This window comes from Buteo buteo, chromosome 18 (assembly GCF_964188355.1).
Source record: "Buteo buteo chromosome 18, bButBut1.hap1.1, whole genome shotgun sequence".
Taxonomy (NCBI): domain Eukaryota; kingdom Metazoa; phylum Chordata; class Aves; order Accipitriformes; family Accipitridae; genus Buteo; species Buteo buteo.
Window position 1 is genome coordinate 18,847,532 of NC_134188.1, and position 60,948 is coordinate 18,908,479.

Consider the following 60,948-nt stretch of genomic DNA (forward strand, 5'->3'; position numbering starts at 1 on the left):
GCTGTTACAGGAAGGGGCAGCTGGTTCTCTGTGTTGACGCAAGACTAATTCATGTTATTTTCATGAAGTCTTTAGCTGTGTTATCTTGTTTGCCTTGGAGGATAAAATGTATGGCCCTGGGCTTTGTTTCTGGCTTAACAGAGTACAAGTTCAGTGCTATTGGACAAATACACACACCATGATGAACTGCTGTAGTTTTTACGGGGAAAGTGTTATTGATGAGCTGAGCGAGCGTGCTGTGATTCCGTTTCCTTGAAAGAAGCTGCATAGATACTGGTGCCAGTTGGATAAAAGATCTACCAAGTGGAGCTGCAAATGGTTTTAATAACTGGAATATGTGCAGATCTTGCTCAAAAGAATTGTTTTTTTCCTTCTCTTGCAGTTTCTTGCACAGCCAACCACTTGAAAGAGAAGGAATTCTTCAACCCCTTGTTTCAAAAGGCCTTGGACTGTTTTGTGCTGTTCAACTCTCTTCACTCCCCTATTTCAGCAAACAAAAGATCCTAAGAGGAGGATGAGGCAGCTAAGAGGAAAACCCAAAAAAGAGACCTCCAAAGATAAAAAGGAGAGAAAACAGGCGATGCAAGAGGCCCGGCAACAAATCACCACCGTTGTGCTTCCCACACTGGCTGTTGTAGTACTGCTGATTGTTGTCTTTGTTTATGTAGCAACTCGTCCAAATACAACTGAATGATGCAGCTTTTCAGACTTTCTAGCTTTGGGGTATTATTAATTTTTTCAAGAGCCAAAAGGAACTCTCTGTCACTCTTTTAGTACTTTACAAAGGAACTTGCTGGTATTTTCAGTCTTTCTCTTGGTTAGGGTCCCGCAGAATCTCTTTAGGAATGTAACATAAAACGTATTAGTGAATGTGCCAGTACGTTTTATGGTCCAGTTCATGTGCCTTTCAGACTTTTAAAATGGTGTTTTTCTTAAATCTGTTTGAAGCTCTATATTGTAAAGGGAAATCATGTTCTGCTATAAATTTGTAAAAAATCAGCTTTCAGCTTTTATCACTGTTACGGATAATGTTGCTCCCATGAGCTCTTGTATGTCTATTTCAGAACTTCCAAAGAAGTACATTTCTTCTTTGTACTTAATGTCATATGAAGTGCTTTGATTCAGAAAGGATATATTTATTTTTTGAATAAAAGAGAGAAGTCTTACTTGGAATCTTCAAATTATTTTGCAAAGAATGTGACTTATTGTGAAGGCCTACATTGTGTAATAATTTTTTCATTAAACACTACATAGTTCACTCAAAAAGAATTTCTTTTTGCTGTGAGGTGCCAACATACAAAGTGAATACTTCAAGATCCGCTGGAAGGAATCTTACAGAAGTTGGAAAGGGAGATTCTACCAGTTTATGGTGAAGTAACTAATAACAAACTACATAAACACAGATAGTTGTTTATCTGAATGTTAAATATTTAAATCTGTTTAAGTGGCAATAAAAAGGTGATTTTGGATGCAGCCCTTGATTTTTATTTATTTATTTTAAAGGAAGGAAAAGTAGCATTAGTATAACTTGGGTCTTTCATCTGTTCGCTGAAGTGAGCTGCTGTCCTGTGACATCCTCCTCTCCCCCTCACTTAAAAGAAAGCTGTAAGCACAGCTTGGGCAGTTTTATTCTAGGAAATCAAGCTATAAATTCTGATCAAAATGCTTCAATAATCTTGTAGTCTTTTACAGCCCTTTCTCATTCAAATATTTTAAGTTAACCTTCAGAAGACTTTGGGGAGGGAATTTGAGAACTCTTGACTGCTGCTTAAATACAGGCCAACCAAGGAAGAATGTGATGCTACAGCGCACCGAAGCGTAGCGGGAAATATTTCTCTGCCAAAAGTCAAAGACCCCTCGAATCTTTACTTTGCCTGTTGTCTTCCAGCACAGGGATATAGTCCCAGTGAAGTCAGTGGGACTGTTCGTACACGGGCCAATGAAAGCCTGTGCCTTGCTTCCTGCATTAATCCTGTGTATTGCTCCTGTGCAGAATGCCACTGCCAACCAAAGTTTTTATGCAAAAAAATAGTTTAGGCAAGCAAAAGCAATTCCCTGCAGTAGACTTTGCCCTAAGGCACGTGTACCATAAGCAGGGTGAGTCTATGGCCAGCTATACACTAACCCAGTTCAGAATGAGACAGATACCCAATGATGCTGGGATGGCCACAGCTAATGAGGCTTGCTGTGCCACCGCTGTTGGTAGTGCCTAGAATTAAACTGGCCCTGCGGACTAAGAAGTTTTTAAAGTACAAAATTTGCTAAAAACTAAAAGGAAGAGTTTAGATCAACTGTTAGGTTGTTTATTTCCCCCCAACTTGCAGCATAGTTGGGATATATGCACAACAAACCACACAGACAAGATGGTCATTGTGGTATGCCCAGATGAGTGTTTACCCACCAAGTGACCAGCGGGAAGTCTGCTGTGGAACCCCTGTGCTCACTGAGCCGTGCACTGAGACTGAAAATTATCTGTGCTGTGGTACCGAGAACTGCTTCCTTCAACTGGAGAGATCTGAAATGATGCATCTGTAAAAGTAATTGCTTCGTCTGTGTCATCGCCCAGCTGTTTCTGTTCTTCCAGGCACCAAATCCTTTTTGTCCTATTTTTATTTTATCCTCAGTCAGGGATGGCTGCGATGGAGCTCTGATAGTTTGCCCCTTTTTGAAAGGAGGTGTTCAGCTTGAATAAAATCTGTGCCTGAGGAAGTGAACAAAAGTGTGTGTAGTTTATATATGTGTGTTCTGCAGGGTACTTGGTGTCTTGGGCATCTAGAATAGAAGCAAAGTTTCTGCCAACCTCTTCCACAGATTCCTCCTCCTCCTCTTCCTCTTCCATAGATTCTCAACCAAGGTTTTCCTGTCCCTACTCATTCTGTGGTACTTTCTAATGGCTCTGACAAAGCCCCTGTGACTTTCCCATCTCCGAGTAGCAGGTTTATTTCAGTCCATTCCACCTGCAGGGCTTTTTTATCAGCCCAAGCAATAATTTTATAATTTGGAAAGCTTTCCCTGAAACTGTTCAGAGTCCTTATGTGATTTTTTTTTCCCCTTCATTTTCTGCAAGAAAATGTTGAGTCTGTGACACATAAGAGCAATTAACTGGCTGATAACAACTACATAGGTAAAAGGTCAGTTGGGTTAGATAATATTTAAGATTACTTCTCTAATGAGATGTTTCATTTCTGCTGCTTTTTCTTATGCCCTCCCTTTGTCTCTTGTCATCTGCAAATTCTTCAGGTCACAATAATAATCTTTTGGGAGCCAAATGTTTATTAATATGAACCTATAGCTTAATGCTAATAAGAGACATTAGTGTATTGTGTATGTCAATTCCCTGAAATGTGCAATTTTACTGACTGCTAATTGGGAGGGAAGTAGTGTTACACATTCTGAATTGTTCCTTATGCAGAAGGTAGAACTGATTTCACAGTTGGACTCTTAAAAAAAAAGGAATATATTTTTCTATAATAAACAATGAAGTTGGATTCTGACATTTTCTACCAAATTCCCTTTTACTAGTATTGGATGTGAGAATGTGCATTTGGAAAAATGGTATGAAGCCTCTGTAGACAGAAACTGTCAAAAATCACTGGGAAATAATCGGGAAGTAAATTAACAGCAGTTGCCCAAATGTCAACTCCTGTGAACTTCTCAGCCGAAGGTGTAACTGTGTCTCTGTTTTTTTAACTGTATGTATTACTCCAACTGTCAGTTGCCTTCAAAAATGTTTTAGAAATAGGGTTTCAAACCTTTTCCCAGCATACAGTAGCTTGTGGGCAAAACTGAATGATTTATTACAAGCATTTTACCAGAAAACTCATGCTGAGATACTTCTTCAGCAGTGTCTTATGATATGGTGTCCAAGAGTGCTCATTATCAGGTGAAGTCATTAAAAACCTGCCATTGCCTTCTGATAAATCAAGTTATAGAAGCAATTTTTTAAAACCAATTTTTCAGAGCATAAATCAAATCTGAGTCAAATACTTAAAGATCAAGGTTTGAATAGAGTTCTATAAATGTCTTCAAAGTGCTAAGAAAATGAAGGAATTGTGTCAAGTATTCTTGCAGTGGGTAAGTGCCCATCTGTGTTACACATGGCGCCAGCTCCCTAAAACCAGGTGAGAGAAGCCAGCAACACTGCCCGTGGTCTGAAGGAAGAGCTACGCATATTTTCAGACCTCAGAGAAATTGGCTGTCTGTTTCAATCCATCTACAAGAAAATGTTTACTTATTCACATCCTGACGTTCAGAAAACAGCACTTTTAAATGCACACAGCAGGGAAAATGCACCGTTCTTTTTTCAGACTATTTATGTTCAGTGCCTGGATGGTACATGTACAGGTTTGAATGCTCCTGTAGCTCCAGAAGATGTGAACTAGAGCCTGCAGTATGATTCACTGATTTGAACGTGTGTCACAGAGATGTTTCTTACCAAGAGAAGTTTTTTACCAGGGCAGGTAGTTGCAGTTCATGCACCAGCAAAGCAAAGTCCTGCCATCCACGTCCCAGCCGAGTGTCTTCATTCGTCATCACTATAGATAGAGCTGTTAGCTGATGTCATCTTCCCTGCACCACCTTTATTTGGTTGAAAAGTTTCAATGAAAAAAATTCCTGTTATGGTGCTTATGTGGGATACCAAGGGCCAGGACTTCTCTAAGATTTCTTGCTCCATCTGGGATTGTACGAGAGTTCATGTCAAGTAAAGTAAATCCTACATCTGTCGCAGGAAATTCAGTGACGGGATGGTTTAGGACTGTTCTTTGCACGCAAACTGGTGGGAAAACACATTTTTGATAAATGTATTTCAAATCCCCTAGCAGTTTGGTTAAAAGTAGATTAGAGGAACAAACCAACCAGTTTGTTGGTTTAGGAAGGGAGACTGGAGCACAGTGTATCATTGTCTGGGGGCGTCGCTCAATCTACTTGTGGAGATTTAGGTGCAGTACATTAAATTACAGCCTATTTATGGATTTGAGGGTGTCCGTGTGATTAAATAGTAACTCAGACACAGTGAACTTTGAGATCTGGACCCTACAGTGAGGGAAAAACAACACACAGTTCCCACATTGGTTTGGCCAATTCAAACGAGCTCTGCTATGAACGATCTTTAACCTAGCATTTTCTCAGCACGCTGCTGTGTCTGAGAGGAAAAAAACCCTTTCCTAGCACAAGGCAGTTGGTGTAAAATCTAGTGGATAGCTATTTTGCATAGAATTAAATGGAAAAAAAGGTGATTGTGAATGATACAATTGGCTGTTCCAGGCTGTAAAACCAGATGGGAGCGTAATCCCATCATGCGTATGACACAGGCTAAGGACCTTCCTTCCCTCAGTGCCCTCTGCTCCTTCCAGCTGTTTGATCTCTGGGAGACCCACGGGCAGAAAGCAGCAGGACTGATCGGAGTTCAGCACATACCTGAGCTGGCTGTGCAAATAAAACTTTGATGACTGGCATGACATACCATAGATGCAGAATCACCTGGGGCTCATCTCATTAGACAGTCTCTGTTGATGACTTCTTTCTCATTCCCACTGGTGGTGTTTCATCTAGTTTTGAATTATTAAGTGGCGGTGGGTTTGATTCTGTGTGTTGTTGTACGACTGTTGAATCAGGAATTATGACCAGTTACGGTACGATAAAGCCAGAACAGCGAGACTGGGGGGTTAGGCGCTTTCCGTAGTATCTCTGATCACAGGAGAGATTTATTAGCCTTTGACTAGGTAAGCTAAAGCCATTGTTTAAGTCCACCCATCGGAAAAGCAAGAAAACTGTGCCTGTGATTTTTCATGTTTGTCCACTTTTGTGTTCATCTGGCACTGTGTTTTGCTGCTGTTGTTTGCATTCCTCTCTGAATGGTTCAGAGTACCCACTGTCCGACACTGTCATTCTTATACTCCTAAATTTCCCATACAAAAAAGAAGAGAGTAAGAAACGGTAGGAAGAAAGTGCGCTAAATACCCAACTTTCATGTGAGCTACTTTTAAATGTTTCTGCTCAGTTACTGTCATTTCACTGACAGCCCCATCAGAGTAAGTTTTGGGAAGTGAATTGGACAGCGATGGTCTGGCAGCTCTTACACCACCAACTATTTCAAAATTATATCTCGATGAAACATGTTGGCAACTGTGTGTACATGACCTCTGTTTGTCCTTTAGTGAAAAAAGCTGGTGGCAGCCTGAACCATTGTTCTTCTTATTTAAACAAGTCTTTCAACTGGGAGCCAAAAAATGCTTTTCGGTAAAGCTTTGAAAAACCATAAAAGAAGTCCAGCAGCTTACAGGAATTTTCCATTGCCTGGCTATTCACATACTAGAATAGACATTTTCTGTGTGTTTTGGGTAATCCATAGCTCCCGAACATTGCACTTTGTCCTGTCAAATGAACTTATGATTAATATTTTTTTTTTCCATTTTTACTAGTGCTTTCAGACATTTATAGCCTCGGACCCTTCTGATTATTCCTTTTTTGACAATATACATACATCTCCAATCCCTGTTCATACGGTATATAATTTCTCAGTCTTTATTATTTCTGCTGTCCATCATTCTTTAAAAAGTTTTCCAAATAACTTGAAATTGGTACATGTTGTACAAACTATTTTTGGCATGATAACATCAGGAATATGTCTCTTCCTTCAGAAACCAATCACCAGTCAATCAAGTTTCTACCTTTTAATACAACTAAAGTATTCAGAACCAGCAGTGTGGCTCCAACTATACTCTGGCAGCAATGGGCTTGTTTAAATTGGGGATTGTCAGATGAGCAACTTGGGCTGATTTTGGCTAGCAAAGAGAAGGGTGACCTTTCAGGTATGCATGTGTTAAAAGAACAGGACTTAGATCCATACTGTCTCAGCACGTTTGTGGCATAATGTGCTCTGAGCAGGAAATAACATTAAACAAGCAGGCCGTTCAGATACAAGTACTTTGCAATTTGTGGTGCTTTTTACGGGGAGTTTATTATAGGACGTTACACAAAAGCCAGGCTGAAACTTGTTATTTCATTAGCCAAAGTTAGTAGCTTGGCCAGATGTTAAAAAGCTTTAGAAAAAAATCTTACTCATTTTTTGATAATTGTAGTCATTCATTCTGTCTCATCACACAGACCTCTATCATGAGAGGGATCCTCTGGCCTGGACTGGACTCGGACACACATGTTTCTTTGAAGATCTGGAGCGTACCGTCTTGTTGTATGTTTAAATCTTGCAGTGGCAAAAGAATCTGACTAACTGGTTAAAATCCCATATTTTTTTTCCTCTTGCCTTTCTGAAAGACAATATTTTGCTGTCTTTTTGCTTCTACAGGTATTTCCCAGCTTAAAATTTAGCTTCATTTCTACAGGTTCCTATATTTCTTCATTAGTTCTTTTAAAACTCCCAGGTGCGTCTCCCCTTAAGTTGAGGACACATATATATTTAGTTTGTTCAGACGTCCTTCCATCATCATCTTATTCAGTCCTCGTTCCTCCAGCTGAGTCTAGTCATTTTCATGAATTTTCCTGTAAAAGGTTCTTTGATGTCCTCATTTTCATTACTCATTTTATTGCAAACCAAGCCACACTGGTATTTAAAATCGTGGTATTTTGTGGAAGTGAGATGTATTTTGTCTTAATGGAAATACAGCTTCCAAAAACAATTTACATTTTTGCTGTGGTCTTGAATATTAATGAGACTTCTTTTACTCACAAACTGGAGCTGTTTGACAGTCTGGTATTATTTTTATCCAGATTTTTCCAGGAAGTTGGCAACAGTATGTGCTGGAAAGCAGTTCTTCAGTATCTCTTTCACTGAAATTGGTGGTTCATCAACACTGTCTGTAATTTCTGTTTCGCTTGCACAGCAATAGAATTCAGTATGAATTGCAAATAAAAGGAATCTCAACATTCTGCAGTTTTTCAGCACATGGAGATGAATTAACTCTGCTCAGTTTTATAATGTTTTCCGATGGTGTAGAAAAATACAAAGAATTTAGGCCCTTACCTAAGACTGATCACAAGCTGTCTGAACTTAAAGGTTTTTCCCTGTTCCAATGTAGTTAAACAACAAGGCAACATAGTATCAAAACATCAATATCAAAACAGGTGCTTTCGAAGACAGGATTTAAAAATTGTAAAGTATTAATGTAAAGCATGTAAAGCACCTGAGATCAGGCTCTACCCCAGGTGAGGTCTGTAGGTCTGGTAAAAGGGGCAATATGGGTGGCTTCAAAATATGTGCTTTGTCTATTCATGTTCCTCTCATGGACCTGCATTGCTTAGAGCATAAGAAAGAAAGAGCTCAAACTTCCCATTTCAAGAGTCCCAAGGGCTATTTCTATAGCCAAAAATAACCAGAGCATAGATAAGCTCTTTATGCTAGGAGCTATGACATGGCTAACGGCCCCTATTATTCTTGTTCTGTGCAATCTAGAGAATTTCTCTTGGCTGATAATATTTTCAAGGGAATAATTCCATTTATTAGCCCTCTGTACATCACAGAATTGAAAGTATCTTACTTAATTTACAGTGCTGCAACAAGGTCTCTGCTGCACACAATTTAACTATGCAAAACCAACCTGTATATTTTAGAATATGTTTAGAGTATGATATTTTGTAATAGAGTCAAATTGTAATATACCTAAATCTGCAGGATAATGATTACCTTATTGAAACCTTGGTGTTAGAAATACATGCTATTGGCAATGTGCCTAAATACATTAAGCAGCTAGTTGCAGATTTTAGTTCTAAGAAACTCACGAGTGATTACTTGGTTTTATTTTCTTAATTGTGTGACTGGCTTAAGTATGCCCACTTTGCTGTATCCTGGCATACTTTTTTAGAGTCTTTTCAGAATGTCTTTGCAGTTCTTCAAGGTGTGAATTTAAACGTTCTTCAAGCTCTCTTGTATGTTTCTCTTCCTCTTGAAGGAACTTTTCTGTTGTTGCAAGGAAGGACATCTCAGGGGGACACTGAGCAACGAATAGAAAATCATGGTTAGTAAAAACTAGCAAGTACTACAATATGTTTGCATTATCATATTTTAGATTTGAAAAACATCTTAACCTATAGCAGCTAATAACGCTATAAGTCACCAAGAAAACATGAATTTGGGCATACATGTTTAAAGGCATTCAGGAGACTAAATGACAAAATGTGAACATGATGTTTGAATACCTGTGATATTCAGAGCATTAGGATGTAGATTTGCCATTAAAAAATTTAATATCCCATTAGACAGAATTAAGCAGCTTCAGAACCTCCAAAATCTTTGGATCAGCTAAAGGTTATGTTCGTCACTTGTATAATCTAGACCAGGATGGAGGACAATAATCTAGTTTTTGGAATTACAGAATATAACTCGTGTTGGGTACTGCTGATTGCCTCCTGTAGTTTCAGCTCTCTGCTTCTGTGATGTGGTGATTTCTGAGGATGAGAAAAACCCTATGCTTATTTCAGTACTATCAACTTCAAGCCCTGATATTTTGGAGAATGTACTAAATTTTATTGGCTGCGAGTAGTTCACTGAAAAATTTTCTTTCTATTTAATAAGCATTTAGTAGACTGAGACAGCAACTGTACCAAAATTGGTCTTAAAATGATTGTCATGGGATGCAGAGTTGTATAAAGCAAAGGACATGAGTAAGTCTTTGCTGGAACAAATTCTAAATTTTTAAGCAGGAATTTTTGTTCATTCCTTTTGCTAATACTTAAGATGCATTAATCGGAATGTCTTTATCAAAAGAAATATGAAATAATTTTTCTTTGCCTAAAGATATTATGCTTTTAAAAATAAATTCAGTATTTATTTGTACAGATGCAATTTTATGACATGAATTTTTAACAGTTGACTGAGAAAAAACTTAGTATAGGAGCTCTAATACTGATTAAGAGAAAGTTAATTTTCTCTCTTTATATGATCATATATTGAGAAAGATGATTGACATTTATTATCTTCATTAAACCGTATGTTAAATAGTTTTAATAACTGATTGAGTTATTAGAATGTAAAAAGGAAAGTTTATCTGTGAGCACATCACATAGGAGTGGCTTCAAATGATTTAAATATTCCAATGTTTTGTGGAAAAGGCCAATTCTATTACACCTGTAAATTTTTATTGTAGGCTCCATTATATCAGAATGGGGTATGCCCTATTTCCATGGCAACTAGAGGCAGATTTGGTCTTCGCTTTCAGCCTGGTTTAAAACTGCCCTTGAGCAGCTTTTCAGGCCAAAAGATACTAACCAGAGAAATGCTTTAAAGCACTGTTCTATTCCAACTCTTTGCAGCAGACCTTGAGATGAAATTTAGAGATTTCCTATAGGAAACCCCTTTACTTTTCAAAGTACAGCAAGTAAGAAGTAGCTGCCAATAAATTCTGAAGGTAATACCGTCCTTCTAGAGTGAGACAGGCTTTCTGATGTATAGGGCTTCTAAAATGAAATTCACAGATAAAGCAGAACCTTCCTTTTCTCAGTCCCTCCAGATTAATGTTTTAACAGGGCAGGGAAAAAAAAGTGACTTAATTTGCCACATAGGAATAAGGAACCCAAAGGTATTGGATCACTTTGTGCCACAACACTCTTTTATCAATCCCTGCACTAGCAGGGATAAGAAAAAATGTTAATCTTCCAATGGCTGAGAAACTCTGGATGGAGATCACCTGCCTTCTGGTTTTCCTCATGAACACATGCATGATTTCTCATCCGTAAATAATTATTGTTTTCATATGAATAGTTGTTCCTAAGATTTTGAATGCCATGGCTACATGCACATGTATGCCTTCATGGGCTAGATCACAAATATATCTCCTTGTGATATTTGGATTCAGAGATAGAGTTGGCAGTACTATTTTGAACAAGGTGGCTTTTGTATTATGAAGAAGACATTGGATTTGGAGGCTTTACTTGAAGAATCACCATGTGTTTTGTTTACTGAATACCAGCTCTGAAATCACTGATTCAATACTGAGCAAATAAAATACTTTCAGTGAGAAATGTAAGAAACTGGGAAAATGTGAATCTGAAATACAAATTTAATAGGTGTCATCACCTACAGAAAAAAAAGTCAGGTCGGCCTTTTCCATATGGACAGTGGATTTACACAAGTGCTAGTCTTCAGAAGTGTTATATCAAGTTATAAGAAATTCTCAGAGATTCATTATAACAATGTTTACAATTGCTGACTTGTCATTAGAAACGTACTGGCCTCATGATCAAGTTATCTTCCTAAAATGCTAGTGTCCTTTGCTTCAACTGGTACTTACTTTGATGTGTTTTTTTCTTGAAATAGACTGTAAACTCCAAATGAGACACTTCTGAATTTCCTCAGAGTTGAGTGAAGAATGTATATCACTTAGAATAAGCAAATCATGGTTCCCTACAGCTCCTTACCTGAGAGTCAGACATCGCTATCTTTTTAGATAGGTCCCTAATGCACTGGTTTTTATGTGCTTTGAGAGAAGGTTATATCTAAACAGGTCTAAAAGGCAACATTTCTTGCTAGCAACTAAGCTTTGCTTTCCAAGCCTCTGGTCTGTTCTTTCACTATGTTCTTTATTGTCTTTACTTTCAGTGCCTGAGGAAGAAAAACCATAAAGAAACTGCTTCAATCCATGTCTCAGATGAGATTCGTGGTCCCTAGTTTTGAATTTCTTTTCCTCAGATAACACTTCTTTTATGTCTTTTGGTTTTCTAACTGGAGCTGGATAGAAATGGGTTCATTTCTAACCTAACTTGTTTGGGTGGTTAGGCAACAAAGACTCTACTTTTTCATTTCTACACTGTCAGCTGATCCCATATTTCTTTTTGTTGTATTCCAGTAATGAGAATCACCTTTCTGCCTCATTATTTGCTGGAAATGAAGGAGTGCACCTGATAGAGATGCTTATCTAGCACATATGAAATATGTGCTAAAGATGTCTTCTCCTTAAGCAAGATGTCTTCTCCTTAAGCAAGAACTACCCAAAGTGCTTATGAATTAACTCTGGATTGCTAGGGAGAAGCACTTCAGGAAGCTAAGTCTATTCTCTCTCACAGACTGCCTAATTAATTTGCGTAGTGTTAATCTTTTTCTTGCCCCATGAGTTGTCCCAGCATCCTTGGATGCACCTTCAGCAAGGCAGCAAGAAAACCTTAACACTTGGGATATTTTAACATATAGTGGTCAAACAATAAGTGGTCAAATTCCAGAGTGTTAAAGTCTTCTCATGTTTAGCCCCTTCTTCTTTCCAGGAAAGTTCTTGTAACACCAAGACTAGAAATTGGTCTGGCTAATTTGAGTCTCTCTGTGACTAAATTTGGGGGCTTTTGGGAGTACTTTCCTCTAACTCTACACTGCAATACATCTTAGGCAGCAGGTACAGATGCCCTTCTTCAACATGCTTCTGCTCATATAAGAAAATCAAAACTGAGATGCATAGGAAATTGCCAAGCAATATAGGAAGGCTTTCAGAGGGCCTAAGTACCTAATCAGCTAGGTAATAGTAATACGGCAGAGTGAGAGGCATGGATTACAGACGCCTCAAGGTAGCATCAAGACTGTCAAAATCATTCCTCATAATGTCCACTGGTAGAATTTCCACAACTTCCCATTGCAATCTATTTATTAAGCAATTTCCCATCCTTAATGTTAGAAGGTTTCCTAATGCCTAATTTACATTTTCCTTGCTGCAGCTTAAATCTTTCATGTCTTTCCCAGGCTTGAAAGCAAGAACAGACAATGTCTGTCCATCATCTGAAGAGAAACATGAGAAGGTGCTTGTGACTAAAAGTTAAAGATCCAGATTGGGAAGCACGATGTACATAACTGCTTGCTCCAGCTGAAATGCAGAAATTGTGTAGAAATGGACTATTCTGAAGCTGCAACTAATCTTATTGGATTATTTGTTTGTTTGTTTGTTTGTTTATTTTTCTGAAGCTGGACACTGGACTGCTCTATGGAATAGTCTTCCCAGAGACTGGCAACAGATCAGGAAACCATTTTCTGAAGTTGTTCCATTTCAGAAAGAGAGAACAGCCTGAATTACTGTTCAGAGAAAAAGTATTTCTCTAGATTTGGAAAGCCTTGAAACAAGAATTTTTGGGGTTATGGGAATTTCCAGTGAATCCCAGCTGAGCCTCTAGTTTACCCTAAGGCAAGAGCAACTTTCTTTACACATGTAACCTCTAAGTAAGAATGTGAAGGGACAGAGGTTCCAGTGGAACATTTACTAAGGTTGCCTGAAGAGTCTGTACTGGGATGAGAGATGTAAGTCTTTGTCTAAAGCCCTAGAGACTGTTTTCTTTCTCCCCTAAATACCAACACAGTAATTTTGGTAGGTCTCAGGACATCACCTACAATTCTGATGTTTTCAGTTGGTGCTACGAATATTCTTCAGAAAAATGGTCCCTTAAAACATCTTCAGAATTTTTGAACATACTGGAGATTTCACTTAGGTGAAATATCAGTCCTGAAAACTCTGTCAAAGACCTCTGGTTTACAACACATTGTATGTTTTTTTCCTCTTTCTCCTTGATGCAATGGCTTTCCATTTGAACACAGAACTCTAGCGTAACAGACCATTGAATCATCTCTGCACTAATGCTGTGGTATCCAATGTCAGTGTGAGTGATGATTTAATTTTGGCAATCTTCTGAACTTGTACCTGCTTCAATGCCACTGATTTGGACTTAGACTCTGTACAAGAAATATCCCTTGCTTAATAGTTTCATTACATACTTTGCCCACACACCAGCTGGAAAGTGTTTTCCTTATAATCTAGTCAACTGCCTTGGCATTGACCCTGTCCTGAGTGCCAGCTGGGAAATAGTTTCCCTGCAGCTTGCAGAAGTGTCTCAGAATGGGCATTTTCCCTGGGCTGGCTAGAAACAGAAGCTTTGTGGTCTGCTGTCTCTGTCTGACACTTCCGACAGAAGAGAGGAGGAGGATTGGTGTTTATCAGACTCTCCTGAAAAAGGCCAGACAATTCTTTTCGCAATTAGCAGTTTAAAGAGGAAAACTCCCAAGACATGAGAAACCAAAAGCCATTTACTTAAAATGCCTGTGAAGCATAAGAATATAAAAATGGAAGTGAGGTCAAACACCCAGGACTATGTGGTTCTCGCTGTTCTCTGACTACTGGGATGCAGCTGCTGGGACCAGTCAGTGAAGGGCTGCACTGCAGTCCCAGCTTCCCAGGCAGACTATCACTACTGTGCTCCTTATCTTCAGTGAGATTCTAGAACATGGAGACGGTCTTCCAGCAGCCACATCTCTGATAGAAAACAATGTGTGTCCATTTCTGAAGTGGACAGCAGAACTGGGGTAAGACAACCACAAACTGCTTGGAGATGATTGTTGGTGTCATGGTGCCTCTTTGCTCCTACTTAAGGTGACAAGTGGCAAGAAAATTGCCTATAGGTTCCCCCCAGTAAATGCTAAAGTATTCTCTCTCTAGAGGCTCAGCCACACACCTGCAGTTCAGGATCTCCTGGGTACAAAGATGTACGTATCACAGCTGGACAGAGAGATGGCTACAGCCCATTCCTTACTCATCTGTTAGTTCCATTATTTAATGATGCTGTGGTTGCATGGTTTGAGGTCTGGAAAATAGGTGCTAAGTTTTCAAGTGGAAAAAAATAGTGGCCTGTAGTGGAGGCCTAAGGAAGAAGAGAAGATACTAAGGAAGAGGATAAAGCTGAAATTTAAACAGAGGTCTAAAGGCAAAGAATTATGGAAAGTTTTTCCTAAGTTGCCCTAGGCAAAGTGGGATTTATCCCACTTGTCATGGAGGTTGGTAATCTTCAGTTTATGAATACTGAAAGAAAGAATGCTGCACTATTACTCTTTCATTTCAAGAAAAATCAGGATTACAGCAGTTATAATTTCTGTTCCTTTTCAAATACAATAGGTAACACATAAAAAATAGTTGCCACAATTCCTCTAATTTTATCCCTTAATCGAATGCTGCAGAAACTTGATTTGTCTAACAGCACTTAAGACAGTAAGTTTGCAGGCATTATGGAAATACACTTAAAGCAGAGTGCCCTTACAGAAGGCAATATGAAGCAGAGTGCCCCAATATAGAAAGCAATGAGCTCAAATGTGGAAATCTCTCTCACAGTCACATAATGGCAGGTAATTATCACCATCGTTATTAGAACAGAGGTATGGCCCAGTAGGGGATGTTTAATCTCCAGAAAAACTGCATTTATGTTAGGATAAGGTATTTCCATTTTTGCTGGGCTGGCACTGTATAAATAATATGACAATAGGGGTGATCTAATTTTTGGCTCCCCCAAGGCTGCATTTGGTCCACAGATGGATTTTTGAGAATATTTGTGTTATAGGAAAATAGTTACTTACTGATAATTTGATTTCTTCTGCATTGTAAGCAGGGCTCAGTAAGCTTCCTGTTCTGCCCTCTTCAGGAAACAGCCCACCAAAGCCCAAAGGATTCCCCGTTGGTGGTGATGGAGATTTATAAACTATTTGGTTTTCATGACCTCTGTGAAGTGTATGAGAAGATAAAGTGCTATCACTTTTTGAACCAGTGATATTGCCTTGGTCATACAAAGCAGGACTACAGTTTCTGTGGTATCCATTGGCTGTGAACATAGCAGTCTGTTGACGTTCCATTTCCCATGCATCCTTCTTTTGCAAAGTTCTAAAAGAAGAAAAAAAAATCAAAGTATGAAAACTAGTTAAAACTCGAAGCTATCACAGCAAAGCCAAGGTTTTTTTAAATTTTATTTGTTTGTGCAATTTTGATTACTTAGCTGTTCAAACTGCTTCATGCATGAAGTTATGGGCATAAGATTAAGCATTACCAAGTTGCAGCAATTTAGCAACTTTCCACCTGAGTTACTCTAAACATGTGAGTATGCATTCTCTGTCTGCTTCAGCTGTGACTTAAATCACACTAATGTAAACCCTTTCACTGGAGCTTAAGTTGAGTAACGTTGCCATATAATTGTGGCAGGACAAGAGCTAAAACACAAGTTTGCTTCAGGTATTGAAGATTCCAATACTCCTTAAGTGTTTGTTACCCATTCTTTGCCAAAGTTTATCATCCCTTTAGCTTTTCAGTGGAAGAAGCTATGTAAGCACTCTTCAGCCATGTCTTTATAACTTACACTATGATAGGACCTGGAGTGAATTTAGCCATACAAATAGAGGGAATGAAATACAAAAGCGTAAAGTGAGATGGCAGACAAAAACTGTTATTAGTGGTTGGATAATTAGTCAATTTTGACCTAATATCACCTTAAACAACTGTGTTCAAATAGATAGAATTTAGAATAAATGTTTAAATAAGTTAAATGAAAAAATAGTACAGGAAATCTTTGATTCTGCACTTTTACTGCAATACTAATTTTGCCACTGATTTAATGATAACATGTTGGAGATTAAGATAAGAAATAAAGAAATTTTTAAAATACACTTTTAAAAATTGTACAAGAACATGCTTCTGTAACAATAAGTGAAATCTTCAAGCTTACAAAAGAATTTTAAAGTATTTTATTATGATGTTCCATAACTCTTGTATCACACTTACAGTGATCAGAATGGATGTGAAAGCATATCTTTGTATTCATTTGTAGTTCTGTAAAGCAAAACCTATTATGGTTAAAAGCAACTTGAAAAAAAAGAAACCTATTTTCCTCCCAATCAAAATATCTTCTTTTCCTGACAGTTAACTGAACAATTCTGAAACCATATTGATAAGAGCACAGAATTTTGAGACTAGCTTGCTCAGATGTCTGCTGAATTAGACTAATTTTCAATTGCATCTTTACTTGTATTATATACGAAAACATGCAAAAAAATTTAAATTATTTCAGATTTTTTTACATTTCTGTTACAATATTTCTGACTGAGGTAAAAATTTCCATTGTACTGAGGTCTGTGCTTATGATAAAATTGAAATTTTAGTCTTGAGAGGTAACTACTATACTCAAACGTGATATCTGTTTGAAAAGATCCTATCATTGCAAATGTCCTAAAACACTTTACTAATTTGAAATGCAGCTAAAAAAGCTTTTAAAGATCAAGTTCTCTGCCACTAAAATATAATTATTATAAATATTCAGGAGTATGCAGTGCTGCTCAGATCCAAGGAAAACAGCTTTTTTTTTTTTTTTTAAATAAAAAAGAATAATTTGCCAAGCACAAGGAAAGGACAGTGTTTTCTGCAGAAGATCACACCATCATTTTCTAATCTTAATTTAAATATTTGCTGTTGGGAGAGGGTGGCTGTGCAGTCTTAATGGACCCTGCTTGTACATGAAACTGAGTACTCCATAAATGGACTGTGCAGAACAACTCAGAGAACTAATGAAGAACATATTTTTCTCTGCTTATGAAAGAAGTAGTGATTAAGATACTCTGAATGCTACAGGAAAGCAAATTGTAGGCATGATGCTATAATATTATTATTACTTTAATATTATTATTATGCATTCTAAAAACCCCTCTCTGAGAATATTCACCAAACCTTCCAGTTTTCTAAATCACCTAAAATGTTTACCTTTATGGGGGCAGAGTTTTCTCCTTTCTTTCATGCTTTTCTTTAAATAAATACACTCTGCTCTTTGGGCACAGGAGAATACCTTTTTTCTTTTTTTTCCTCTATTTTAAAGTCCATTCCATCTATTGTTTGGATGAAGGGCACAGTGAAAAAAACTGCCACAATTGAAGATAGATGGCATGAATAATAAAATGACAGATTTTTTTTTTCATCTTGTGTTCTGACCTTTTTGGAAGTAATTTCCTCTGTAAACCCACAGTAAAGTCTATGTGATCTGTGTTCTTTTTTTCCCCCAGAACTGCTTCTCTATGTATTTAATAACATTTATTACTGTTATGTTATAGCTTACTTCGCTAAGACCAGAATTTTCAGACTTGAGTGCCTACAGTTATGGTATCTCTTAGATATTAAAAACAGATACCCCCCAAAAAAGGACTGATTTTTTAAAGGAACTCCACTTCCTACTGTAATCCATAGGATTGCAGGGGCTGTTTGCTATCTTGGAAAGACATGATGCCTGCATTTAAGAGCTTTGATATGGATACTATGCCTTCACTTCAGACAGATTTCACAGTTGGGGTTTAAATTTCTGCCAGTTCAGTGCAAAATAATATCTAAGAACAGAGTTCTACTTTGAATACAAATGTAAAGGTAGGCAAATATCTGCAAATCTGTAAAAAACTGTCCATTTGTTAACATTGGCAATGCAAATACACTAGAACTGCAGTTGAGTAACTTACGCTTTCAGTGGGTTTACTGTCATAGAGTGTTTAACATATACACATACTTCACAAAAATAATATCACTGTTGACATGGCAACATATGGGACAAGAAGTGAAACAACAATGTCCTTGCAAAGGGAATTTATATAAACAGGATCGATTTTTCCAGACTGTCATATAAAATCAGCCTGGTCCCTATGCAATTAATGACTTCAGTGCTGCAAAACAAATTCCTTACACAGCTTGTGCTGGTTGATGTACCTAGTCTTGAGAAAGAAAACAACAGGTCTTTAATGACCAGAATGTCTTCAGAATTCATCTTGTTGCTTTTACCTTGCAAGTATAACTGCTAGCTTGATTTTAAAAATGGATAAAAAGTATTTTCCTGAAGAGATTGTTTTCACTGCTTCCACTATATCTATTGCAATAACTGATACAGTGGTGAGTATGACTAAGAGTGTGTGACCTCCAAAGGGTAGTGAAAACCTCCTTAAGATCTGCCAACACAGATCCTTTAAGAGGTCCCCAGCTACCTTATTAGGCATTCAGTCCTAGCCTTTACCTCTCACTTTTGCCACATGATGAAAGTGGACTTTGGCTTGATCAGTTACCTCTTTTGTGTATATTTTTATGGTAAATAAGTAGCCTTTCATTTGGGAACTCACATGCATGTTTTAATTTTGGAAGAAACAGGGTAAACACATCAGCTTCATCAGAGAAAGCCCTCTTCAACCATGCCAAAATTTAAATCAACTGTATGTGGCCAAGGTCTAAATAAAGGATTGAAATCTTGAAGGTGGGGAATGCTTATGTAAATGGCAATTAGAAGTAAGTCAATTACCATATATGAGAACAGTAATTAAAGTGGCTATAGGTAGGATGTGGCCACAGTCTTTTTTTAGCAAAAAGATGCCACTCCTGCATATCTTAATTTGTAATATTTAGAAATTCAGTGTATACTGCAAGAAAGAAGAAATCATGCCTCTTTCTAAATCACCAATATAACTTCCTGTAATTTCCTCTATTTTCTCTAGAGGTCTCCTATCTAACTAATGACTGTGCCCATGCCTAGGATTCTAGTACTTACCATGAGACATGCCTGAAAAATATTATAGAATATACTTAGTTGAAGAATTTTTTTTTCATCGTGCAAACCTTTCTAGGTTTCTGAACGCAAATAGGAAAAACAAAATGTACAGCTTCTGAAAATTACTATTTTAAACACAAACACCACCCCCCTTGCACAAACACCATGTTTTCTATTTTTCTACTATGTAAAAAAAGTCTTTTTGCCCTTTCTCCAATGCCATAATTACCATGGAAACAGAACTGCAAATTAAAACAGAAATAACATGGTATATGCTCACAATAAAACAAAACATACCCCAGAGTTTAACTCAACCAACATCAATTGCCTGGTTTATGTGCATACATTTGATGGTTGAAAATTTAATTTTAGTTTTTGAGAAAATCTTGAGGTAGTTCCCTCTTTGGGAACAGAGAACTGACAGTATAGAGAGGGCCCAATTTTAAAAAGATGGCTGATGTGTATACACAGTACACATGGAATTTGCAGATTTTTTTGAAATCTGTATATGTATTTATTTAGCTAAATAACTTTTCATTTAGGAAATCAAATGCATGTTTTAGATCCTGAAAACCAGGCTCAATATATGTTTCATCAGATTAATTAGAATAATAATTTAAATTGTATTCAGTAGTGTGGTTGAGATTTCTGTTGTGAGAAAGGTTAGCTCTCCCAGGTTTCTCTCTCCCAGTGTTGGTTTAACATTGGTCTTCAATGGCTATGAAATCAAAATCCTGCAAATTACCTGCATAGTTCTATTGTCACATACACTTACATTCTCATGAATGAAATTTCACAGTTCCTCATGTATAGCAAGTGTAATTCCTGAGAAAATGGGAAAAAAAACTTACTTTTTCTCACTTGAGAAGAGTGGAAGCATGAGCAAAAATTGTGCTGACCAATATTTGGTGAAATTATGAGACCTACAGGTGCAGAATAGTCTGTATCTTGGTTTGTAAATATCTGTTTCAGCAACACCTTCAACATCATTTGAAACTTAGTAGGAAAACAGCCATACCTGCCACTTCCATATATATATATATCTATGTGTATGTGTGTATTATATATATGCATATACATATGTACATACATATATATAATATATATACTTGCATACACATGAATACTACCTCTAACACTAAACATATTTAAAAGGAAATTTTAGGCAAGAATGTAGCTACATATAATGGGATGCCTTTCTATTTTGCAGAAAGTAAATCACTTTAAATTTTGCCAAAGACTGAATGTATGAGCTTGAATTCTTGACCTGTACAATTTTGGCTCCAATTACTTAAACTTTGCTTCACAGAACTGTTTCACATTAGTGCTATCATTTCAGTTCTTTATTATAGATGATCAAAATATTTATCTTCCTATTAATTTTTACTCTCCTGTGTTGTGAAATAGTGTTTAGCAGGGAGTTTAATTTTCTTTTCATTACCACAACGCCATGATTGTAACGTGTTTGAAGGCAATTCAGTGTTACACTGAATACAGGGAAATAAGAAGGAAGTCATCACTACAATGTTTTCTACGAGTCTGAGTATTCTTAAGTCTCATTATTTTTCCCTAACAAGGAGTTTATTGTAGTAATGATTTATTCAAGGCATCTGAAATTATGTTTCTTTTAAAAATCAGGTCACCCAAGAACACCAAAACTAGACAAGGCATTAAAATACATTTAATGAAACTTCCAACAAATGAAACTGGTGGGACACAAAGCTTTTCAGCAGGGGTTGTAGTTCAAACTGCTTATTAAGATAACCTCCTGTGGAGCAGTTTACCTCTCGTGTTGGTTTTTATATCCTTTCCTTGTTTTGTTTTTATTTGGCAGTAAAAATACATTCTGTCCTGTTTTGCAAAACCTGGAACTAAGAATAACTTATGCAGCACATAAAAAGTTTTTTAAGTTGTTTCATGTAACAAATGTTAAAATAACGATCAAACATTTCTGGGACTCCATTTATTGCCAAATTCAGTTAGCCACCCAAAAAAATGTAGGAAATTCTTAAAAATATACTAACTAGGTCTGATATATAAGTTGGTGGGAGTTCTGAATGAACAGAACCAGAAACAAAACTTAACAGTTTGGCCCAGTTAGATGCTTCCAAAAAACTTACAGGAAGTTTCATATATGTGTACAATCTAAATATTACCTCTCTTCTTTTTCTTGCATCTTTGAATGGGTTTGGTAGCTGTGCTCTGTTTCTCCATATATATCCACGTGACCCAGTATTGATGTTTCTGTGTCATTTTGTAGTTTAACCAGACTATTTTGTAATCTTACATTATCATGTTCCAGTTTGTGAATGGAAGCTGTAAAATTTCCATGTTCTTTGTTAGATAAATCTATACTCTGTGAAAGGAGATAAAACCATCATTAAATAGTTATTTTTTCCACAATAAATGGATGTTAGTATTTCTAACAAGCAAACACAAAACAATGTTCTATGCTAAAGAAAGACCTAGCTACCATATATAATCATGCAGCACTTATAGCAAACCAAGAGAATTGCCTCCAGAAAAAAGCTGTAGATAAATGGAAAAGAAGGGATAACAGCCTCTATAACACAATAAAACAAATTAAAATTTCTCAACAAACATGCATTCAAAATATTATTGTTGTAAATTCATCGCTTGCTTTGTAAAACTTAGGACATAAAAGCAACCATAACAGCTATAGCTGCAGACTGTATTGCTCCCTCCAGTAACAATTCCACCAAAAAACCCAAGAAAAATTATAGAAGTTCATTACTATAGTACATACAGGGTATGTCTACAGGCACAATTTAATATCTGTGTCAAGATACAGTCACCTTCAGTTTCAGAAGTGGTAAAGTAAAGCCACATTAGCACAGAGTTGTGCATCTGTGTTACTAAACTCTGCTTCTCAGGTGGGTTAGCCCACATGCTATACACATCAAAATACTGAAAGTGCAAGCAACATGTGCACTGCGACCAGAGGCTAGAGAGGCCCATCCACTAGGATACGAAGAGGGGAAGCTGGAGATTAGCTCTGGAAGTTGACTAGCCAGGATACCCCGTTCCTTTTATGTCCTATCACTTATTCCATAAAGCCTATGCTGCACACCTGAGCTAGCTAATTTGGAACGACCTCTGCAGAATACTGCACTGCATTGTGTAAAGATATTTGCAATGACAGTGGACTGTCATCAACAGAAAATTCTCAAAAGATTTATCATATTACACACAAAAGACTAAACCCCCATACATTTTATTAAGTTGTGCTTTCATATATTTCTAGATATACCTTACTCTTTTGGAACCTAGTAACTCATGAGTATTAAGGATTTGGTTCTTAGTCTACTGCTAGCACAACTGGGCTGCTGCACCTGAAAGCTTGTCTATTCCTTGCACTAACTGTTCTGATGTCTTCTCTTCCTATAAACCTTGCCTTGCTTAGCTAGTTTTAGTTTTTAAGCTGGCATGGAAGTGCCAGAAAGTATAAGAAAATTTAATATTTTGTGCAAGGATAGGGGGCAGGGGCTCAGCTATGTCTCCCAAGTGGAGAGGAGTGACAGAACAGAGGGAGAAGGAGAGTCCTAAGTCACCCTACCACTAATAGCTCTAGAATCAGCAGTACAGTTATAATGGCATGAACCCCACAACTAAGCTGGCACAGCTACGTTGCTTTTGTAATCTAAACAAGTAACCCTTCCTGATGATGCATTACACCATACTGACATAGGCTGGCACTAGTTTGAGGGGTCTGTGTAGTGCTCTACTGTACTGTACGAACACATCCGTAAAAATCTCTCCAGTCCCTGCAATCTTAATATCAAATACCTCTCAATCTTTAATGTTTAGATCCTCATAATACACTAGTAAAGTAGGAAAGAATTATTAAGTCTGCAAACACAATGATATCTGTAGTGACCTTGATATATCTAGTAATTGGATTTTACTGTTAAAAATTAACAAACAGATGATATCTACAAGGATTCTTGTTAGACAGCTCTTCTCAGTCTTCATAAAGAATATCTCTGTAGAGAAGAGCTAGACACGCATACACACATCCATCTATGTTTCCACATTAATATATCATATATACACATATATATATCCATCGTAGTGTATATGTACGTATAGGTAATGCATCACTGATAAGACATATATGCTATTTTAAGGGTGTGGAAAAATGTGACATTCTTTGATGCATTTGTCAGTCTACAGTAAGACAATTAACAGGCTACATATGCCCCAAAGATATATTTACAGCAGTATTTACAAGCAACATTCCAGCGTTTTTTTCTAGTGATAGATACAATAACTACAGATGTTCTGTAAGCAGGCGATGTTTTTGTGGAAGGCTGCATCTATAACATTTATGATATCTTTATAAACTATAGTTCTACGTGATATTATGGCACACTTTTTATGAATTAAACTTTAAATATCCCCTGTTTGGAGAGAAATCAATACTAAACTCTGAAAATAACCTGAGGGGGGCAAAATGTCTCAGTTTTTTACACTGTTATTTAAATATCATATAAACAAAGGGGTAAAATAGTAGAAAAGGAACATAGTTTTGCATCTGTGAGAATGATGACTGTTTAAAAATAAAAAGAATTCTGAAATAAGTGACAATACTTACAAAAAATAGGCTCCCAGAAACTGTTTAGTGTCTAGACAGTTACTGAAAAATTTAGCTTACTACTGGTTTACTACAATTAAGGTCAAAATTATTCCTAGCTATACCCATCTTCAGGCTGTGTGTGAATATCACTTGGTTTTGATTATGTCACACACCTTATTTTTATTTATTTATTTTACGCAAGCCAGAAATCTCTAAATCTGCCATGATCTCAATCTACATTTACAATAAATATAAGTAACTGTTCTGCATATTACATAGATTAAAAAAAATTACCGTGCAACTTTTACACTCCTGGTTTTCCACCATCTCTTTTAGATGTATGTTTTCAGATTTGATAACTTTGTATTGGAAATCCAACAACTAGTAAAAGATTCAATTCTTAGTTAAATACAAGAATATTACTGTTAACTTGAAATAACAATGAGTATAGATATATGTAAGTTTAATTTTACAAAATATACATAAAGAATTATGAAACTAACTATAATAATTTTTTTAAAATACAGCAAGACTAAAGCAGAAAGACATCTTAAACCATCTATAAAAGATATACAAATGCAATGCCTCTGATTTTATTTACCTTTTTTGAAAGAAGTAATCACTTAGGAAAAAAAAGGAGTTCACATGCAGTTGCAAGATACAAAGAGGGACAGACTTTGCAGGCCACTGAAACTGGATGAAATCATAGCCATGAAGCCTAGGAACGACATCCACTCTTTTAGTGATACAGTAGGGAATATGGCCTGATAAAGAGTGCCACACAGTAGGAGATATCTCTCATTTTCCCAAACACAAATTTTCCTATTGTCAGAAGTAAAGTATTACATTAAGCACTATTTTCAATATGCAGTGACCCTCTCAGAAAGTATGGAGATACGCAGAAACCTCTAAATATGAAGGTTCTTTCGGTTTACAAAACTAAGTAATGAATATAACATATCTGTTTTTAAAACTGAAATTTGCCATTAAAACACTGGTATCTTACAGTTTTCAGCTTTAAAATTACCAGAATTTTCTAAGCAGATTTCTATCACTCCTCAAAAAGCTTTAAAAAACCTGAAAACTTAGGAAACTTTCTAGATAATCTAATAAATGGTTCTAATGATAAAGCACATATAATAACAACAAACTGGAAGTTTTCAAGATCTTTTGCATGTTAAAATGGTAAATGCATTTGATGGTCAGAATGAATTGCAATTCAGATGTACAGTTGACATTTACTGGTGCTTTCTGGTTCCAGTATCATTTTGGCTGCTTTAGTAATGCTTCACAGATATTACAGCACTGCTGATGAAAACTAGAGCAAGAAATGTAATGCCTTTTTTCACTGAAAATGTATGTCATTATCAACAGCGTGGAGTAAAATGATCTAGGCTGGTTTTGCCTGCTTGCATACCTGTTGTTTTGCTAACAATTTGTCTTTTATCTCTAACTCCATTTTTAACTGTCTTTCCAGAAGACTAGCTTTCTCCATGATAGTTGCTATAGTGATCTCCTTCTGATGAAGCTCTTCTGTCAGGTCAGAGATTTCTGTCTTCATTCTTTCCTGCTCAGAGCAATGGGACTGCTCCTCTCGATAAACATGGTTTCTTATCTGTAGCAAATATGTTTCAAAAAGAAAAAATGTTGTGCAGTAAATATGATTGCATCACTTGCTACCTATCAGTGACTTTTTTGCTGTTGCTTCCAAGACACCAACTCTTCTAACTGAATCAGAGATTTTTGAGATCATATAATAAAATGTCTTAATGAATCAGTGCACATAACTTTATTTATTTTTACACCTTTTTTCAACCCTTCTCTTGTGCTTTCATTTGCTTATTTAGTATTAGAAATGAATGAAATACAAGGCATTGAAATTAACATTTAAATAGAATGTAATAAAAATAATGTTAATTTTAAGAATTGGAATTTATGGCAAAGAATATCGAAGGAAATACCCATTCAATAATCCTAAGTATGATTTATTTATATTGCTCCTAAGTTAATTTAGGTTTAAAATAAGTTTAATGCAGCCTAAATTAATTTAGGAGCAATATAAATAAATCAGTCTAGAGGCTCTTTAATGAGAAACTATGTTAGAAATAAAGAGTATATATGGTAAATCACTTTATGAGAATTATTCCTGCCATTATATATAAAATTTAAGGTCAAGCTTTCTGCACTATCTCCTGTGCAGAGTTCTCCAAAGGATCAACACAAAGATTGTTTTCATAATCTTTTTACTATAACCAACAATTTAGTACTGATAGTTTTATTAGTAAGAAACAAAACTACAAAACCCAGCACAACAGTTGAACTGATTTTAATAATTCCTCACAGTACTGTACACAATCAGTAACAGATGGCATTTCATTTTTATTTATGCAAACTGCACAGAAATAATAGAATTGTAAACAAATAGATGTAGATGCAGAAAACCTAAGAGCTAGATCATGACTATCATGCCAAAATTGCTGTGTCCAAGTCAGTTGCATCCAATTAGAGTATTCCTGCTTACATTGCTACTCAGCAAAACCACAACATGCCTGTAAGAGGAGTTCTGAGCATCCTCTACTCCCAAAGTGGTTTTGCCTGCCAAGCCATATGCCATTCCATGGTGCCATGCCACTACTGCTTGCACACAGCGCTTCTGAAATGTGCAATGCAATGGGATGCACAGTTCAAACAAAAGAGCGCTGCCCTAGACTGTGCAGCAGGTGACTGATTAAGCTTAGCCTTGTGTGGGTACATGCCATAGTGACCTGTATCAGTTGATCTGTTAGCCTGTCTTACATCTGAGACCGCCTACAAACTACTACTTACCTCCTATAGCCTATTAATTACTCATGGCCTTGGAGGGTTTATTACTTGCATGGTATTATCTGAATCCCAGTGATGCTTAGGCATGGTCTCTTCCATTATTTCAATGAAGTAGCTAGCTCTGTTGTTAGTGCACAGAATTACAGCTATGCAACTACCTCCAGAAATGCAACCATATATGAAAACTTTTTCATATATGAAAACTTCATACTCTCCTAAAGCCAGTTTATCCTCCTGCTCTCTTCTGCATATGAACATACCCAAGGTCAGTACTCTGCTTGCTTTTTAAAATCCCATATCGCAGTTAAGATCTGGAAGTACTTAACAATATGAAATACCGTGTTTAGCTCTTCTCGCTGGTGTTCTTGACTTTGTGCCAATAGTAATAACTCAGCGTTTTTATTTTCTAGTTGCTCAGTAAGTTGTACACAAGATGATTGATGCCTTTAAATAAGAAATAAACAAAACATGAAACAAGCAGACCATTCAATAACCTTTACCTTACAGTATCCTCTCCTCAGCATAAAACAGTGAAATACCTGCTCACTGATGAAAAAAAAAACAACCAACCAAAAGATTTGGCCTAAACCAGGTTCACTCTTGGAAGATCAAGGACAATGCAAGTGCATGCAGAAAGAATCCTGAAATGTCTTGTAGATTAGTATTTCGTATAATCTCAAACAGCTACGGTAGATTAGATATACACTATAAAAAGATGAACATTTTACTTAAAGGAGGTTAGGGAGAATCTTAATCGCACTACTTCCAAAGTGTTGTAATGCTGAGAAAAGAAAGGCAATGTAAACATATAAATAGAAATAAATGAAATGCATTGATTTGTAAAGATCTAGGAAGCATTAAAGCCTTTTAAAAGAGCCTGCATCTTGCCTGCAATCTCATCATATATAATTGGTAATGAAAATGTTTATTCAAAAATTGTTTAGAATCTGACATTTGAATCCAGAGTATCTTTTTAAATAGACTTAATTTAAATCAAATGTAAGAAAAGTTATTAGTGCAGAAGTATTTGTTCAATACTGTCTTCAACATACATACTTTATTTGAATTTCCTGCATATCTTTATACTCTCTGATTTTCAATAATTCTGTATGCAACTGTTGGCATTCCAGTTGCATTCTTCTCCAGAGAGCATCCCATGACTGCAGCTCATTTCTCATTTCTGAAAAGCCTGCCTCCATGTTCTAAAGAAACAAGCAAATACATAAATAGTTAATAAAATGAGACAGTAGTAGCACAAAATGCTGTATATTAACACATAATTTTCAATACCTGTATAATTTGTATGAAAGGACATACATACTTTTGAGTTTCATTTCTGAAAAAGGCATTGCTTTCATGTCAGTTCCTTTCTCCAGAAATGTCATCTAAAAAATCAGATGCTGAATATTCTTCAGCTCTTACAACATTCCAAAGCATCTCCCTCTGAAACTATCATAGGAAGCATCATTCAGAAGTTCTTTATTGCATTAAATGCATCTAAAATACAGAGTCTGCTTGTTTGAGCAGGTTCTGCACCCTAGAACATGTTTCACATGCAGGAATTAGTGCCATAAGTAACTTGCATTTTCTATTTTCCTAATAGCATTTCCAAATTTATAAGCTTGAAAAGTACAAGGCTATAGAATGGCAGGATTAGGTGCATGCCTTCATTAAATATTGCCTGGAAGCTTAGAGCAGATACACCTAGACTTAAGTACTTAGATAAGGTGTGCGCTCAATCATCTCCAAAACTAGTTCTATGTGCATGGAGCTAATTGCTTATTTAAATGAACATCACAAAATTTTAAACAATCACAAAGACATTCTTCTTAGGGACTTCACAAATCTTGTCTCTATTTTACCTTTAATTTCTGATTGATAATGTGATAGACAACCTGAAGATACATGTTATATTTGGCATCATACAATCTGAATTAAAAAAGATAATCAGAATTCCCCCAAGATACACTGAAAACATACTAAAGCTAAGAACTTGGAAATATAACCACAAATAACAAAAGTAGCAATAATAATCAGATTCTCACAACAATAATATCCAGAGAATATTTATTTCCTCTCACCCAAGATCCAAAGTTATGTTCCAGGTAAAAAAAAAAAGGATTTTCCAAGGATGTTGATCCTTTGCCTTTAAAACTATTACACTAAAAACACTAGTATTTTTCATCATTTCTTCATTTTATTTTAATATAGTTTCCATGTTTAAAAGCAAAAATAAAACCTTTAAACTTTCAAAAGACAACTGGAATCCAGAAATGACACCACAAGCAAGGAACTTCAAAGGTTTATTTCCCTTAGAGCCTCATATGAGAATGACCTTCCTTCCAAGAAACCTGTGGTTTTTCTCTGGCTGAAAGGGCTGCTGAAGACAGATATGAAGCGCTTTTGCTTTTTTTATAGGGGCTGCATATATAGATTCATTCGTCTTATCCTTTGTTAAATTAAGGTTGAGAGCGCTTTTTTAAACTCTGAAATGCAAGTCTGGGCATATTAAAGTGAAATAAAGCTTAATGAACTGTTAAAATTGTCTGCAAGACTTGCTTATGAACATCTTCATGACTTTAACATTCAAGAAATAGCCACAATTATTTTATAATATATGAATTTGGGGGAGAGTTACCCCTCAGATGTCAGTCTGGGGTGGATAAAGGGAATGAATGCTGCACAGTTGTGTGGTAGAAGTCATATCATCTGTGGCAGAACGCAGTCATCATACATATTTACATAAATTGTATTTTCTTCTGTGAATTATAATAATAGTAGAGACAACAGCAGCCACAGCAGCAGCAGCAATAATAATTGAAACAGAACTTCAGGTCAAGAGTTTCAAACATCATTTAAAAAAAAAAAGTTAGATATGTACCACTTATTATTTTAGGAAATATCTATTGCATCTAGTTAAAACACTAAAATGAAAATTAATATTGAACCAGAAAATTTTAGGTTTTGTTTAGAAAATATCTACTGAAATACAACTTTTTTAAGAGTCTGTTTCAAGTTGAAAAATTTACCAAATCCTCTCTTTTCTTCTGTGAAAAGTTTTGCTTCAACTAGCTTGCTGTGTTTGATATCAAAAGGAATTCTCAAAAATTTTCTGATCAGCTCCTTTTCTAATTCTACTCAAAGCTGTTTGTGGCAGGATGACCCTGGCTGGACGCCAGGTGCCCACTAAAACTGCTCAATCACTCCCCTCCTCAGTTGGACAGAGGAGAGAGAAAATATAATGAAAGGCTCACGGGTTGAGATAAGGACAGGGAGAGATCACTCACCAATTACCATCATGGGCAAAACAGACTCGACTCTGGGAAATTGATTTCATTTATTACTGATCAAATCAGAGTAGGATAATGAGAAATAAAAACTAAATCTTAAAACAACTTCCCCCCACCCCTGCCTTCTTCCCAGGCTCAACTTCACTCCCAGTTTTCTCTACCTCTTCCCCCCCTGAGTGGCACAGGGGGACAGGGCACGGGGTTTGCGGTCAGTTCATCACACATAGTCTGTGCTGCTCCTTCCTCCTCACACTCTTCACCTGCTCCAGCATAGGGTCCCACCCATGGGAGACAGTCCTTCATGAACTGCTCCAGTGTGGGACCCTCCTACAGGGTGCAGTCCTTCAGGCACGGACTGCTCCAGCGTGGGTCCCTTCCCCGGGCTGCAGTCCTTCAGGCACAGACTGCTCCAGCGTGGGTCCCCTGCAGGGTCACAAGTCCTGCCAGAAAACCTGCTCCAGTGTGGGCTCCTCTCTCTCTCCACGGGGCCACAGGTCCTGCCAGGAGCCTGCTCCAGCGTGGGCTTCCCACGGGGTCCCAGCCTCCTTCAGGCATCCCCCTGCTCCGGCGTGGGGTCCTCTCTCCCAGGGCTGCAGGTGGAGATCTGCTCCCCCGTGGACCTCCCTGGGCTGCAGGGGGACAGCCTGCCTCATCATGGTCTTCCTCATGGCCTGCAGGGGAATCTCTGCTCCGGCATCTGGAGCACCTCCTCCCCTCCTTCTGCACTGACCTGGGGGTCTGCAGGGCTGGTGCTCTCATATATTCTCACTCCTCTCTCCTAGCTGCTGTTGCGCAGTTTTTTTCTTCCTTTCTTAACTCTGTTCTCCCAGAGGCACTACCACCATCGCTGATGGGCTCAGCCTTGGCCAGTGGCAGGTCTGTCTTGGAGCCGGCTGGCATTGGCTCTGTTGGACATGGGGGAAGCTTCCAGCAGCTTCTTACAGAAGCCCCCCCTGTAAACCCCCCCCACTGCTACCAAAACCTTGCCATGCAAACCCAATACACTGTTCAACCTTTTAAATACAATTATATGCTGGATTTCTATGCAAATTAGTGTCCAGCAGCTGACTTACTTAATGCAGACTTTCCAAGAACCAAGCCTCCTGTATGATGTTTTCAGAGTGCCTCTCATGTATGACTGCAATTAAGTTTGTCAGACAATTCATAAGTTAAAGAAATAAACTGTAGTTTGGATCTTCTAAAGTTCGTATTTTCTGTACAGCCAACAAACTGGTCATCCATACATTTCACTTGATCACTGTTTCCTTGCTAATTAATAGTATGACAGAAATATTTAGAAGCAGACATGAAATGGTCATAGGCATAGAAAATATATGAGGCACAATGCTAGGCTTGCTACCATTGCCATCAGCCTTTTCCCCACCAAGACTCCCGTCTACTCCTGCCTCCTTTACCCACATCAGGTCCAACTATTCCCATCCTCCACCTAGCACGCCTTCATGCAAACCTGCTTACTTCTTCTGGCTTACAACAGGCCTTGCACTTCCTTCTTTCTCGTATAGACATTCCTAAAAAACTATATTCTCCAAGCGACACATTTTCACCAATACATTGTCTTTACATCAGTGTTTCCCTTCTGCAGCTATTTGCAAATGTGGCTTTTCTAACTAACACAGCAATATTCCACACCACCAGCACAGTTATTCTGCAACCTTCTGCCCTTTAGCTGACGATGTTATGTACATCTAGCTCCACTTCTACTTAAAATGCCTTCAGTACTTCCTACAGCTCCTGTATTCTATTTGCAGGATTCCAGAAAACCTCTTGCTTGAAGATTTACTTAGTGGCTACAGCACAATGACATCTACTCTCACTGTCATACAGCATCTATCCACCTGTTGCAATTGCCGTGATTTGTTCCACTCCATATTCTAGCCCCACTACTTTTGATGGCAGCCTTTTTAACAGGCTCCAAAACAGAGGTTTTTTTCTTGCATATCAGTAACTTGTAAACCAGCAAACGACTCTGAACTAATGTGCAAATGAAATGTATAAACATCACATGCTAAACTGGGCTGTTCTGACAACACCTGAAATTAACCTCCACCACATATATGTTAATTCCTGTAAAGGATGTTGCATATGAAGTTACAACTCTGCAAGGTTGTCTATAAACAGAAATAGATTATCTTTCTCCAGAAGTAGTCAAAGTTACTATAGGCTACTAAATATATTACTGAACCTTGAAGTGCTTAAATAAATAAGCAAAAGCATAATTTATATATGTTACCAGAAAAAAACCAGCAATCCAAATCTCATTCCTGATCTGTTTCAAACAGCTAACAAAAAAGGCTGTAAAGATCTTGTATTATCTCAATCGACCAAAAGAAGAGGCCCAAATGGCTGTTGTCATAGATCAGTGCTATGCTGAAAAACAGTAAACTAGAGATAAGATAAAAACTGATGGTTCATCACATGGCTGGCAACTAAAAATTCACTGACTGCAAAATCTTCTCTCAATAATAATAAAGTATGCCATACACTTTTCTATTTACTAGCTATATGGCACAGTGTACAACAAGGTGTAAATCAGATAAAGAGATTTCATAGAAGTCATTTATATACAAGGAATCAAGTGAACTAGGCTAAGTTCCTATAGATGTTGAGGATATAGGAAAGTTATGAAACCATAGATATACAGACAATAATAAAATATACCACTACATAGCAAACATATTTTTGTTTTCTCCTTAAGTGTTACTCAAAAAATTGTACTGTTCACAGCTCATTCTGTGTTCCTGCAAAGAATATACCTAATGTACAGATATTTTATACAGCCATCTCAGTACAACTTTTTAAAGTATACTCCCAAGTAATTATTGCTCCAACATTAATTCCACAGTCATCATGAAAAAGAAAAACTATTACTACCTGGGCCTGGTTTTGGTACATTTTTAGATCCTCCCGGAGTTTCAGATTTTCCTCTTCTAGTTTATTCTTGTTTATTGCTATTTCATTCACAGTTGCCTTTAGCTTTCCAATAATCAACTCATTCTTTTCACTTTTTGGCTGGCCATAGGTAATTACCTCTTCCTGGTTTTGTTTCTTATTGCTTATTTGGAATTGATATTTCTGGATCTGCTTCTATAAAACAAGAAAATCTTTTAAATGAAATTCAGTAATTATATGTAAATTGCTAGGACCAAACCATTACTACTAAAATCATAAAGCTACTTATATCTTCACCAGGATTTGCTTAGAAAAGATGGCACAATTGGAACAGTTTGCATTACTTCTCTAAAGGATACTTCCTTTTTTTAGTTTCTTGCTCTCAGCAAAAAAATGTTTCAGAAACTTTCAAGGGCACAGAATTTTTTCAAGGATTTTTCTCCTCTGCTGTGTACTTCCCTAGCACTTAATGTTAATTAGCCTCAAATGTGAAAAAGGTGATTACGATGACCTACTCAAAGCAGTTACCTATAAAAAATAATTTGAGAGAAATGTTCTTCTTTGATTCATTGAACTCAGTAGGAGTTGTGTGTGTGTGTGCCTCAGGATAGATATTAACCTTTGACTAGAGGGCTAGCATTACATAGTTCATGTATAAACAGATCAGTTACTACAGGAACTGTACTTCTTTGATATCTTTATCCTTAAACTTGGGTAAGAACCATTCGCACATTCTGCAGAGTCCCACACTCCATTCTGTTTCTTGTACCAATTAAAATCCTAAACCCAAAACTTTAGAAAATTGGTATTGCTAGTATTTGTGAATTCACAGGCATCGTGAAGAAGCATAATTACTATGGCAACTCTTTTTGCTATTTAAAAACCCATCCACATGGATCCCTCTACTGGGAGATTAACAAGCAGCAGTAACCTTTCAGAAGAGAATTAGCTGAAAAATGACAACAAAGTATAACCTGGAAACCATATATCATGTGCAGAGATCAAGTTGAGCAAGAAAATGTACATTAAAAATAAATAGGGTCACAAATACCGTGTTTCATTGACAAGGACTGCAAAAAGGCATGCCTTAGACAGCTTTTGATGTCATTGACTATGTTCCCATAATTTGTGTTGGCTGAATACCTAAGCAGAACTGACCACTGGCTGCATATCAAATAAAAAGCCAAAAGAAATTTGCAGGTAATTTTCATTTCTACAGATAACAAATTAAGGTCCCCTTGACATCTAAGTTACAGAGTCTGACATACAAAAATGTCAAAGCATCCTGTGAAAAGTACAGTGCAAGACTCCAGCTGGAAATCCTCACAAAAGAGGAATTTGAGACAAAGACACAGGACCAATTAATGCTTTTGAAACAGTGAAGTCCATCAGACTTCTATTTAACAAATTAGTCGGTGTTATGTTACAGTTGCAAAGAAAATTGGCTTCAAAGAAAGTTCACTGATGGCAGTGAAAGCCTCAACAGAACAATGTGGATGATCACCTTGAGTACTCTATTTTGACTTGTCTAACTATATAATCAACATGCATCAGTTGGTAGTTTTGTCTAGTCAAAGCCTTGCTTGTTTAACACATTTGTATGGAAGTTTAATAGTTGCAAAATAATGCTTTCAGCATCTAAAACCAAAACTTAACTGTCATCCTTGGAAATTCTGGATATGGGTAGTCTCATAGGAATTGTTAAGAAAGTGTTTCACTAGATTAAAATCCAATGAGTTTAGTAACAGTGGAAAAGGAGATTACCAGTCAGTAATGTAATTGGCTTCCTCTTACTTAATTTTCGAGCTGTCTTGTGGCCCAGTTAATTTGTAAGTTATTTTCTGGTTTTTTTTTTAGAGCAGGATAGGTCATCAAGACATCATTAAATCAATATTTTGTTCTGGATTAGAAGGAATTAAGAAAATAAAAATATGCTAGATCAATAGGCTATATTAATAAAGTAATAAGCAAATTGGCAAGTAAAAAAGAATCACAAAGTCAACCAATGACTAAATGGTAACTTGAAACCTGAAAAATATGATAAAAAAGGGTAAGTGATCCAACAAACAACTTCAAGTGTGATTTTGGAGTAGCATATAGAAATTCATTTTTCTGCATAAATTATAGTAATGTATATTTATGATCTTCAAAAAAGTGAGGGCTTTCTTAGATTTAAGGGAACTTTATATTTGAGTCAACATAGTAATGGCATGTACTACTTACTTGGTAAGATACTTTTCAGTAACTTGTCATCACAATTATTTGCATATTAGTAAATAGCATAGAAGATAAAAGTATATCCACAGTATATTTAAAAAGTAAATAGGAACATGCACTGCTTTTTGCAGGTTTTTTTAATCGGAGATATTGTAATTTTCATCATTATACTTATTAATTTTCTCATTTTCATGAGAAAAATAAAATAAATACATGTATCATTAGATCTTTCAGTATGGGTCTGCCTTACCTAAAGCAATGTATTCGCTACTAATATATCCATGTGTTGTCAGATTCACTATAAGCTTAGTGGTGTTCAGTTTTTTTAAATTAAGTTAAAATAACTCTAGCTGAGCTAACAGCTCATTTTATTCCTAAAGCAGGAAGGTAGGAATATTACCTGAAATAGATTACATTTCTCGGACAATAATTTTTGTTGAGCATCTAAATAAACAAGATAATTTTGGCAGATTGTCCCCTTCTTATCCCATTCTCTTGATTTTGCCTGAAATTCCTGAAAGACAGCAAAACAAGGCTAGTAAACACAAGGAAAATAACTTTCTTCTTTAATCTAAATAACTTTGTGATTTGTATAGTTCTAAGAAAAATCTATTTTTTTAATTAATACATAAACTTTCCATAATTTTGGAAAGAAGAAAAAAAGAACAATGATATAAACAGCCATTCAATCATCCTCACCAGAAAAAAACCAGTCTTAAGGGCTGTTAATCTGAAAAAAAATGGGGAGTAAACATAATAATTGAATAAAAATGATAAAATATTGTAAATAACTTCCATTGCTGTAGGTCTCAGAGTTATGACTATAATACACCCATTTTACTGGAGGGTAGTTCCTGTGACTTTAAAGCGATACCAGTGTCAAATAGAGTAATCAGCAGGGAATCAAATCCTTAATAGTCAGACAAATGTTTTGAGTGCTTGCTTTTTTCTTTTTGAACAAATGGGACAGCAGCTACTGTGAATAAATTTTACTTGTTGCTCTCTTTACAATTGCTGCTTCTAGTCCTGAGTTCACCTAGTTTAAACAAAAACTTGTTTAACAAATTCTATTATATCAGGTTTATCTAATACGATTTTTGTATTTGCACTTATATTCCTCTTCATAGTGTATTTGAATTTGCTCTTAAATCATACCAGATCTTATATGTTCACAACTAGACTTTAAAGGCAGTAACCTACACAATAAGTAGAACTCCAGTTACTAAAGCTGTTGCTCTTTTAGTTTGAAGAATTGGCAAAATAACAGTATACTGTTTTATACAGTGAAATATATAATACTTATAAGCTGTTATGAGAACTTCCTTTTTCACAATGGAAATGTTGGTTCCAAAAATACAGATGAATTTTTATAATTACTCTAAACTGGTATATTCCCCAAATTTTAAAAAATAAGATTTTATTTGCTACTGAAACAAAATTGAACGCTTTCCAACATAGATTAATACAAATCTTCTCTTACAGCTTTCCTAATATCTGCTTTGGCATTTTAAACCAATAAACATCTTCCCATTTTACAAAATGTGATAAAAATGGAGTTACAAATGGAGTTTCAGACTACTTAATGAGGACTGCAGGTTCAAGGCCTTACTAAAGCACTGCTGAGCTTAGTAGATTTTCAACACAGTAATTATTTCCTGAATACTAGAATTTGCTGAATATATTCCAAGCACTCATTTTTCATACTGCATAATTAATCAAATTATAGCATTGTGTTACATTATTTTCACATTTTAATCTTGAGTAAGGTCATTCTCAAATTAGCTGGATCAGACAGTTTCACAGTAGTGATATATTTAGTCAACGATAGATGTATGACCCATTTATTATTCTTGTAGTAGCAGATGTTGGCAGCTATGCTCACTCCAAAGCGTAGTAGGTTTTCTGATGGTAAGGACTCTTTCATGTGGAAAGGACAGGAACCTTATGTAGAGCTAGGAAGTGTCTAGGATGTGTCCTGTTATGTAGGTACAATCACCTGAAGGTCGCAGAAGATAGTCCTATACCTTACAGAATAACATAGAAGATAGGCAAGTCCAAAATAAAGATCCTAAAACCCTGCTTAATTGGAGCTTAAGTTTGAAAGTACTTCAAATCTACCAGATCTTAATTTTTTGATTGTAAATTTCTCAAAGTGTCTAAATCATCTACATCATAAACGTACATCATAAGCCTGTAAGTCTTCACAATGCTTAGCAGCTAGGCAATTAGCTCACACTTTCAACTGGTATTCCTCTGCTTTCTTTCCCTACAGGACCCAGTTTAGTAAACACTCGAAGCATGCACTATATGATGCTCTTTACGAAGGATGGCCAGAGAAAACGTCAATTTTTTTTGTGATCCTCCTATGCTTCTTCAGGCTAGTGGTTAGACTGTTCTTCCTATATGTGAAAGACTCAGTTTAATAATATTCTTTCCAGACAGAATCTGAACCAGAATCTTCCCATGTTAATTTTCTACCTAACAAACAAATGTTATTTTTCAACAGGCTCTGGAATTCTTCCTTTTGAAGTTGTTTCATCTTGCACAGGATACCAGCAAATTTATTGGATAAATAAAAAAGAAGAAGCAAAAATTAGCACAGCTAGAAATTATATCACTCAGTTATAAGACATGAGACTGGATATCAGTTTCTGCACCTGTGAATGTAGCCAGAAGAGTATTTAGGGAGAAGCCACCACTTGGAGGCACACTCTCTATATGCCAGTTCTCTGTGCTGGCTAACTCTCCTTTTGGCCCAATAAATATTTGATTATTCCACAGATCATAATGTAACTTCTAACTCAGAGAAGTCAAGGCTGGGAATTATGATCAGAAATCAGTATCTTCCTGTATCCAAGAATAAGTCAGCTAAAATCCATTCTGTTTCCAGAGGGACAGGGAATATGACTGAATCCTGTCCTCAGCATCTCATATTATCTAGTCCCCCACTCAGTATGTTGGATTCTGTGGAATGTGTTTTTAAGTGCCTAATCCTTCCTCATGCGTTACCAAGGGAAACTAGGCACTGAGGTCAAGGTTGTGGATTGCCTCAGGCACATGGGTGCTGACAGCATATGTGTGTAGCAAGCAGTTTTCCAATCCTAAATCCTTTTTCTATCTAGCCTTACATGGTCAAAGTTGTCCGTCCTGAGGTCTATAAAACTTGAATTAATGGTAGGTGTTCTGTGACAGTATCCTGCATATGTGAAAGGTCCCATGCCTCAAGAGATTATATTATCCAGTACACATATATTAATCAGTAAAAAAGTAAAATTTATTTATAGTTACACTTATGAAGAAAATTATCTATATTAACTCATAAAGCTACCAAAAACACTAATAAAACTTGGATAAAAGAACAAAACCTGAATATTAAACTTCTTGACAGAGCAAGAAAATTACATAATTTTTGTAGAATTATCAGGAATTTTAAGTTTACAACTGTAAACCACAAATTAGTTCTAAAGGCATATTAAAATTAGAATATAGTAACAAAGTATTCTTACCTCCAGTTTCTTGTATAAATCTCTCAGTTCAGATGGTATCTCTAGGCTTTCCTTGCATTTTTCTCTATTTTCAACCTTTTTTTGTTTTAACTGATGTGACTGTAGCTTTTCATAACTACGTGTCAACTTTGAAAACTAAAAATGAAAGCAGAGTTGAACATGCAGAATCTATCAAAGATGACCACATGGCCAAAGTTTTCTTTAAACTAGAACTGCCAACTGCAGCTTCAGCATTCTGAATATTTAATCAATGTAATAAAGAATCAATTAATAAAGTTAATTTATTAGAGATGAACAAGACTAAGCTCTCATATAAATGTTAACTAAGTGTTCAAATGGGTTTATTTGACAGCCACTTAATTCTGCTGAAGTTCTTTACGGCACTGTTACCCACAGTGTCATTTCCTCTACAATGTTTGTGTGGAATGTTCTATACTTGTTTACTGCCATCTTGTGTTGACTTTTTAAAGGGTGCTTCACTAGCCAGAACGAAGGATTATCATTATCGTATTTTAAATTTGCATGTTTCATTTTTGTCATGAAAATTGTTGAAATGTTATCTGTGTGATGATTGCATTCTTCTGGAATCATTAAGTACCAAAGGGTGTCTATGAGAATTAGACACTAAATACTGTTCTGCCTATTGATCTTACCATGAAAGCATGGCTTAGAAGTCAGAGGCAAAGGAATCAGAAGCAGAGAAGGGAAGGTACCAGTAGAAGTACCAGCCTCTTCAGAAGGTACCAGCCTCTTCAGAAAGATGGCCGGTCTGATCAACAGCAAAGGGGCTAGCGGCCGTTAACAGGTTTGATACAGCAAACTGACATTGTCAGATATGTACATCTGGTTTCAAAAAAAAAAGGTAATCCAAGGATATTGACAAAGGAAACACTAAAAATACAGTCTTGAGGGAAGCCAAGTGAAAGAACTTTGTGAAGAATGTTAAGTAGAAAAGAAGCTTACAACTATGAATACTGATTGTGTCTCTTGTTTTGTTCTTTTAAATTCAGGTATACAAGACTTTAAAAATTCTGACTCTAACATAAAGTTCTTTGTCTAACCAAACAAAATCCATAAAATCTCATATTTTTGTTAACTTCTCAAGTGACCTGCTGTCTGGAAAAGAAATTATCTCCAAGGAAGTAATTGGAAATGGAATGGAATCCAATTGAACTGACCTGGAATAAGCAATTGAGGTCTGTGCAGATAATAAAGATGGCCAAAGAAATCCAGAAAAGATACAGAACAGAAACTGGAGTTAAAAAATCATCTGGAAACTTCCCAGAGACATTTGAGATGATTTGGGGAACTCCTAATATGGAACAGCAAAAAAGAATTGAAAAGATGACCAGAAGATAGATTGTCCTAGACTAGAAAATTTTGTGAAATGGGGAGGTCCAGGGATAGATTTGACCAATTTGGAATTTCTGAATAGAAATCCTGTAACATGGACTTACAGAGCTGAGATACCACTTTCAGAACAAAATCAAAAGACTTGGAGAGAAGCTGCCCATATTTGAAATTGACCTTGCCAGAGAACATATTTAAGATAAAACATTTTAAATGGGTCAGAGTATCCAGGCTCAAACAACATGGAACTCATTGCCTTTGGAAGAAAGATGTCCTTTTTCAAATAACACAAGTTTTCTCTTGAATATATTATGGCATATGTGAACTGCCTGGGAAGAGCAAACTTGGATAAAGACAGGTATTAGACTGTTCATGCTAAAAAGGCTAGGAAATACAGGATCCAACACTTCAGCAAATCAGTCTAAAATGGAACAGAATGGCCAAAAAGAGAAAATTTAGTTTGAATATTAGATTTATATAATGAGAGTAGGACAGTTCAGACAGATTATAGTCTGGATGTTACCACATGCAGAAACTAGACTAAAAGTCAAGAATCCTTCCATTTAACGCTAGATATTTGCTTTACAAATAAGGTCCAAGTTGTTCTATTTGCATGTTGTACAAGTTAAAAACAAACAAACAAACAAAAAGATGAGGCATGTTAGTGAGTTCTGGGTTTAGATCTGGGTTTAGATTTCTGAAAGTTAGATATCCAAGCATGAGCTACTCTGCATTAGAAAAAGCTGCTTCCAAATGCTTAGTCATTTCAGCTATCTTAAATTCTGGTCATACACTGACATGAATTATATTCTAGGGATGTCCATTTCCCTCCATTGATTCTAAAGGGAGCACAAGGTAGCTCAGACATAGTCATCTAGCTTTTAAATGTCTAAGTGAGTCAATTAGTTGAAAGTGCTTAAAGCAAGAATGGATTCTTGTTCTTCTGCTGAGGGATTTCTGTGATTTTCAAAATGACAATAACTACTAAACATTAATACAGAAAAAAATGAAGGAAAAAAGTAATGAAGATGAACCCCTAAAGTTTTTGCTATTTAATTATGACAAAAGGTTGTACATTTGAATAAGTGCAGCAGTGTGGCCTAAGAGTTTCAGGTTACATATCAGGAGTTAATTCCCTAACACTAGAAAAATACAGGTTTTACTGCATTCAACAGGCACACAGTCAATTCAGTGGGAATGTTGCTCATTAAACAGTTGCTTTTATCAGTAGCAAGGGTAAAAAGCACAGAGGACCACAGAAGCAGCATATCAGAGAGAAATTTGTTCTGAATAGCCTAGCATTCTTTCTGAGAGCTAAAAAAAAGTGATCCTTTCTATTTCTACCAAGATTAGGAAGGAACAAAAATTGAGAGGGATTTTAAGAATACATGTGCAGAGAAAGATACAATGCTACTGGTAAATAGTAACACTCACACCATTTGTGCAAAACTAAATTGTAGCTCTTAAGATTATACAGTGTAGAAGGAGGTATAACTTTCAAGTGGGATAAGAACCAAAAGAAGGGAGAAAAAGGAGATAAGGCAAAGATTAATATTGTCAGGGAAGCTCTATATTGTAGATATGAGTTTGTGCAGCTAAGAATTGGGACATTAAAGTCATTCTATTGTAGACACTGCAGCACTGTAATTTAATAAAGAAACTCAATAAGGAGATGTGGTAAAAGCTAGAGGAGCAAAGTGGGATAGTCCTACTGTCTTGCATAGGTGCTTGGAATTGTTCTGACAGGCAAAGTTCCTGTTTATCACATAGAGAATCTAGGCAGGCCTCCTAATTCAGGCACTCAACAGTTTACTTTTTCAGTCAATGTGTACTGGATAGGTATTATTACATGAAGAAATATGGTTTGGTGAAAGGAGAGCAATGGGAATCAGAAAACAAAATACAAACGGCATCAGTGCTGAAACCTTTGGTAAAATAAATAGGATGACTGAGAGAGAAGGAAATGTTTGGAGGCATAGATTGGGAAAGTGATGTATACTATTAAGAGTTAGAAATCCAAACTTCTTGCATAAAGATAAAAGAAAAAGCAACCAGAAAACTCAAAGAAAGGTTAGGTGGTCTGAGTGGTAACTAAAAGGGAAAATCTTGGCAAGAAGTATAACCAGGTTTACAGAGAGAAGCTTGTAGGTTAGGAAGTATCAGATTCTTTAAAAAAACACAAAGAGAAAACTTGCATTTGCCCATAGAAAGGACTTGTAGGGCAATTAACAACTTCAAAATCAAAATCTTTGTGAAAAATGACTTGGAATTTCAATGTCAGAAAGTTGAATTTCAGTGAAGTTCTTACCAACAACATGTAACATAAACCCAGTCATTTTTAGCATGTGATAAAAAAAAATTAAGAGGAAAATATTGCAGCAAATGTGAAAAAGGATGAGAAAAGAGAGCTCTGCTATATTTGGGGGGATAGTTCTGCATTGCTAAAGGTACCTTCCCACTTATGTAAAAAGTCACACCATTTTTCATTGTATCATGTTTATCTTCTCAATAATCATGCTAAGATGTTGTTTCTATTTCTGTAAATTATAAAATAGCTTTTGTCTCTAGCTACTTTCCCAAATGATTAAAAGTGTTAATTACATAACAATGAAAACATTCTCTGCTTACTCACAGAACTGTTTGCCAAATCAATTTCCATATACAAAAGAAAAAAATAAAGACAACATAACCTTAAAAATAAGTTATACATGTATTTGTTTGATGGATTTGGGTGGTAAGTGTTACCACCTCTAAATGAAAATAATGATATCCAATTTATGCATTCCAAGATGATTCTATGAGAAGTGTGATGACTGGCAATTTTTAATTATAACAGTAAATCTCTGGTAGGAGAATCCAGTGAAGGAAACAGTAGAATAGCAGGAAAAACAAAGCAGAATTGTGTATGTTAACTTGTTAAAATCTGAGAAACAGAACAGACTGAAGTTCACTATGAATTTAGATTCATGACTGAAGTGGAAAATAATGAAAAAACAAAAATACAGACACAGAGCAAACACAGCCAAATACAATCATAGAATCATAGAACCATAGAATCATAGAACCATAGAACAATTTGGGTTGGAAGGGGCCTTTAAAGATCATCTAGTTCCAACCCCCCTGCCGTGGCAGGGACATCTTTCACTAGATCAGGTTGCTCAAAGCCCCATCCAACCTGGCCTTGGACACTTCGAACAATGGGGCATCCACAACTTCTCTGCGCAACCTGTACCAGTGCATCACCACCCTCATTGGAAAAAAAATTTCTTCTTTATGTACAATCTAAATCTACTCTCTTTCAGTTTTACACCCTTGCCCCTTCTCCTGGTACTACAGGCCCTTGTCAAAAGTCCCTCTCCAGCTTTCTTATAAGCCCTCTTTAAGTACTGAAAGGCCACAATAAGGTCTCCCCGGAACCTCTTCTTACCCAGGCTGAACAACCCCAACTCTCTCAGCCTTTCCTTATAGAGCTGTTCCATCCCTCTGATCATCTTTGTTACTCTCCATGTTACTCTCATTTTGATACTATGTTCCCTTATGGAAAGGTATCAGACCACTTTAATATTCCCTGTAAATCAGGCAAACTAAAACCAGAAATAAATACAGCAAAGACATGATGAGAATAGTTTAAGTCTTAAAATTCCTAATGTGCATCAGAGTCTTATTAGCATGAATCTAATTACCTATTCTAAACCCAAGGTTTTAGTTTATTAGTCCAAAGTCAGGAAATCAAGTATCTGTCTTCATAACAGATAGCAAAACCACATCAAAATCCATCCAAAGTGTTTGGACGTGTCAGTACAGAAATGATAATTGAGCTTGGTAGGAAGCTGTAGTCATCATCATTTGTATGACATGATTCACCTTTCCCAAATCAATAAAGGTACATCTATACCATTAGGCATGTATAAGCTCTTCATACAGCAGTCATAAAATAATGAAACTGAGATTTTTCTTACTTGAGATTGCAGTGCTTGAAACTGAGTTTCATAATTCTGAGCCATTTCATATTTAGTTTTCTGTAAGTCTTCCAGTTTCTGTCGTAGCAGTCCCACCTGCAGTTAGAAAGCATTCAAATTTACCTTTTCTGAAGTGTTCTAAAATATGTCATTTTTGGAATAGTCATTTGAAACACTGAAAGAAGACCATTTCTTGAAAGGCAGATATGAAATATATATATTAATTGAGGAACTTAATAATAAAACTGGCTATCACAAACCCAGATAGTGTCAACATCAAGTTAGGGATTTTATAGTAAAAAAATCTCATTGTATGCTTATGTTATGATTTAATGATAATACTGTATGAGTCTGTCATGAAAGACCATTTACTGAAAGCTCTGCTGACCCAACTATACAAATGAACTGCTGTGGCCCATTGTGAAAATTTTGCTTGAATGGCTTATAAAAATCATATAAATGACTTTCAACTACTTATGTACAAATTATCGGGAGACACTGTAGACTTGTTTCAGCATGGCACCTATGTTTTTCTGGAGGGGCAGCAGGAAGCTAGGTAAAATATGCTAAAATATTTCAGATAACATCTCTGTACAGGCAAATAAATTGATGCTTTAAGGATGGGCTAGCTGAATTATTCTCTTGGCTCCTCTGACTGCAGTGACTAAGGGCAAGTTCCTAATTGCTCATTAGGGAGAGTTATTGCATTTTCAACACTCCCATTGGCAGTTTAGACACCTAGCTCACACAAGGATGCCCATGTGTAAACACCTAACTTCAGATGTCTTGAACTAGAACTGAATGCTGTGCTAGGATCTACTGATGCTTCTGAATGAATATTCAGCAGACAAGACTGTGAAGTACGGACAACATCAGGTACACTGGGGCTTTCAGTTTGATAAGCAAGTCTAAGTAGTAATATAATTCAAACCTTCACTATTAATAATAAAATTATCATACAAAGATATTGTGTATTTACATTATCATGTAAAATGATAACAATCAGGTATAAACAGGAATTACAAAGACACAATTTTGTGAAACTTTTTGAACTGTACAATTCCATTTAAAATTTCTGATGAAACTAGAAGTGTTGGCATTTAGAAAAAACATCAAATTATCTTTTTACAGCTAAACTGAGAATATTTGATTTAGACTTTAGGGAAATAGAAGAAATATGAGACTTTCAATGACATTTTTACAACTGCTTTTCAGAACAGAAGCACGCTTTAAAACAAAACACTAAGGATAATTAGTGACCTTTAAAGGATGTTTGGTATTTTTACACGATAGAACAAACAGGTCTCCTCGTAGAGCATTTAGAGCACACTATTAACTAACCACCAGAATAAATACTTCTTTATAGAACGTGATATTCTTAAATACCTCTTGACCTTTCTGATCCAGTTTGCTTTGGGCACTTGCTAATTCTTGATCCTGGATATCCACCTTTGCTTCTAAAGCTTTCATCTTCCTTCCCCATTCCACCTTCTTGCTGTTTACCATGATGTCAATTTGATGCACTAATTCCTGAAGTTCAGCTTCACATGGAGAAGATCTAATAATATATAAAAAAAAGATATTTATTTTTTCAGTTAAAGAATTAGGGAGAAAACAAATTTTTATTTACATTGCTAAGATTTTATTTTAATTCTGATGGAAATAACCACTTTTCAACATGAGAAAGAAAGAAATTGGAAAGCTAAATGATGCCTTCAAATGTAGGTGGAATCTCACTTCATCTATCTTAAATTTGCCTGAAGTCAAAATCAAAGTATTTAGCATATCCTGGACTATTTGCCTAGCTTAAATGCTGCTTGATATCCTCTCACTCCTTCAGGGATGAACTGTCAAACAAGCTTAAGTTGAGTTGAAAGTATCCAGGCCCAAACCTCAATGGACAAGAGTAGGAGAAGCTGAATATTAAGTTGCTTATGGGCACAGGATTCCCACAAAGGATACATAATGATGGAAGCAGAGTTTGTTGGAAGAAACTGGCTGGCTTGAAAGCGAGCCACAATTCTCACTTGCTAGTTCAACTTTTATACCCTTTTTTTACTTTTTCATGTTCTCTTTGTGGAAAATGGACTTGAATAACCAGGTGACTTGTATAATAACAGTAAATTTTAATTTTACTAGGAAGCACAGAAGTGAGTGCATTTTGAAAAAGAACTTGTCTTTGAGGAACCATGTGCTGGATTTCATAGAGATTTGTACAGTATCTGCAACATAAACATTAGATTTTTTCCCAGACTTCTGAGATTAAACTTAGAATACATCCCTTACACTATGACTTCATTGTCAGTAAAAGACAATGTTTTACACTGTTGCTTTAGGAATGTGATGTGACCTAAGTAACAAAATAATGATATATGGTTAATTTATGGTATATTAGAAGGGCCACCAGAAACTGAAAGCAGTCAAAGTTGCCCTCTTATACTGCCCCTTATATAGGAGCAGTACACTAATTTTAAAAAATGAAACTTTGTCTGGACAGTGTCAAATAATGTTTATATCAGTTAGTGTATGCCATTTAGCAGATCTATACAAAATACCTGAATTTTAGTATGGAGATTTCTTTATTACATACCCATTCCAACTTTGTATTTGATGATGAATATAAGAAAAATTTGAAATAAGAAATATATAGATTATAGAAAATTCTGCTCTGGATACTCTTTTATGCAAGAAATTGCATAATTCTTTCTACACTCTAAGACTTTTTATTTGTAGAAATGACTATTTAACATCAAAATTGTACAGTCCTTGTAGGTTATATGAGATTTTTTTTTTGAAGTATTTTGGAGAGTTTATTGCCCAGTTAACCTCAGTTGTTTATGAACTGATAGCTTCTCTCAATCTGTAAATTTACAGCATTTCAGATTTGCAATTATTTATTTAACAGTCAGAATCTTTCTAGAGTTCATGGATCTATTCAACCTTCAGTGAAACATTCCAGGTTTTTTTCCTTTTTTATTTTCCTGACTTACTGCTTCTTATCCACTTAACCTAGGATTTTAGGGTTTGGGAACAAGATAAAGGAGACAATGTACACTCCTGCCTAATTCCTACCCATAAAATAAAGAAGGGGAGTTTTATTCCATTATCACTCAGAGCTGCTTTTGGACTGTTAAAAAGAAGAATTACCTATTGAACAAATTGCTTAACTATGCATATGAGACCATAAATTTTCTATAAAACTTAATTTTCATCAAGTCATATGGAAAAAAAACCCAGACTGTTTTCTATCACTAGATTAATTACACATCACCAAAAAAAAAAAATCTGTTATTTCTCAATCACTAAAGACTTCAATTTGATCTCAGTTTACTTAAATTGAGATACGAGATCAGAATTAGTTAAGACAGTATTTTTGATAAAAGCCTTTAGCAGACTTACCACTGTAATGCTTGCTTCATGTCATTTATTGAAATAAAACTATTTTTATCAACTTTTTTTTTTTAAATACCACAACTTCTAAGCATTTTTAGTATGTTCAGAGCTCACAGAATGTTGGATGTAGATATTTTTGTACTAAGTACCAAAAGGGGCATATATCTTACTGAAATGAGGAAAACCTTTCATTGGCTGTTTTCAGCCAGTGAAATAATGTGTTGAATTTTTAAACTTTTTGAGGAGTAGAATCTTTTTCATTTCACTTTCTGTAAACATTTACTTTCCACACAATTTTTTTAGTGGCATCTGTTTTCTGCATATCCTGTTTTCATAAATGAACTATTGATAAAATTTTATACTTCTTTTCCACTTCTTTTTTAGAGCTTTTTTACACCTTTCTTGTCTCCTGTTCTAGTTTTAATTGCTTTACCTTTTTTTTTCTAAATAAGAGATTTTATTTTTGAGTTACCCTAATATACAGCTTTATTACTTTCTTTAGAAGACATACTTCTATCTTATCTTTATAACAGATTGGAATCTATTGAAATGTGTCACATTTAGTTGTTGCAACCTTATCTTGGCCATGAAAAAAAATTTCTCATTTAAAATCTTCAAATTACTCTTTTCAATGGTACGATCTGATCATTGTGAAAATTTCTGCATTTTTGTCTCTGCAATGATTTAGAGATTAGTGTATCCAATTACTTCCAAATCTAAATGAAGGTACAAATAAAACCAGTATTTCTCCACTGTCAACTCTCTCTCCCTTATCTCAACCAGTTATACTGTTACTAAACTGTTAGTGGTACACCTGCTTCCTCTTCACTTTTTTCATCTGTCATAGTGACTATTCATTGTACAACTGAAGTTTAATCTGCATTTCATTTCCATTTCCTCTTACTGTTGCATAATTTTCAAGTCTCTTCTTTCTTTTTTTGGTTTTGATTAGAAGCCTATATTGAATTTCCTCTTGATAAAACTAGCAATTGTATTCTTTCACAAATTTGTTAACTATCCCTCCTGATATCTAAACTGATGCAAAAAATGTATTGTAACCTATTTCTTTTCATGATAATAAATTTAGCCTTCTGATAAACAAGTTTCTTCACTTAAAATTATCTAAGAATGCTGTGATGTTGTTTTGAGTTATGACATGTTCCATTTTCCTTTTAATAATAATAATATTTATCTCACTGACATTTTCCCCAAACGTAAAAGTGATAGCCACTGGTTATAATTTAATTGGCTCTTTAACTTATAAAAATTTAAAAGCTGTGTTCTCTTGACTGCTGATAATACACACCTTTGTGTACACATAAAGTGCCTTTGTGATCGCTAATCATTTTGCAGCTATTCTAATATCTCTACAGCATGATGGCTTGTTAAAGGAGTGTCGTGGTTTAACCCCAGCCAGCAACTAAGCACCACGCAGCCGCTCACTCACTCCCCCCACCACCCAGTGGGATGGGGGAGAAAATCAGGAAAAGAAGTAAAACTCCTGGGTTGAGATAAGAACGGTTTAATAGAACAGAAAAGAAGAAACTAATAATGATAATGATAACACTAATAAAATGACAGCAGTAGTAATAAAAGGATTGAAATGTACAAATGATGCGCAGGGCAATTGCTCATCACCCGCTGACTGACACCCAGCCAGTCCCCGAGCGGCCAAATCCCTGCCCCCCCCCTTCCCAGTTCCTAAACTGGATGGGACGTCACATGGTATGGAATACACCGTTGGCCAGTTTGGGTCAGGTGCCCTGGCTGGGCATGAGAAGCTGAAAAATCCTTGACTATAGTCTAAACACTACTGAGCAACAACTGAAAACATCAGTGTTATCAGCATTCTTCACATACTGAACTCAAAACATAGCACTGTACCAGCTACTAGGAAGACAGTTAATTCTATCCCAGCTGAAACCAGGACAAGGAGCATAGCTATTTCCTTAAAATGAGCATAGATATTATTTTACGAAATAATTGACATAGAGACAGTCACACAGAGACAAAAGATGGTGCAGCATCTGAATAATGTAGTAGCAAACTGCAAAAGGGTTAATGATAAAAAGCGCAGCAGTATGCCTGTAACTGCAGCATCCTAGGAAGCGTTGGAGAGGATTTCAATACCCAAAATTAGCACAGAATGCCGCTTTGTGTCACGAACATTACAATCTGGCATATGTTTTTGGTGGACATTGCAACCGAGAATATGCCAAGCAATTAGGAACTCTACTTTAGCAGAGCCACACTTAACCAAACACAAACTGAGCCATAACTCAGAGGTAACATCCCTATTGCCAGTGAGCCTTCAACTGCTGAGTGTGCTGCCAGCACATCGCTGAAGAACAGTAAGATAACTAACATGCTCCTCTACTGTAAATGACTGTGCAAACCAAGCCTTAATATAAGCAGATGCTTTTACTCCTGGTAGTTGATACCACCACCTTGTGTGAATGCTAGCATGAAAATGCTTCCTTTCTTTTCTCGTAATCTTTCACATCCCAGCTGTTCAGCCAGTGCTCCAAATGTCGGCCCTCCCAGTGGCCATGCAGACATGCTGAAGTCCCCTGTCTGTAGGTTGTGCTCTGGGTCAAGTGCTGGTCCCACACACTCTGCTTTTCATATCCTGCATGCTCAACTTCTGATTGCACTACACTAAAAAAAGAGTTCCTTAACATAGAATCATAGAATAGTTTGGGTTGGAAGGGACCTTTAAAGGTCATCTAGTGGATGGATGGATATGTGGTTATCGAGTATCTCTTTTTGGTGCTTAAATGGTGCATATCGCTTGTTTGGATAATTATTACAGGAAATGGGAGCAAATTTTTTAGATTTACAATATCATATTAAAACTCAACATGTTTTTTTTAAAGTAAAATTCTTTAAAACTTTTTTATATCAACAAATGATTGAAACTTTAACATTATCAATGTTAAGCTTGGAAAGGCTTTTTAAATACACACATAAATTTTAATGCCTTTTTAATGTTAAAACTGTTAGCAATGCCTTTTAAAAATTTAATATGAGTCATAGAATGATAATAATCAAAGTGCAAGCAAGTAGTACACTGTGATGTACATATCACAAAACAAAAATACCCCCTCTCAAGTGCCAGAAACTCATCTCAAAATAGCATTAATGATGCACCAAACTTTGATTCCCTCTGGGTGGAACATAAAATGGGATTTCACAAACAGAAGATGAAGCGATACTGCATCAGGACTACCTTTTCTTTAATACTGCTATGAGGACCTGTGCCTTTCCAGCTTCATGTAATGTCAGGTGCCAACACTTCGGTGAACCATCAGCAACGACTCAGCTATTGGATTTTAACCTTCAGAAATAGGTACTTTCTTTATTGTGTGTCGTGTGGATCATCTAAATACTGTTATGCAAGTGCAAATGCAACCTCTAGCCTGGATCACCAGGTTATCCTTTCAGATCCACCATGGCTGATGTTTTTCCCTCTTTAAGTTTCTTTCACCTATCTCTTTCAGATCATCCTGCACAAGGCAAGTTCTGCTGCTGCTGCTAGAAAATTTTCTCTCAACAGTTCTTGCATGCTTCTTGAACCTAGAACCACCAATATATAAAATGGAGCTGTTGAATGAAAAATCCCTTCTGAAACACTTCTCAGTCTATTGTCACCTTCTCTGTCTAATTCCTTATCCTCATCCCCCGGGTACACCTGCAGCTGAAAAAGGAAAGCTGTACCTGAAGCTGTAGATGACTGCTGCCATTCTACTACCAGAACTACTCTGTATCATGGTATTACAAACAGATGTGCATAAAGATGTATTTGGTAGTTATCCCCACCTATTAGCATAGAGGTACTACTAGCTGCTGTAACTATTCTTTTAGTCCATTCAGTGTTTTGAAAAAAGTGCTAACTATCCCCCTCAGAATATGGCCAGTCATATGGTATCACAATCATGAGAATTTATTTTAATGACTGGATGTGGAATATGGAAAACTCTGCTATCTTTTGTTTAATATGCCATCAGGTAAACAAACACACAAAGAACAAGTTTTGCCATAAAGCAAAGAAGCATGCATATGTCTTTTTACCCATATACATTCAGCATTCCCACTTTGCTGAATGCATACATCACATGGATTCTTCATACATGGAAGTAATGACTTGTACTTAAGCAAGTGGCAGCTATTATTTTTTTTTAGTTGCATTTACTTTGAAACAGCTCAAAATACTTAAAGGTATCCCATTTTTAAAGTGATCTAGGCAAGCTCTTAGTCTTCTTTTGTTCTATCTCCATATTGGTGAAAATAGAGATGATTCATATTCTGCTGTCATTAATAACTATTTATCTTCATGTAAAATCTAGATGTTTCTGAATTTAGACAAATCTAAATCCAGATAAGTTTTACCAACTCCAGGCCTTTATCACAAATGATTTTTGCACTAGTTAGACCTTTCTAGCTCTATTTATCTGTCTTTTGCTTTGGAGTTCTGCACAGATCTATACTTTTCTGATTGTTTCCTAATAGACATAGAAAGAATATTATTGTCCATAAACTTTCGAATAAAGTTGTGATTCAGAAACTGACAGTTTAAGAAATGTTTGGTTCATACTGTCAGTCTCTACTTCATGCCTTCTTCCTTTATTACTCAGGTTTGCTGACAAACAGGAAAATACGTATGACCATTTTTGTGCAAACACAAGCAAAACCTATGCAGAACAATGTTAACAAAGATTTCCATCTTACATAGTACATTCATTAGTTTTTGGTCCTTAACCCAGCTTCTAGAGCCAATATTAATACATTTTATCTTCTTAAAATTTGCTTTAAAAATAGGAAATATATAAGCCGGTTGTGATACAATAGTCCATTAGAATCTTCTACCCCAAAGTTCCATTACATGAACTACAACTAATTTATTTAACAGTTTTCAGTCATACAGAATCATACATACATGGATGGATAATTTACGATTTATGAGTTCTTGCAGCGGGGATGTAATTGTCATGATTTCCACCACCATTATTCAGCCAACTTCCCAAACGTAAAGCTATCTGCATTGTCTCTGGAATATTGTCTGCATAAACTGAAACGAATGTCTCCTATCATTGGATGTGTATTCTAAACTACTCTTCCAAATTCTTTGTGTTTAATGGAAATAAATAGCTACTGAGAATACCTGGTTTATGAGGGGACAAATCACTCTCTAGATTCATCTGCAATGGTCTGAACTTTTATATATGTGGATTACAACAAAGGCCAGGCAGGATCTGAACTCTTGAAATAGGCTTCTGATTTGTTAAAATAGTATCCAAAGAAAAGCAATATTTTGTTTTTTTTTTTAAATTCAAGTTTTTATATGACTATATTTACCAATCATGTCACTAACAAAAATAATACCTCTCAAAGCCAAAAAAAAGGCCACATTGTTCAGAATATAATATTTTACTGCAGCAATTTTTTTCTACAATGAAAAGTGCACACGTTATTCTTTAGTACAACAGAGCACACTTTCAAATCCTATTAAAACTTTCTTGGGCCAGAATAAGATGTGATACAATATGCGCGTTTCTGTTATTTTAAGAAATACTTTTACAATTAATGTGCATCATATTACCTTGGACTGCTACTTGGTAATAATGATAGAAGAAACTGTTTTATATGAAAAATAGGTAATAAGTTTATTTACAAATTATGACAGACATTCTATTTAGCTCATTGTATGGGGAAGTACTTTTTTATATTGCTGTGTTCCTTGAACAGGCTGGATAGGATGAGGTCCTATGTCAAATCTCATCCTTGTTTACACTTCTTTAGAAAGATTTTGTGCTGTACTAATATATTTTTAGATTAACACTAAAAGAACTAAACTTGGATTATGTAAAAAAAAGATGATTGTGTTGTAATGAAAAGTGCACTTAACACTTGGGAAGAACAATTGTGGTTATTACCTGTGCAAAATAAGACTAGGGCTTTAGCAATTGATAGCCTTGTTTTTAAGATTTTTGAATGTTTTAAGAGCTGTGATATGTAAGTTTATACTGCTGTAGCCTAGCAACTTCACTATTTTTTAAAACAGTTTAAAATAACATTTCTTAACATCTTAATAAAACCCCATATAGCTTTATTTTTTTCCCCCTTTTGTTCAGGTATGAAGATTTAAAAAATTTAAATAACTAACAAAAACAGTCAGTAGATTATTAGCTAAAGCAATAAGATGTCTTGTCTTAATTATCAGTAACCTCCCAAGTTTTCATAGAAAGCAGCAGAAGAAATTGAGAAAGTATCATGTATGCTTCTAAAATCATTAATATTTTGTGTTTCACATTTTTAATAAACCCACATAATTCGATTCCATTATATATTCAACTTCCAGACAGTACATCATTAATTACTTACTTAGTGACAGCTTGTTCCTGAAACACTTTTAAGTCCTGCTCCATATTACTGGTGGTCGTTTTAACCTGTTGAAACAACAAAAATTAAATAATTCAGATCCTTAAATGCATGCATTTACATAGCCAAGTACTGCATACTAGATAGTTCTATGCTTTCCTTTAAATTTCTGTAATTCTCTCATTGCAAACAACCAGGGCAGGGGAACGTAGCTCTCATTACAGCCTGGAATGAGCAAGATGAAAACTTCTGCAGTAAGCTCAGCTCAGTGTCAGCAGCTCTCGCCCTTGGTGCAGCACTGAGATACTAGAGGTGGTGCTAGCTTGAGGATAGCCCTGTATTTCCATGAGGAAGTTTGTTTTCGATCATTCCCTGTTGTGTGATGTCAATGATGTGCCAAGACACTCTAAAACACATAAACCTAAATTTGTCATAGATCCATGGCTGCTTTCGTCAACCATTTCCCATACCTTAACACACCCTAATTAACCTATACCCAGGCTATAATTGCTCTCAAACACAATTTTGAATGCCTATTGATATTTGCTCCCTTGCTCAGCAGATGCTGCGCTGAGACACACAGCCCTCAAGTACCTCCGCAGAAAGACCAGAACAAGACTGTTGCTGGGACCAGTCTGGTTCTGTGGGTCCAGCAGGACACAAGGACGTGGGGCAAACCTGGCTGCGTGCCAGAACAGGAACCAGCCACATTACGCTTGACAGGGTGGCATGAAACAGCCCTAGTTCCTCGTGGGGGTGGGCAGTGGGGCTCTCAAGGGCACGGGTACCGGTACATACAGATGTGTGGACACCGCCACATGGCACCGCAGCCGTGGCTCCTCAGGGACCAGGCACCTGAGGTGACGCCACCACATGGCACCGCAGCCTTGGCTCCACAGGAACCAGCACCTGAGGTGACACCGCCACAGGGGCAGTTGTGGCTCTGACAGGGACCAGCACCTGAGGTGACACCACCGCCACAGGGGCAGCTGTGGCTCTGACAGGGACCAGCACCTGAGGTGACACCGCCACAGGGGCAGCTGTGGCTCTGACAGGGAGCTGAGGTGACACTGCCACAGAACCACCTCCCTCGACTCCACAGGAGACCACAGCAGCCGAGGTGACACCGCCACCGGGGCAGCCTTGGCTGTGCCGGCCACCTGAGGAGACCGAGGCACCCACGGCGCACCCCGCGCCCCCGCGGCCGGACAGGCGGCGAGACCGGCCGCCCCCTCCCCGACCGTTACCTTCCGCGCTCCCCCCGACGCTCCTTCCGCAGCCGATGCCGCTCTGGCCGCGGCCTGAGCTCCGCAGCCCGGTCGCCCCCCCCACCCCATCCCGCCCCAGCTCCCGCCCGTCGCCGCCCCGGCCCGCCGCTCCCAGCGGCCGTTGCGGACAGGGCCGGGCGGCTTCTCCCGTCGCCGCGGTAACGCGAAGGGCGGCGGGGCGAGGCGGGAAGGCGGGCGACCGGCTGGGCGGCGGGATGGCCACCGGGGCCAGGCAGGCGGTGGGGCAGGGGGCGAGACCGGGCGGTGGCCCGGGCGGCGGACACCCGCTGCGGCTGGGGGCTGGAGGGGGCGGCGGGGAGCTGCCGGCGAGCTGAGGGGAGGGCGGCGGGGCTGGGGCAGAGCCCGGCGGGCCCGGGCGTGACAGGGCTGGGGCTGCTCTCCGCGAAGGGAGGGAGGCGGCGAAGGGGCCCGGCGGGGAGCTGCCGTGGCGCGGGGGGAGCGCAGTCACTCGTGTTTTGTGGAGGGCCCTGCGCCCCTCCAGCAGCCGCCCCTCGATTTGAAGTGAATTTCGCCTCAGGAAATGTCGCCCGGCGTAAAGAACGTGTCCTTTTGCTTTAACGTAATTTAAGAAATAGTAGGCAGGGTGGTGGTTTTCTTTTTCTTTAACGTAATTTAAGAAATAGCAGGCAGGGTGGTGGTTTTCTTTAATGTAATTTAAGAAATAGTAGGCAGGGTGGTGGTTTTCTTTTTCTTTTTTTTTTTATTTCCCCCCTTTAAACCGCTATTATTACTAGATAATGAAGAGGCTGAACATCACCCTTTTCTTTCTGAATGACTAGCTATGCTTTCGTAAAATGGCTTCAAGTGATTTTCAGATTATTGTGCAAACGACCGAGGTTTGGATGACACTTCTCTTTACATTTTTGTGGACTCCAGTCTGTCTTATTCAACAACAAAACACTTTAAAGAATCACAGCTGTTTCAACTTTTTACAGTAATAATTTGTGCTCCCAAACTGAGGGTTTACAGATCTCTTCAAACACCAGGGAATTTTTCTACCAGGACAGTACAATTTATTCTGTATTTATTGTCCTGAAATTGCATGGAGCATTTTCGGGAGCTGCTAGTCTATTTATGCACACTAGATTTTGAGCTTTTCGTTTGTTTTGTTTGGACTCTTTACTTAAATTAGCCAAGTGAACTGCATTTTTAGTATCGGTTCTAAGGAATAATCTATTTAATTTGGTTCCTACCTACTGTGCTAAGGCAGATGGTTTTCATGTCAGCAGAAATACTGTTTCAAGCTATGAATTATGAAAAATATTTTTTAAAATGAAGGATTAAAATAAAATTATATGCAGAGTTTCACAAAAGTTCCTGATAAGATTTGCTTACTCGCTTTAGAAAATAACTGACATTTCCCTTGTAGTTTTCTTAAAGATTACTAAAAATGCCTTCATTTTTGCTTTACACTTTTTTCATGGCTCTATTTAATTTCAGGAATATCCCAGGAACACTTTAGATCTTTATTTGTCAGACGCAGCTGCTGGGTGAGGGCAGGCGAGCCCAGAGCTGAGGGTGATGGTGAGGTGTAGGGCAGTGCTCTCTCCAACACAGCGCAGTCCCACAGCGCAGTCCCACAGCACCCAGCCAGAAGAGCAGAGTGGGGATGAGGACGGTGACTGGGGTCCACCACAGCCAAGGGATGGCCAGCCCAGGCCATGGTGATGGGCAGATCTGAGGCAACTCCAGATGGCAAGTCAGCAAAATCAGGAGCAGCGATGTGTGGTGCTGAGCACAGGCACAGCTACAGCGTTGCTCAGACAGGGCTCAGGGGCATGGCCCTGAGCTGAAATGCCGCTCCTGAGCTGAGGGCATAGGCCCCCAACACAGCATCTCATGGTTCTGTCTTGTAGCAGCCTTGACCCCAGGTGATGGCTGCACCATGTCAGTGGAGCTGGCCTTGAGGATAGGCAGCCAAACCCTTAGGGAAGAGGGAGGAAGTTGCAGGACTTGTCGCTGCACTCAGAGCCCTGAAAACATTTTTTTCATTACACTTCTGAAATTACACTTTTCTTATTTACTTACTGTAATAGAATTAATGTGAAGAAATCACAGTGAAACATTTGATTTTTGATACCTGAAATGTTTCAAGTATAATTTCTTCTAGTTGAAATACTGTTAATTTTTTTTTTAAATAGTGAAATTTAGCATGATTTATTTTAAATACTTAAATTTGGATGATTTAAATATTATGTACTAGAAATAATTTTTAATGTAACTGCCAGAAAATTTCCATTTGTTCATCTGCAGCAACTGAAGTGAACTTTTCAGCCATATTCCCAGTGCATATATTTTAATTTCCTCCCTGTCTCATCCTCTCTCAGTGGTAATCAGTTATTCAGAAATTTAACTTCCATCTGTCTTGACCAAATAGAATTGGGGGGCGGGGGGGCTACTTAAAAAAATACAGAAAAATAATTTAAAAAATACTTATCAATATTTTCAAAGCTTTTTAGAAGGACAATTCCACTGCCATTATCCAGAGTTACGTTTCTAACTCCCTGATGTGCCTTTCAATATCTCATTCACTATATTAAAAAAATCCCATATCAAATTGTTGACATTTTTTATTTGCTTTTGCTCATCCACATCATCTCTTGACTAGAGCTTGTCTTATGAGAAGCAAAACTTTTACTTGTTAACTTCAAAGAACATGCTTTACAAATTATCATAGCCAGCAAAAAAAAAAAAAAAGGAAACTACTTTCAAATCAGCTTATAGATTAAAATTAAGGGAAAGCTATAAGCACATTTCTGCAGAAAAAAAGGAGGTAGATCAGGTCAGGGACCTGACAGAGTGTGACTAAATGTCATACAAGGCAAGGTACAACATTGATATTTGTATAAAAACAAGGGGAATTAGCTAGGAAGCTGCCTTGCAGAGGGATCTAGATGGATTGGAGCATTGGGCAATGATTAATGGCATGAAATTTAACAAGTCGAAATGCCGGATTCTGCACCTAGGATGGAGTAATGCTGGGCATAAGCATAAATCGGGAGAGGAGTGGCTGGCGAGCAGCCCTGCAGAAAGGGATCTGGGGTGCTGGTTGGCAGCAGGCTCAGTACCAGTCAGCAGCGTGCCCTGGCAGCCAAGAGGGCAAACCGCATCCTGGGGGGCATCAAACACAGTGTAACCAGACGGTCAAAAGAAGGGATTATCCTGCTGTGTTCAGTGTTGGTGGAGGCTCAGCTTGAATACTGTGTACAGTTCTGGGCCCCACAATCTAAGAAGGATGTTAGGTCCTTGTATGCATCCAGAGGAGGGCAACAAACCTGGTGAAAGGGCTGGAAGGAATGTCCTATGAGGAGCAGCTGAGGGCTTTGGGTTTGTCTATGTTGTGGTTTAACTCCCGCCAGGGACTAAGCACCACACAGCCTCTCACTCACTTCCCCCCCACCCAGTGGGATGGAGGAGGGGATCAAGAAAAAAAAGGTAAAACTCGTGGGCTGAGGTAAGAACAGTTTAATAGAACAGCAAGGAAGAAAATAATAATTATAATAATAACAATAATTAAATGACAATAATAATAATAGGATTGGAATATACAAAACAAGTGATGGACAACGCAATTGCTCACCGCTTGCTGATGCCCATTTAGTTCCCGAGCAGTGATCCCTCCCCAGGCCAACTCTCGCCAGCTTATATACTAAAAAAAGCTAAGTGTATTTGTGTATTTAACTTTAAATACAGTTTTTATTTACAGGATATATTCATACTTTACTTTGCAATCTCAGATGACAAATTTGAGTGAACATTTTGTTGCAGTAGGCTTAGTATAGCTCTCATAAGAAACACGCTCATTTCTTTAGCATAGAAATCACATGGGTTTAGTGATATTTATGTGATGGATTCATAGCAGCTCTATAATAGTTTAATAATTACATTCTGTATATTAGTTTGGGTGTTTATGAACATACCAAGTTAATTTACAGAAGCTCTGTTAGAAGTGACAGAAAGGAAAAGGGATAGCTCAGTGTAAGCCATCCATCAACAAATATGCAGAAGTCACTGAGAGACAATAAAACCTATGAAAAAATCCCTAAGACATAAGCAATAAGAGAAGAATGACATTTTAAAAAGAACCTTTGCAAGAGGGATTTCCGTTTGTGAAAATTAGACAGGCATAAAATCTGCCTGAGGATTCTGAAGGTGCCTAACTAATTTACTGGCAGGAGCTGATAAATCCTGACATAATACAGACATAGAGGCAGAGTGCTGTTTCTAAATATTTTGTTTCTAGTTTAAACTGAAAACTACTCTTTTCTTAAGCAGCTTATGAGATCACTGAAGGGAAGAACAGAAGGAGCTTGGATTTAGTTGGATTTGCCAGGTAAACCGATTGATAAGTCATACTGTAGGCTGGGACCTAGTCTAAAAATGGAGAATTGTAAGAATTTATCCTGTCATAGGAAACCTGAAAACTAAGGGTAATGGTCTGAGAGAATGCAGAACGGGGATGAAGGTGCCATTAGGCCCGTTGCTGTGACAATTACGTCTTTAATGATGATAAAAAATAATCATAGAATCATTTAGGTTGGAAAAGACTTTTAAGATCATTGAGTCCAACCATTAACCTAACATTGTCAAGTCCACCACTAAACCATGTCCCTAAGCACCACGTCTACATGTCTTTTCAATACCTCTGGGGATGGTGACTCAACCACTTCTGTGGGCAGCCTGTTCCAATGCTTGACAAGGCTTTCAGTGAAGAAATTTTTCCTAATATCCAATATAAACTTTCCCTGGCGCAACTTCAGGCCATTTCCTTTCGTCCTATCACTTGTCTCTTTGGAGAAGAGACCAGCACCCACCTGTCTACACCCTCCTTTCAGGTGGTTGTAGAGAGCGATCAGGTCTCCCCTCAGCCTCCTTTTCTCCAGGCTGAGCAACCCCAGCTCCCTCAGCTGCTCCTCGTAAGACTTGTGCTCCAGACCCTTCACCAGCTTCGTTGCCCTTCTCTGGACACGCTCCAGCACCTCAACGTCTTTCTTGTCGTGAGGGGCCCAAAACTGAACACAGTATTCGAGGTGCGGCCTCACCAGTGCCGAGTACAGGGGGACGATCACTGCCCTAGTCCTGCTGGCCCCACCATTTTCTGATACAGGCCAGGATGCCGTTGGCCTTCTTGGCCACCTGGGCACACTGCTGGCTCATATTCAGCCAGCTGTCGACCCACACCCTCAGGTCCTTTTCCACCGGGCAGCTTTCCAGCCGCTCTTCCCCAAGCCTGTCACGTTGCATGGGGTTGTTGTGACCCAAGGGCAGGACCAGGCACTGAGCCTTGTTGAATTTCATCTATCTAATGCTAGATAACATATACACGGAAGAAAAAAATCTCTTTTTTAAAGCTTTCTGCTTATGTTTTTCTGGAAATTCACAATAATGTTTAGCATTACTGCAAGAACTTTTAGCATGGCATAGTCTTTCCTTTGTAGCTATTGCCACTGCAGCATAAAAATAATACTTTATGGTTTAGTGGCATGGGGATGGTTTCTAGTGCTCTACAGACAAGAATATTTCTCGGTTAACTTGTTTTTACTTATAAAATGAAATAGTCTCTTGTCTGTGATCTTATCTGCAATTAAAAAAGTGAAATGACTCTGTTAAACTTTATATCATGCATTTCATCTGTTGCTATATATCATGCCACAGTTGCTTCACTTGCTCTGTTGTGCCACACTGACATAAGGATTTTATTAAAAATTATTCTAGTTAAAATAGGCAAGTTATAGAAAAATATAAGCTCTCTAAAGCGTAAATTTGAGTTTGTGCTGTCTGAAGGGATTACAGGAAAAAAATTGTGCATTTTGTTTCATCTTAAATTATTTTATGATATCTCTACAATTTTAGTTTTCAATGGCACAAAATGTAGAAGCCACTTTTGGTCATATTTAAGCTTGACAACTGAAGGCTGGATAATTGGAACTTTTTGACTCA

At 37.1% G+C, this 60,948-nt stretch overlaps 1 protein-coding gene across 1 annotated transcript; it reads right to left on the reverse strand.

The window, feature by feature from the left end:
* Window positions 1–8,222: 8,222 nt before the first annotated feature.
* Window positions 8,223–53,769, reverse strand: DEUP1 (deuterosome assembly protein 1). Its single transcript, XM_075050438.1, has 13 exons — window positions 53,723–53,769; window positions 45,335–45,506; window positions 43,949–44,044; window positions 38,640–38,774; window positions 35,534–35,647; window positions 32,899–33,111; window positions 27,773–27,918; window positions 27,055–27,160; window positions 25,311–25,508; window positions 24,188–24,274; window positions 21,453–21,652; window positions 15,323–15,623; window positions 8,223–8,948 (listed from the first exon to the last, which is right to left on the reverse strand). The coding sequence occupies exons 1-13, from the start codon at window positions 53,764–53,766 to the stop codon at window positions 8,778–8,780; spliced, it is 1,983 nt and encodes a 660-aa protein (XP_074906539.1). The 5' UTR covers window positions 53,767–53,769; the 3' UTR covers window positions 8,223–8,777.
* Window positions 53,770–60,948: the final 7,179 nt, after the last annotated feature.

Bases quoted from the DNA above. Each gene is read 5' to 3' on its own strand.
- DEUP1 (XM_075050438.1), bottom strand. From the start codon at position 53,766: ATGGAGCAGGACTTAAAAGTGTTTCAGGAACAAGCTGTCACTAA. The intron at 45,507-53,722 runs GTAAGTAATTAA...ATATATTATTAG, and splicing joins CAGGAACAAGCTGTCACTAA to ATCTTCTCCATGTGAAGCTG. The intron at 25,509-27,054 runs GTATTTCATATT...TATTTGCTACAG, and splicing joins AGCGAGAAGAGCTAAACACG to ATAAGAAACCATGTTTATCG.